This window comes from Cottoperca gobio, chromosome 14, assembly GCF_900634415.1.
Source record: "Cottoperca gobio chromosome 14, fCotGob3.1, whole genome shotgun sequence".
In the NCBI taxonomy this organism is placed as follows: domain Eukaryota; kingdom Metazoa; phylum Chordata; class Actinopteri; order Perciformes; family Bovichtidae; genus Cottoperca; species Cottoperca gobio.
Genome location: NC_041368.1, coordinates 4,183,591 through 4,247,448, shown reverse-complemented (window position 1 = coordinate 4,247,448; position 63,858 = coordinate 4,183,591). Strand labels below are relative to the sequence as shown.

At 40.2% G+C, this 63,858-nt stretch overlaps 2 protein-coding genes across 6 annotated transcripts; both read right to left on the bottom strand.

Moving 5' to 3' along the window:
- Nucleotides 1-3,279: 3,279 nt before the first annotated feature.
- Nucleotides 3,280-25,487, bottom strand: LOC115019456 (dapper 1-like). The gene is made up of 3 exons (XM_029449031.1): nucleotides 25,054-25,487; nucleotides 7,637-7,766; nucleotides 3,280-6,419 (listed from the first exon to the last, which is right to left on the bottom strand). Exons 1-3 carry the CDS (start codon nucleotides 25,342-25,344, stop codon nucleotides 4,777-4,779), a joined length of 2,064 nt encoding a protein of 687 aa, XP_029304891.1. The 5' UTR covers nucleotides 25,345-25,487; the 3' UTR covers nucleotides 3,280-4,776.
- Nucleotides 25,488-26,758: 1,271 nt separating this feature from the next.
- On the bottom strand, nucleotides 26,759-58,764 carry LOC115019234 (protein Aster-B-like). 5 transcript variants are annotated; one of them, XM_029448690.1, is made up of 20 exons: nucleotides 58,712-58,764; nucleotides 56,680-56,929; nucleotides 54,462-54,482; nucleotides 49,375-49,459; nucleotides 48,080-48,183; nucleotides 47,527-47,622; nucleotides 47,225-47,305; nucleotides 46,847-46,962; nucleotides 45,896-46,064; nucleotides 44,647-44,833; nucleotides 44,333-44,476; nucleotides 42,239-42,357; nucleotides 41,958-42,100; nucleotides 40,401-40,504; nucleotides 33,962-34,207; nucleotides 33,689-33,776; nucleotides 33,016-33,027; nucleotides 32,795-32,902; nucleotides 31,968-32,088; nucleotides 26,759-30,977 (listed from the first exon to the last, which is right to left on the bottom strand). In XM_029448690.1, the coding sequence occupies exons 1-20, from the start codon at nucleotides 58,741-58,743 to the stop codon at nucleotides 30,888-30,890; spliced, it is 2,316 nt and encodes a 771-aa protein (XP_029304550.1). In that variant the 5' UTR covers nucleotides 58,744-58,764; the 3' UTR covers nucleotides 26,759-30,887. The 5 variants fall into 5 exon arrangements, with proteins under 5 accessions (XP_029304550.1, XP_029304551.1, XP_029304553.1 ...); XM_029448691.1 differs by having other exon boundaries at nucleotides 31,968-32,085; XM_029448693.1 differs by lacking the exon at nucleotides 33,016-33,027.
- Between the last annotated feature and the right edge of the window lie 5,094 nt (nucleotides 58,765-63,858).

The following is a 63,858-nucleotide window of genomic DNA, read 5'->3' as shown; positions in this document are numbered from 1 at the left end:
CTCCTCCTCCTCCTCCTCCTCCTCCTCGCCTTCCTCTCTCCCCCTTGCTCCCTGGCAAAGCAGGAAACACTACAGGTTCCTGGCCCTGAAGGGAGCATGTTTCTTCTAACCACTAACAGATGGACGGATGAAGAGGGAAGGGATGGATGTGAGAGTGAAAGGATGGCGGCTGGGAAAATGTTGGTAATACTAAAATAGATTGTGAGAAGATAAAGAGCTTCAAATGTTGCAGAAGTGAGAGGTTTTATTATTTCCCATCGGAGAAGAGCTTATAGGAGCAGCTCCTCCTCTTCTTTCCTGTCCTCCTTTTCCTTTGCTTTCTCTCCCTATTGAACTAAGGCAGCTGGAACTGAATCATAATGTCATAAAAACAACCCAGCCCATTGAAATCCCCCTGCTCTTCTTCTCTCTGGTGCACACACACACATACACACACACACACACACACACACACACACAAACATACACACGCGCACACACGCACACACGCGCACACACGCACACATGCGCACACAAACATACACACACACACACACACACACACACACACACACACACACAAACATACACACGCGCACGCGCACACACGCACACACACACACACACACACACGCGCACACACGCGCACACGCGCACACACGCACACACGTACCTAATCTTTAAACAATGAAGCTCGTCTACGGCATGTCAATTTCCATTTGTTACATGCATAGAGTTTTTTCAAAATAAACTTCTGTGTTGAACAAAAGTACTTGGTTATGGTAGGAAAAGATCGTGGTTAACAGTAACTTCAGTGATGGCCGAGTCACGTGGCTAACGACTGACATGACAAAATATTTATTTAGACTTTTAGTTTCACCCCAGACATGAATACCAGTCTTCTGGGTAAGAGTCCTGTGTTTGTTTGACCCATCCATCTCCCCTACCAACCCTCCAACATAAAGTTTCGCTCTATTTATATTACGCCAGTAGCTCTGTGGGTCTACTAATGTCGGAGGTGTGTTTACATTGGAGTTAGTTGAAAGCCCGGTGTGTTACATAGTACAGTAGCAAAAGTATTATCATTAGTAGTATTATCAGTATTAATATTTTTGATGTAGTAAATGAGCTGAACTATTAGTTGCAGTAGTAAAAAAAATACCCTTACAGTAGTTTTAGTTGTAATATAAGTAGTAGTACTACTAGCAGTAGTAGCAATAGTGGTATCACCAAATGTGTAGAAATAGAAGTAGTAATGATAGTTTTATTAGTACTAGTAATAATACAAGGTAGTAGTAGTAAAACAATCTAGTACTAGTTGCAGCAGCAGTAGTAATAGCAGTACTTGTAGTCATAGAAACAGCCTTAACCCTGAAAAAGCAGCAAATCAGAATAAAGTCTCATGGATCATGACATCACCAGGAGCTTTCACTAGCTCAATCCACGCTTCTTCTTCTGTACTGTTGGTGGCAGTTAAGAGAGGAATACTGCTAACATTGCTCTTAAACAAGCCAATGTTCACGTTGAGCCCTTAACCTTCCAATCTATTGGAAATCCCTAATCCCTCCTCTTAGTGTTACTTCCCCCACTCCCTCTCCTCCACACTTTTCAATCACTCAACACTCCCATCACTAACACCAGGGCTGCTGACTGGTGAGTGTGTGCTTCTCTACCTTTGTTTGTTTGTGCGCAGTGGCGATTCAATACACAGGCTTTACTGTGCTGAAGCCCAAGGGCCCTGAATTTCAATGGATCCCTGAATATCCATTAATGATATAATAATACAATTATAATAATTATGGGAGGGGGGTTAATGTCGTAATCCTGTGTATTCATTGGCCAGTTTGTTGACAATGGAGATATATGATGAATGATCATTGTATTCTTGTATTTGTTGACCCTGATTGTTCTGTTTAATGTCATAGGGTTGCAACGTTATGAGCATCTTGATTGAAAAAATACTCAATCATTGTGGAGCTCTGCTCAAAAAAGTCCAGAAATAAAAAGAAGACCGGGAGTTACTTAAAACAATACCGAAGTTACCAGGAATAAAAAAAAAAAGGCTCAAAGCGATGAGTCATGCAACCGTTGGCATGGCGCCTTATGAGAATGAAGGTAGCCAAGAAGCCGACAAGCAGATCTCCCTATTGCAAAATCTTAGTTGTGAAGAAGAGCAAATACTGGCACTATAGATTGACTGGGTAACAACGTAAAAACGAGTACATCCACAGCAGGGTCACTTGGTCCTCAAGACAACAAAGGTCAGTTTCTGTATTTTATTTATTAGTTATTATCATCAATTTATTTGATGATTGATGAGTTGTGTGGCTTTTGTTTTCCCTGACGAGTACTTCCTTGCGATGTCAGAGTCGGGAAACATGTCCGCTACACTGCGACTGAAATCATCGCAGAAGCTGAAGTTCTGTGTTATTGTTCCTGTTTTCTTCTTCTGTGTGTTTTCTGGTGGATAATGTTTTCCAGCTAAAGTTAAACATAATACTGCCACCTGCTTTACCGGAGGCCACTTTAATATGTACACTTTTTTTAATTAGGCCTATTTCTATTTTTGAAAGGTTAAAAATACGGGATAATCGCGGGAAAAACAGGAGGGTTGACAGATATGGACCAGATGATCCAACTGACCCTGGTAGATGGGGAGATTCCATTGTTGACATTGTTTGTGCCCACTGGGCCAAAGTTGGCCCGGGGATTTGTCAAAACAGATATGCTGACCTGTCCAAGTCATAACGCCAATATAAACACCAAAGTCATGCATCAGGAGAGACTAAGTCATCTGTTGATAATGTCCATTCAGAGTGACATTCTTTGGGAATTGGACTTCGAGGAGTTAATCAGGAATTTAGCTGCCATTAAAAACAGCCATAGACACTTCTGAGGATAAGTCAATGTTTAATATTAATGCTTGTTATTATGGCACTAATATGCTTGACTGTTTATGCATCGTGCAATGCATCTGATGTAGTCTGTTTTATTGGTGGTAGAGTTTGCAGTGGTGAAGAAATGTATTGCTGACAGTGATCGTAGGTGCCCTGAAATCTTGAAGTGTGACATGTCACACTGTTGAGAGAGATGCTTGTCTTATTTGAAAGACCAAGTCCAGGGGTCTATGACAGGATTAAATCGTCCTGGCTGTGCGGTGTGGTCTGCTTGGTGACATTAATATGGGCTAGCCCTTTGAACACCGAGCATGATGCATGACGCAAACCTCCATTGACGAAACGAAACTGGTTGAAGTAGCAATTTTTTCCTAGAATAAAAAAACAAAACACATTGTTTTGGTATTATTAAAACAAACACTTTAATTTTATATAATACATTTTTTCAAACAAATTTCATACAAAGAGAAGCTAATAGTTAGTTGGCTAGTGCACTTTAAATGATAATACTGTCAAATACTGAAAGTGACATTGTAACAATACATTCTTTGGGCAGGCACATTATTAGTCAAGTAGCCTCTTATTAACATTAAAACATTAAAAACTGTAATTTGCTACTTAACATTTTAAACAAGGTCTTTAAAAAATACTGTGTGAGACATTTGATCTCTCCAAAACTTTTTAAAGACGCTACTGCGGTATCTTGCTGGTTTGTGTAAGCTGCTACAGTTAAATGTCAAAGATTTATATACTTCTTTTCAGCTCAAATTATTTTTTTCTACAGTAAGATTTACTGTCTCAACCACAAATTCCAGACAAAATGTCTGGCAAGCACTTTGTACTGTACTAACAATCCACTCTTTCACTACTCATTTTACATGGTGGTCACATCTCCCTATGTCCTACAGATACATTAACTTCCATCCACAATATATTTAATAACTGTATGTTTATGAAGAAAAACATGTAGGAAGCACTAACCTTTGTTTTTTTGTCTTGAGATATCATTCTATTTAATTGCAGACTTAATAATTAAATAATAACAGGTATGCATCATTTCAGCAATAAAAGAGGATTTCACAGTCTAAATATAAGGAAACTGTGGCCTGTCTCAGCATTGTACTATATTTTCAACAATATGTTTCCAATGTGCATGTGTAACTGTGTTTTGAATAATTTGCTTAAAATGCGACAGAAAGCAGTATGGACAACTTAGAGACAAAGGGTCCTTCTTTTGAAAGGAGGCTGACAACCTGGCATACTTTTTAAAGCTATCTGTACATAACAAAGTGTTGGTTATGTTAATGATAACATAACATCACCTACTAACTACTCACAAACAGGTGGCATTTGTCAGGTTCAAACAAATTATTTGAGTGGTTAAGCTAGTTTGGTGAATCTGACTTGGATTGTTGTATGAACAAGCCACACGAAGTAACAGGAGTTTAGGATACGAAAATATTCTTGCATGAGGCCCAATGTCCCCTGGGTGTATTAATCTGTGCCTAGCCGGACATTTAAATCATGAAATACATTTCACTGTGACCTCAAAGACAATGCCAGCATGGACTATGATATGTTCTATCAGTGGGTGTGTGCATGTCCATGGGTGGGGATATTTAGGGGGCCAATGTGGCCAAATATGGTACCCTTTGACAAAACATGAGTCTTTTAGTAAGATGTAATAATTCATATACAATTTTACATCTGATTTTTGAAACAACAGCTGATATGGTCATTTACTTCCTTGCTTGTTAAGGATTATCTAAAATCATCGAATCGATTTAGTCAACTACACAATACACAATCATGTTTGCATTCACTGTAGTTTGTGGTGCATCGTTGTATATAATGTAACACTCTGCTGTTCATGGCCTTGCAGTCTGGCCAGTATTCCACTTTATACAGTGGTCATTACTTTCAATGAACCAGTGCGGAAGCGCAGGATCTTCTTCTTAAGGGCATGTGAGGCCTTAATCTTGACAAAGGCCTTGGGCTGCAGAGATGCCCCAGGTTGGGCAGAAGGTGATGGAAGGGAAAGTTGAGGGGGCAGTTGTTGGGGCCAAACCAGACCACCACTTTCATCAGAGTCACTGGACAAAGAGCTGGAATCTGGAGAATCAGCCTCGCTCATGCTGGACTCAGACTCACCCTGACGTGGGTGAGGGTAGTCCTGACTAGGCTGACACGGTGGTACTTGGTCCCTCTCTAACTGGTACTCCATGTGCTGATGATGGTGGGAGTGGAGGAGGTGTGGGTAGGCATGCGATGCATGTATAGGGCGAGATTTGCGTGTGCGCCTTGCACAATGGTCCCTTTGGTTTGAAGATGAAGAGCCTTGCATGGGTGCTTGCATGGGTGGCTGGTCAGCCTCGTCTTGGCTAAGTTCCAGGGTGGACTGCCAGCGCCGACAGCTACTACCTCCTTGCTGTTGTTTCTTGCTCCTGGATTGACTACTGCGGCTTCCCCTTCCACCGCTTCCACTTCCTCCACCATCCCTCTCTACTGTACTGTACTTGCGTTCTGGAACCCTTTGCAGGCTGTTCTCTGACTGAGACCTACATGCCTTCTTGCCTGGCTTCCTGCTGACACCATTTCTATCTTCATTCGAGCGACACTTCTTTGGGCCCCCTCGGGATCTGGAGGGTTGAATTTGAGATGCTGTGGGCTGCTGCTCCAGATGATGAAGGCTTCTTTCTGGAGAATATGTGCTTCGATTGGGTTTGGGCACCCCGGACCCCTTGTGGGGGTTTGAATGGTGGTGGGCATAAGCTCTGGTGGAGGCTCTGCAAGGCTGGGCTGGAATATACTCTGCATTGACCAGCTGCTCATCAGGTGAAAGTGGTTGATAAGGCTTTGACAGAGTTGGAGGGGAAGGGAAGCTGTGGAAATGTTGGGGTGAATCAGGCTCGCTATTGCTGGAGTCTGGGTGGGTTTGCAGCACTCTGCACGATGGATAGTCCAGCAATGTTGAGCGGGAGGTGTTAATCATTGAGGCCTGCCTTGACCTGTGATACAGTCCTGGTGGATGCTGGATACTTTGCTGTTTATTGTGGTGGTACGGGACATCTTCAGTAAACCCTGTCCCTAGGTAAGGCTCCTGATCAAGGTAATGACAAGCCTGTGAAGCAGTTCCCTCTGAACACTGGGACGGAGCAGTGATCTCTTTAACAGACACCTGCTTAGGTGAATGTTGCTCATCCTTGCGGCATAAACTACTCTGCCTCACCACATTGACAGCTCGGGCATCATGTGCCAGGCTGGTGCGGGGCTTTGAGGAGCGTGTGGGTAGAGCTCGGCGTTGGATCAATCCAAATATATAGGTCTCAACTTTTTGTGCTTGTTGATAATCTTCCTGACTAGGGTCAACATCCCTCATCTCCCCCAAAGCATCAGTAACCGTGACCCATCTTGTTGGATCTGACAGCCATGTCTCTCTCGTCTCTGTCTCTCCTGTCCCCTCAGGTGCTGAGAGGGAACGAGGGACCAAAGGGTGGTAATTTGATTCAGGAGATCCATTTTTCCTGGCTGCAAGGACCTCTCCTGGCAAACAGAGCAAAGGCACAGAAAGTGATCAGAAGAGAAGAGTCTGACAGAAGAGTCATCAGTTATTAACAACAAGCCTACTAACTAACTAACTAACTAACTAACTAACTAACTAACTAACTAACTAACAGCAGGGTAAGAATATGCACAATTCCACCAAAGCGCTGATCAAAGCTGGTCCAAAAAACACTGCTATTTTATAATGTTCACATGTGGCGTCGGCCTGTATGTTACCCATCTGTATGTTGACTGTGGCTGTACTCTCAATGTCACGTTACGTTAGTATGTTTATTGGACTAAATCCAAAGTGGCAGAAACGAGTAACCGATCCGCACCTTTGTCCCGTCCTCCCCTCATCTTACACATTGAATCTTTGACGTACAAAAACAACACACTGATTCTGAGCTAGTTGAAATATCACCATATACACCAGTTCCATTGATACTATTTTAGTTATATTCCACACATAATACTCCCAGACTATTCACTTGCTCGTTGCTACACAGGAGCAATTTGTTTTCTTTCCGTATACTCAATCACACATTTCAAGCTATTTGTTGGCTTACAATGAGATTACCGCCTCTGTGGTACAACAGACAGCAATGATTGTCATTTTAAACCTCAATGTTCTCAGATCTGTGTCTCATCTGCTTTATAAACATGAAGTATGGGCTTAGATGTGGTGAGACTTCAGTGAGACAAGATGCTTAGCAACTGAGGATGTGTAATAGATTTGTCTGCTTGATGTTTGATTGCCAGGCACTAAACTGCATCCTTAATGGCCCCAGTGTCCACAGCAGGGAGAACACAAACATTGCTCTTCATAACGACTGTGTCACACAGTACATGTTTTGGTTAAACTAGAACACACAATAGTTATTGCTCCCTTTATGCGGTATGGAACTCCCCCAGAGCTTAAATTAGGTCAGTATTAGACAAAATAATACTGAATGATTAATCCATTAACATGTGGAGAAGAATAGTTCAGTATTTGTTTATCTGAGAAAACAGGCTAAGCTATGCACACAATTGAGATATATAACAGTTACAAAGTAATAAAAACTTTTATTTTGTAAAATAAGATTACATAGTGTCCACTTTAAATAATAATAATAATAATAATAATAATAATAATAATAATAATAATAATAATAATAATAATAATAATAATAATAATACAAATGTCATGTTTGAAGGAGAGTTAGTTATTTTACCTGAAATGATTTTGCTGTCCTCCTGTAGATCAGTAGGGGATTCTGATTGGACCTCAGTGTTCACCTTCAGCTCTGCCACCTGCTGTTCTAAAGATGACTTCATACCACAGGGCGAACACTGGAGACTGCTCTGAAATACACACAGAGAGACAGAGTGAGTGAAAAGATTTCACCCTGAAGAGGAATACTCTCAAAAGCACGATCAAAACACCCGACTGAGCAACACGACAAACATGTGAATACACTTAAAATACACATTCATTTGGTGTGCATATATAACTCCCTGTACCTTTCCCATGATGAGAGGTAGAGACACAGAGAGCAACAACCTTCACATTCACAGACCACTATGGCCACAAGCACTTCTTATCATAACATTGGAACAATAACCCCCCCCAACTGCTGTCTAAACAACCGTGCACAGACACAAAGAAGATAAATAATCATCACTAAAGAGAAATACTGGAACTGAAATACTTCTCCTATTCATAATACCCTGTACTGCATGAATTACATGAAAGTGTATCATCCGGTAAATAAAAACAGTGACGGAGAGACGTGAGATAACTCCTGAGACACAACCAACACAATCTGTGGATGCACTCACATGTTTAACCAAACCCACATGTTTCACATTTGAGATAGTTACTGCAGAAAATCCATCTAATGCCACCATCTGGATCTCTAATACAGTCCGTTTTATAGCAATACCTTCAGATACAACAACGGTTGTGATGATTAAAGCAGTAACAATGTACAACTACTACATTTCAAATGTGTTTTATAGTGCAGCTACTATTTGTCAAAAATGATACACGTCAGGAATCCCTGTAGTGATACTGCAGGATATAAAAAGATCATAAACTTTATATACTCAGTGGGGAAACGTCTGTACTACTTATGTTTTCCATGATGAGGCCATCTATAAAAATCTGTCATGCAAACCAGAGCCATGAAACTGCCAAAACATGGAGACTATGAGAAGTCTTCTGTTTTATTTTTTCCGCCACGAATAACACACACTTGCAGGGCAACAGCTGGATGTCAAGACATGGGAGGAAAACCAGCTGCAATTAATTATCATCATTTTTAATTTTCCCTCCCTTCACAGAATATCAGATGGTGCAGTTTGTTTTTAGCCCCATATCATAAACAAATGACTGGTATGCTACATTTACACAAAAGTATTCCTAACAGCAAAGTTCATGTCGTCAGAGCTAAAACAACTGCCTCATGGGTGCCATTGGGAATGTTCTAAATGTTTTACGTTTAAGTGGAGGGAGATTGGCTAATGACATTTGTTAATGATTTTAGATTCGGTACATTTGCAAAATTGATCAATCTAAATATGTATCCCTATTACCTCAGGCGCAACATCTACTTTACACCAGTGAGGTCATTTCCCCATAAATCATTAATGTTGCCGTCGTTCAGACTTTCCCTGGCACTGTTTTAATGAACAGGATGATGTAAGTGATTTTTCAAATTGCCTTTCACTTTCTCTCCAACTTCCAATACAGCTCGGAACTGAAAACTGTTGAGTTCTGGTTAATCTCATAGAGCAACACTTCATTTATGTTCCTGCTGTGAAGCACTTCACCACATTTTCCACCACACATCAATAATACAGAGGAAAGGCTAATAATCTTATTTATTTACTGTAATTACATGACTTGTTTAAGAATAATTATTCTTATTATTAATCATACATTTAATGGTGTAACAACAGTGGAGACTACCCTATGGGCAAAACATTGCTTAATATGTCTAATGTTACACACATAGTAATATGTACGATTGACTAAGATCTTGCCACTGTGGTATCACAGGATGTATCTGCTTTAACTAATATATTGCATCATCATCATCATCAGAGTGTGAGAAAGAGGCAGAGAGATGTTTAAGTTATTGGAACGGTTGGCATCACTATTGAGATGAGGAGTGGGAGCTTCACATTTGTTTTTGTAAGGCTGGTTTGTGTGCTGTACGTAATGCAACACATAATAATATCCTCTGGGAGGAAAATGTACCAGCTGAACACGAGAACCAAATACCACACGTTAATTGTGCCTTACACAAACAGAGTTCGGACTGTGTCTGCACAGTCCAGTTTGTTTCACATGATGAGATTTGTGAGGATTGCAGCCTCTCCAAACTGAGCAGACAGGTATCACAAAAATAACAGCCTCCGTGATTTATCCACTGGATACCTTGCAGAAGTAGATCATATCTATAAATATGTATAGAGTTCTTGAAATTACATCTTTCTTTCCAACATAATCACATCTGCCTATTCGTTTAAGGAAATGGATAACTGTTGCTGTAGGAACGTTTAAGTAAATAGTGGTGGCTGAGGAGCCACCCCAAGTTTTAGGTCCAATCCAATTTTCCAAACACCTTTGAGACCAGAAAAAAAGTTGTTTGGTAGAAGCACGTTGGAAGACTGTATAATGAGAATGCACATACTGAAAGTTATACTTGTGTAACTGGTATATCATTGGCTCTGGGGCTCTTACTTAACATTTTGTAAATATGCTTACAATGTTGACTTGATGTTACAAAAAGCCATCAGCATCGTATGGAGCCCCTATAAGTCCCGTAATGTAATCGTTTTTTTTTATCTTGTGGGAACAAGTTATTATCTTGTGTGCACAAGATACAAAATATCACCTGGTGACATTAAATGTCGTAAGGTGATATTTTTTATCTTGTACGCACAAGATAAAGAACAAATATCACCTTTTGGGACTTCCGTAGCATTATCTAGTGAGAAAATTACAACTTGTGGTAAAATCTTTTCAATAATATTTAGCTAGGCCTGGTGGGACGTTTAAAAGCTAACATGGATTATATGATGAAATAATGTTTTGACTGACTGTAGCAAGGACAGCTTTTACTGTTTTAGTGGAGATTAAGGTGGTGGATTAAGGGTGGAAATCACTACACAGCAGAAGAGTTTTTAAATCCTTAAGTTTTAAACTTAAAATCTCAATGCTGTCAGAGCCAATCACAAATCCAGTCACAATCAAGTCAAGATGCAGGTCTCTGAAGTCTGACTATTAACATGACATGAAAGTTGAACATTTTCCTTTCAAACATGTGCATGTGCTTAGTCAAGTCAACTGAAGGCAGGTTTATAGAGCACATTTACTATCAACCAATGTTAACTAAAGTGCTTTTCAGATAAAAAATAAATAGGTATATAACTTTAACAGACACAATGAAATCATATTATTAACTATGGAAACTCAAACGTCATTATAGAAAGACGAGTCTAAAGGGTTTAAAGTGGGGAGAAGTAGTGTAGCGCTGACAGTTCCACAATCTGGGAGCAGCAATGGAAAACATTGGCACCATTTGGACGTAACTAAACTGGTCAGAAGATCTTAGGGAAATTTGAAGCAGTATCAAAACTGAAACCCAGATTACTGTATGGAGATGACTGAGGTCCAAGAAAACGATTAAACAACTGGTGGAATTTGTGAGAACAACAAAGAGGACCTCTGCCTTGCTGTCATTAAGTTGGAGAACATGTTTGGCCATTCAGCATTTTATTCTTGAGGCAACTTAAAAAGACACTGAAGCTCCTGAGCTTTCAGAGTTGTGTCACACGGTGACTTTGGTGTTTATGTTCTGTAATATTTATGAGTGAATTCATCAATGGGCCAGTCTCCAAAGACCTGCTGTATTAACCTGAGGCATTCAGTTCACACACAATACATTGAGTTTGAGAGCTCACATATGTGGTGTATCTAACAGTTACATCATCAACTTCAGAGTTGAAAAATGATGACTGGAATAGATATCAGAGAGTATAAGAACTGGGAAGCTGGGAGTGAAACAAAACAGCCCTGTCTCCAGGAACTAGTTTTGGAACAAATCCATGCTCTAATATCTCCAAAATCTTCTGCATCTGAGAATAATTTCACCCACTTCTCATCACAAGCAACTTTGAGTTATATAATTATATATATAATACATCTAATAAAGCTGTCTATATTTATTTTGCAGATTTCACTTAAAGGGCCTACGAAATGATAAACATGAATTTCTCCTGATGATAGTAAATGCTATTTGTGGTGTAAAATGATGTGTTATTAATGACACAATGATTTCAGGATTTAATAAATCACGATTTAGTATGTCGACCACCGATGTTTACATTGCCGCTACCGGAAACACCCGACGCCGTGTTCTGACGTCACAAGTAGAACACTAGTCCACCAGTTGAATACACAGACAGCACGGCAGAAGTGGTGATGTCGGACTCTGGCTCGGATATTTCGACATAATCGAGTGACAGTGAGTCGTCAATAGACTCGTTGCACCTTCAAGAAGAGGAGTTTATTGAAGAGGATGCCGGTGTCGTGGATTTAGATCATGCGGGCGAGTTTAACGTGGTGGAAACAGAGCAGCTCGAGACACAGTATTCAAAATGGAGACACAGACGAGAACAGAACACAGACAGGTATATATACATTTGACTATAATTCATAGAACTTCTCAATAAATAGTAAATACATCATAATAAAACGTAACATTATCCTCGATCGTAAATAGATCGCAAGCTATCCTATATTGAGTTGATAGCTTGGTTTCCTTGAATTGTTATGAACCAGACTAGTCCGCAAATTGCTCGATGAGCTAAATATTCAAATACTTGGACACATCGACGTCTGTAAAGCTTGATAACTTGATTCTTTCTCAAAGTTTCTGCGGTTGAGGTTCTATCGTTGTGTCTGATGTCAAACGTTGTATATTACGAGCTGTATATAAAGCATTAGCTATTAGCTAACAAACAGACCAGAGGATAGCGCTGGTTTATAAAGTATAGCCTGCCTACTGACCGTCTCACGGCTGCCTATAGTAGCCGGAAAACTTACCAGATGTTCATGGAAGTTACGATGTCGTAACTTTACGAGACTTACGTGAAACGGGTAAAAAGTTGCTACTAGATAGATCCGACCTCCGTACGACCATAACAGGCTTATGAGCTGCTTACGAGTCGAGTCGTGAAACACAGGCATATAAATAGTATGACATTAAGATGACATTAATATTGGCCTTTTTTCTGGATATTGCATATTGTGTATGTGTCCTTACCACTCTTCTTTTGTACATTTAGGTGTACATGTGAAAACTGTACAATTATGGAAGCAATTGAAGAGCTGCTGCCAAGAAAAGGATGTCATGGAGGAACTCAATGAATATGAGGGACATGGTGCAAACATAACCTGCATAACAGATCACCCAGGATTCAAATCAAAGTGTCTGGATGTTTGGGTGTTGCAGACAGCCTACCACAGGTATTCAAAGAGGGACAGACAACAAGCAGGTGATCAGCCACGTAATGAGGAAGTTACTTGTGTGCACAAATGTGTAGAGCTCAGAAACTTTGATGCATTTATGGGAAGTCGAATGGTTACTCTGGCACAGTCACAGAATAAATAGATAAATAAGCAAATAAGGTTGAAGTGATTACCATTGACATGTATTATCTTGTATTTTACAGAATGTATCACTATATGGCATACCGCCGGTGAGATTTTGTTGGGGAATATTTGGTAAGAACCACAGACTGCCATCATGTGCCATTCAAAATATCTGTGCTACGTTTCCATCTGACAACTACATGTCGTTCAAGTATCAGCACTTTATTAGAGTCAATAACAAAACACAATGTCAGTTCAGTGATTGAATCTGCTTCTATACAGCACAACAGCATCCCTCTTGTTTGGTTCTTCCACCGACTGCTGAGTGGAGCTGGGACTTCGAAAGGTTCCTCATCAACATTGTCTTGGCACAAAGCATTGAGTCTTGGTCAAGAGTTCAGTAACATACTCTGCAAAAAAGATGTTTTACAATCAAGCATTATATATAATATATGTATGTTTGTGTGTATATATATATATATATATATATATATATATATATATATATATATATATATACATATATATATATATATATATATATTATGATGCTGACCTTTGGAGCAACCAACTTGGATTGGAACTTGCAGTCCAGCTGACCTGACACGTGGTCACGCCTGCATGGACTTGTGGTGTGTCCGTGGAGGGGGATCCGTCTGCACAGCAATTTCTTTCTGACATGTCTGAAATGTACAAAACACAACTTTACTAATAAATCTTTCAAACCAGCTTGAACTTGTATTGCACGTTTATACATGTCTGCGTAAAGAAAAGATCTAATAACATTCATAATAAAAGATGTGGTTGAATTGATTGAGAGAGAAATTATATCAAATTAAACAAATATATGAATTATGTACATGCATGTGGTGATTGTATGTTTAACACGTCATGTGCAGGTCTACTGGTACTACAACTGTAATGTACAGATGATGTACAGTCTGTATACTTACTGGTGTACACACAGCTTCCTCCTCAGTGTGGATGTCCAATAGATGGTTGCTGATCATACAGGTATCCTCAGTTCTGTCAGTGGCTTCATTCACCAATGTTTCAATACTATGTAATAATAGGGTGATAGTTAAAAGTTAAATAGACTCACACTTTTACTCAAACTACAGAATAAAATGGGGAAGTCTGTTATAAACATTGAATCTAAACTTAATTAAGCTAATGAAGTGTAATTAGCTAAAGTTATTAATACTACAAACAATAACACAGATATCAGCTAGGGCCTGGTGTAAACTCGTTACATACAGTAGACCGAGACCGATTATGGCTTTATGCTTGAAACAATAAATAAAGTAACAAACAAAGTAAACAAGTAGCACGGCTTACCTTTGCTCTCTCCCTTTTGGCGAATGCATTTCGTCGACTCTGCACCGGCGGACGTGTTTGAGTCGGCGTGCTGGCTTGTGCTGGCTGGGGTCTCGGCAGTATTGTAGGCACAGCATCTGCGTTCAGTTTTAAATTCTTTTTGAATCTCATTTCCTTGGCGAGCATAGTTTGTTCGAAACACGATCTCTCAAAGTGCTGCCCACAAATCATCGGTTTCATCGACGCACTTGTCTTGTCCATAAACACGACATTTGATCATCTTTTGGCCACAGAAAGCTACATTTGGAGATGGCTCCACATCCCCATACAACACATCGCTTCACAATTATCCTTGGCGATCGATTGTTGTCCATTCTTTCTCGTAATAATTGACAGCAGTCTTTGCTGGACGCTTCAACGCAGACGAACACTGGCGGCTGTATTTTACTTGTGACGTCATCGCCCGAACATTGCCGAAGTGGATGCTCCCGGCTCAGCGACCGATTATTGTTAGCGGAAGTCATGCTGTTATGATCGTGATTTATTACGAATACATCAATATTAAAAAAAAAGATATGCCACATTTCATAATAGATATGCAACCTCTATCATATACCAAGGCCAATAACACTGACGAAATATCATTTCGTAGGCTCTTTAAAGAAAAGTAACTGCAAATAGAAGAATGTTCACAACATGCCAAACACTGTCCTTGAAGATTCAAACTATTAACTAACTTAGTCTGTGCATCACAAGACTCTTCAACACATGCAGGCTTAGGATTTCAGCCTGTGTGTGTGTGTTTGTGTGTGTGTGTATATGTACATGCCTGGGCATGCAAAATTAAGCTGGGTTTATGTCAGGCATGCACCGTATAAAAGTGGTTGTGTGTGGGTTTAAGCAGCTACTTATGTGAGACCACTGCTCAATGGCTTCTTGTTTCCCTCATACGAGTGCACGCTTACTCACACAGGCTCATGTCTTTGCATAGACAGACACACAGTCATGCATGAATGCACACACTTGTGCATGCACACATGTACACACCTTCAGTACTACTGACGCCTTGAGCTGTAAAGCTGACAGTCGCACTTTCAATGGTTCTCCAGGGGTCAGACTCTGAAGCATTGGTACGACGCCGTCCCAGACAATTAACACTCTGTGTCGTCTAGATGACTTCAGCTTACAGGCTGCATGACTTTAGCAAAGTCATACTTGGTAAGGACACACATTTTGTGTAGAATTTGCAATGTTTTCCATCCACCCTTAAATAAGTGTGTTTTTTTCAGGTTTAGTCTGAAATGTTGTCAAGAATAATATTCACTCTGGCTTCATGCTCCTGCAAACATATGCAGCCAAATCCAGAAATGAAAACCACTTCATGCATTCGTTGACATTTCTGTCTAATAACACCTGAAACTGTGACCATCACACAAAGACTGAGCATAATATGCATTCCACAAACACAAGCTCTCTCGTTTTCACAGGAATGCATTTGTCAACAGTGGCAACAGGTTTCTGTATTTGATGAAATGTGTTTATGTATAGTGATGTTTGAACAAGCCTAGCAAAGATATATGCATTTTAAGAATTCATTCAGTATCAAGCTTTTTGATACAAGCTACTAATTATGTAAGGATGATTTTAAAACAGTGACTTTGTTATTTTGCATGAAACCTGACTTTTCATTTACATGGACAAGAATTAAGGCGTGGCACAGAGATGTGCTCCACTGAACTCTCCGACGTCAATTTCAAATGTAAATCGAGACATACGCCCGTTTGAAACATGAGCACAGATGAATAGATAAACTGTGTGTGTGTGTGTGTGTGTGTGTGTGTGTGTGTGTGTGTGTCTGTGTGTGTGTGTCTGTGTGTGTGTGTGTGTGTGTGTGTGTGTGTGTGTGGTTGGGTGGGGGTAGGAATGCTTTTTGAGAAGTCTGTCTCAATGAAAGGTCATTTCACAGTGGTGGACTCGCAGTTATGCAGCACAATGTATGTGTTTGTACTGATAAGCAGGCACCTTGAACATTAGACTCCAAATCTAAAAATATTTTAAATGTTTGAAAGCAACTGCTGTCACAATGACAACAAAGAGATAAAGGATGGCGAGGCAAAGATCGGGATGGAAAAGGAGAAAAGCTCTTCTAAGGTAAGGGGATTAGAGAAAGAGAGGAAGGGAAGGAGAAAGTCATATGAGGTGGAGAGAAACAGGAAACATGGATTAATGGGAGTAATGTTTCAAAAGAGTAAAAACAAACAGAGACAGACTAAAAACAAAGAGTCCCCCTAAAGAGCTTTCAGTCTTTATTTCCTGTGATCAATAATGTAAACCATTACACTGTAAAAACACAAGATCTCACGTGTTCTCTGTCTGCCCAATCATCACACACACACACACACACACACACACACACACACACACACACACACACACACACACACACACACACAAGATACAGTCTGTTTACATGCACACACGTATTTCATTACTGAGAAGGTCAAGATTAAGGTAATAGTTAGATTAGGTTTGTTCAGTTTTATAAAACCAACCACATAAAACACAGTTTGAATGTTTGGAAGGATGTGCAGGAGCCTGTGAGAAATGAGTGTATGATAATAAGATGGAGGGACTTAGTTGTTGATCTGATGTTAATTATAACGGGAAAGTTGTAAAGAAGAAACTATTCTATTATTTTCTCCAATTACAATCGTAATAGAGGTTTGATGACTCACATAAACTGTTTTTGGGATTGTAGCAAGAATCATATTGAGGTTGTAATTAGAATATAATTACAGTAAACCAAAATGTAATGAGTTCAGACCCTAAGATCTCATTACCTCTGCTTTCTCATCATCCACTAAATGAACTTTGATTGAGCACTGAGTACTTCAAATACCTGGGAGCATCAGATTCTTTTGGGAACATATGTCTGTCAAATAATAAAAGAATGCCAACTTGCCATATGATATTGCAACTGCTCTTTCAGCTCTATGGTAATTACATTAATGGTAACAATATTCAATAATGTCACTTGTTGAAAGGAAAAAAAATATTATGAATGCCATTCAACATATTTGTTTTATTAAATCAATGCAGATGGAACGGCTGGAAGCTTATTTTCAAAGTCACATTGGAATGTTTGCCACTAGTTCAGCTTTGTTCAAACCAGATGTGAAGGTACCCGAACACCAAGTATGGTTCCCCTGTTTCCTGTATTATATCTTCAGATGACGAACAACCATGAAAATTAAACATCCACGGTGCAGCTCAGGTTTCACAGCGGGGCTAAGGAGGCAGTTGGCAGCTGTTGTTGTGCCCTATACAGTCAAATACATTTGAACTGGAACTACTGGAGCACAGTTGCAGGATTGTTGGAGCTGATCAACGAGAGTGAGCAGACATCAGGTTGCCAGCTCTGAAGCTCAGGGCCAACACTGCCCAGGATCCCCTCAGCTTTTCAACTGACTGATCTGACTTAGACTGACTTTATTAGCGTCAGATGGAGCTGTTTAAGACATGGTTTATTCCTCTATTCACTGAAAGGAGTTGATCCTTTCTTGGAAAATAATATTGATTACCCAGGAAATCTCCTTCAGTGTCCTGGAGAGATCATGGTCATTTCCTTTCACTTGATTGAAGCCAGGTAGTGAACACATACTTACTGTTGGATGTATTGATCATGTGACTATTTCCCTTGAATTACACATGGAATGTATTGTGCTGTTAGTGTGAGAGATATATGTGTTTTCCCATTCAAGCATATACTGAGTTATATGTGTTACCTTGTTACTGTTACTGGACGATATGAACATTCACAGTCCCGGCGAAATAATTGTGATTCACAAAATGATCCTGATAATCATCAACATTTGCCTAAAACTCCTTAAATGGCTTTAAAACATACTGGAATCACTTTGCCTTACATCTAGTTAAGAAACATTATTTTTATTGCATAGTTGTTGCATTATTACATTACATTACATTACATTATGTGGATCAGGTGGTCAATCCTTTGCATGAGCTATACTTACTTACTAAAAATATGTTTAACAACCCCATCCATCAGTTTCAGGGTAAAACGTACTGAATAAAGAATGTGTGTGCGAGTTCTGCTTGACCCCTGGCAATGGTGTGTTGACCCATTGGCCAAGCAGTCTGTACACCACAGACTGCTCAGTTTGTGTGTTTTCCTACGTTTCCTAAATTGTCTCCACATTCCTCTCAGCATCACCCACCAACCATAACAAGGTTTTTGAGAAGATAAGTAAATTATTCCCCAGGCAATTTAATATGTCTAGCTTGACCTGAAAATGTGTAATTTCAAAGGAAAATGCTTGGAAATAAGTTTTCAGCTTTATTGTGTTTTTATCCTCAACAGTTTGAAGTGTATATTGGGACTGCATGATTCTGTCTTTGTGTTACCATTACTATCTTTACCTCTAACAGCAACTTGAGAAAGGCTCGTCTTAAAAGCTTGGAACGTTTCTATTTTATTAAAGAAACATTTTGGAAGCACTCATTAGACGCAGCTCCGGCTCTGTGGCTATTGTGTCCTGGCTTGTAGTAATGCATTTGTTCCCTTGACACCCCTGAAGCTGCACAGCTGTGACTTAAAGTAACCAAGTGTTAGTTTTCGTTTTGGAGACCTCACAAGTGACCAGCCAGCTCAGTGAAGACCCCCCAGCCCCATCTCTCTACCCCACCAGAAGCTTAAACAGCTACCAACATGCTACTGTGTTTGCGCAACACAGCGTGGTGCGAAATGTAAGCAAAACACATCCATTACAGTAGACAATGTTTGTGTTTGGGCTTTAGTGACAGGTTGGTCACACAGCTGCAAAGGTCTGCAGTGTAGACTTACTGTATGTTGGATGACAACTCAAACACACTGTAAACACATACAGCACTATACCAAATGCACATCATGCACTCTGCCCAGGATTGTTGGCCGCTGGAGCAGTTGGGGGATTAATGCCTTGCTCAAGGGCAATTAAACAGCAGCTGTTGATGAAGGAGAAAGTGTTTCTGCTCACTCTCCTCTCCGCTCTGCTGTTTGAAGAAGCAACTCTACTCTCATAATCTTGCCTCCTTTATCACATCACTATCATCCAGCATATCATTCATTCTGTCAGTCGGATTACGGAAAAACTACCGTCCCGATTTTCATGAAACTTGGTTAAAGGGAGTAGAAGTCAAGAAAGAACCCGTTACATTTTGGAGCGGATCTGAAACCCGGTGCACATACACAAATTATGTTTCACTTTCGTTAACATTGCCAGATAGGACATTTGCGCTGCATTCATGTGATGCCGGAATAATTGGAAAATACATTTCCAGACTGGGAAGATTCTCGTGAACAACAACAGACATCAATATGTTGTTTAAATGCTCTGAGTAATAAGATACAACACATTTTTTAGCGTCCATGTTGTTTCCACATTACGACTTTAAGATCATGAACACACCAAACTCGGAAGAACGGCTTCCTAACTCAGGTAACGGGACCATCTGAGGAGCACGTGAGTGCACCCTTGGCCCTGGCGGCGGTCTGTGCTCTCCGAAATGCCATTCTAGTTATCAGTGTTGTTATTTGATTATGCAGAGCACACAAAAGCACACACGCACACACACACACGCACACACACACACACACACACACGCACACAGTGAAGGCCTCCCCAGCTGCTGTCAGCTGTCACATGGCTGTCAGCAGCTCCTGCTGAGGACTACATACACATATACTCTCTCTCATACACACACAAACATGCATTCTTTCTCTGCATGACTCTGTTTTTCCTGCATCACAGTCTGGACATTTTTCTCTTTGTCCCTTCACCTCTTTTTTTCCATCTCATCCACACACACACACACACACACACACACACACACACACAGAGACACACACACACACACACACACACACACACACACACACACACACAGACACACACACACACACACACACACACACACACACACACACACACACACACATACACACACACACACACACACACACACACACACACACACACACACACACACACACACACACACACATACACAGGCTAAAATGAGCTGGTACTGAATAAAGAAAATCAAAGCATATATAGCCCTTCAGAAGTTACACATTCCAAGTGGTCTGGTATGGTCATATGAAACCCTCAGACAAGCAGTTGCCATATGCAGCAATATCAACAAGGGGACAAAATGAGAAGTGTATCAGTGTAAATATTGACACATACTATTCCAAAAATGTGCTCCAAAAGAATCCGATTATTTACACTTGAGCATAATCTTATGATGATGGAGACTAAATGGAAGTAAAATACCTTCAGAACAACATCAGGGTGGTGATGGTCTAGTGGTCTACTGGAAAGACTTCCCAACAGAACACCAGATGGTTGTGAGTTCAATGCCAGGCCTGTAATACCACAGCAATGTACTCTGAGTTGCTCCAGGGACACTGTCCCTGTAGTTAGTTTACTGTAAGTCGCTCTGGATAGGAGAGTTTGCTAAATGATCTGTAACGTAAGATTAATGTATTCTAATTGTGGTCATGAGCATTATGGAAAAAGATATTTCAGAGCAGATTATGAGCTGACTGAAATGAGAGGAATTATATAAATCAGACAGAAGAGATGACACAGTATGGTAAAATACAATTAGTGATTAATGATTTGTTATTTAGCTACGTTCCTCAGAAACAAATGATGATGAACAGATTCACTAGTCGAAACCCACTGATGACTTGCCGCTATCGCAAAGGGAGAATCTGATGAAACTGTTAGAGGAAAGGCCTTAAAGTAGGATCTGAGAAACACAGAGCGTCATGGTAACCACAGATACTGGCCTTACAAATGAAATGGTTAAGGATCTGCAGTCATGGCTGAGAATTAGAAGCTGGCCTTTGAGTGTCTTGGAAACCACGAGGGTGATGATCCTGTTGCAGACTGTCTGACTGTGACTTAGAACATTTATTACTAAAAAGATCAGGGTACAGTGACTTCCTGCAGTCTCTGCTGGTTGCCTGGCAACCTCACAGTGACAAGACTGCTGCCGCTGCTCACCAAAAAGTAGTTCCAGCACATTTGTTTTTACATTTCTGCTTGTGTACAGATTGTGTACAGATTACACAAACAAGATACAGCCTGTTTATCTGTGGGATTTACAGGTGTTGGTATTTTCCTCTTTGAACAGAGCCAGCCCAGCTGTTCACCGCGGCTTCCAGTCTCTGTGCTAAACTAAGCCACTGCCACGAGGTCCATACGTGTCCATACTTTACATTTATATTTTGTACTGCTTTACAAATTACATTTGTGAGCCTATAGGCCAGTAAAGTATTTATACAGTAGGCGTGAACGTTTGTGTTGTTGTCTGGTAATAGATGAAATGTGCTCTGTATATAAAGTCGCTTGGCAACAACTGTCCACTATCTGAGAAATGTTCACCGGAACAGATTTATGTAACTCTTAGTCAACTTTACAAGTGAATAACACTACTTGCTTGATCAAACCTGTATTATGTAAGAATTTAATTAAGTGTAATTCCAAAAATGTTGAACTTTTCCTTTAACTTCACTTCAAAGTGGATCATCTGACTGTTGTTATAGCTTCTTGTATAATTCTTGTCTGGCTGTATTTAAGGACTGAACTGTTTTTCTTCATTCTCAAGTCTCTCTTGAAAATTGTGATCTCAGTGACCTGATTGAACACAAACCAGGATGCAGGATGAGATCAATGGGTGTAACAGTAACAAGCTTGGAACTACAAAGGTATAATTCAAGAGGTGTGTTTAAAGTTCTCAAGCATAATCTAAGAGTTAATGTGCTTTTGTTACAAATCATTGTCTCCCAGCCGGCTGTCATTCCCAGGTCATCCAATGCAGACGCGTGTCATGACCCTGGGCATCAGATGCACAAGGCAACCCTTACATACTAGGCTTTTAAGTAACTCCATGTAAACCCATACGCAGCAATATTTGACGGTCGGAGCAACTGGTCCGGCTGTCCATTCACTCTATCTGTGCAGGGATTGATGGGTCAAACACACACAGGACTTTCCCCCAGGTGACCGCTGTTTGTGTCCCGTGTGTAACCAGAACTCAAAGTCAACTATTTTAAGTTACGAACGTAAGTTAAGTTACATAACGAACGTTCTTATTTAACCCAAAGTATGATCTTTCACTAAACCTAACCAAGTAGATTTGATGCCTAAGTAACGCCAAGGGGTCCTGACCAAGTGTCTGTGTGTGACCCGTAGTGAATGAGAAGGGCTTGTCTCTTTCTCTGCCTTCAAATTCAGTTTGAGGTCAATCCCATGCTTCAGTTGTTCTGTGCTAATGCCTTTTAGAGTTGTTTGTCTTTTTCCAGAATGTATTGCCATACAATATGCTGCAACTGAAAATACCTTCATTCCTGCCATTTCGAGTATCCATCAGTCAACAGAGACAACCCTGCAGTCGTGCAGACGGTCTTAATGAATCTCACTGAATTAGATATCCTGTGTCATAGTTTAAGAGTTAAACAATGACCTACGTAAAGGCTGGGAAAAGATACTGAAGGTGTGATTGGGTAAATTACTCATAAGCACCAGTTTACTTGAACAATATCACAGCAATTACATCTCAGAGTTGTGGGTGGTGATGGTCTAGTGGTATGGCTTGTGAGTTCAATACCAGGGCTGCCACTGAGCCCCTGAGCAAGGTACTTAACCCTGAGTTGCTCCAGAGAGACTGTCCCTGTAGTGAGTTCACTGTAAGTCACTCTGGATAGGAGTGTCTGCTAAATGACCTGTAATGTAATGTTAACATGCCCTTCATAGCTTACAGGACGTTTCTGTAGTACTAGACATTGATACACTGCATTTGGCGTAAAACAGTTATTTCTAAATTCTGCAGACGCATGAAAAGTCCTAAAATGGATCCGATGATAACACAAACTCCGGCTCCTTGTTTTCCACTACGGTAAGCCTCTGTATGGATGTTTATATAGTTTCTATGTTTTGGAACACTTCAATCAGGAGCCAGGTCATGTCCAAATATCAGGAAAACACATTATGGTTCACTCAAATATTTCTTTGTCACGAGTCAGACTAAATCCATCTTGTTTCATGTGGGCAGTCTTACATTGCTCACAGTTACAGTCACCGGGGAGGAGCTAGTTCATCTCCTTATCCGCTGCATCCCATTTCAGGAACACATTTGTCTCACTAATGCACAGGGCTGATATACTGCAGGCTCACCGGTCTTGGAGGAAACTGGAGGTATCTTAGATATGGCAGCTGCTTGTCTTTCACACAAGTTAGTTCATTTCAGAAACAGCTGAAAAGTTCAGAAAATTGAAGGACAGATCCCAAGAGGAAATGTCATGGCTCTTTAAAATGTAAAACATAAATGCCAACACACTGTGATACTCACAGATTGTGTTTGCTACAGCTTGGGGCTGTATAACTCTAGCAGACACCAAGTGAATAATACACGCGTATGTTACACTTTCATTTTTGTAATTGAAAATGAAGCCAGAGTGTATCCATGCTTGTAAATCTGAAATTTTATTTTGATGTCTCAAAGTGCTGCAGTGTGTATTATACTTATATTATGTTGTAATATGGGCAACAATGTGTAATTAAATGCTACGTATTTGGCATTTGCCTTAGAAATCCAAAGCTGTTGTATCCTGAGGCCTGTCTGTTATATTCCGAAGCATCGTCTGCTGAGGACATTAAGCAGATGCAAAACAGGCCCTATAGGGAATGTAGCTGCCATACAATCGTTTACTTTTTGCTTTCCCCCGACCAAACAGAAAGACAATTCATCTAAAAAAGATGATGTTGGTTTTGGAATCTATTTCAAAGAGTTCCAAATAGTTCGATGCAATCTAAAACAAATCTGGAGGAGTGAGGCAGTCTTTGTGGAAAGAAATGACCTCAACTTTTATTGGATTAGTTATCCAAACTCAAGGGATAGAAATGTCTGGATATTCCATTGTCTTCAGCATGAAATGGATAAAGTAATGAAGCTACCCCCAAATTTGCCCTTAAATGGTAATGTGTGACTTTAGGGGCCCTCCTGACTTTGCGTTTTCATTTTTGCACACTGAGGTCAATGACAGCCTGAGGATTTTCTTTTCTTTTCTTTTAATTTTCCACATACACTCAGTGCTTGGTAATCTAATCCAGTCGTGTATGTACCACGAGAAGGTCCATGGACCTCCAGTTTTCCAAGAAGATTCTCAGAACAGGAAAATGTTTCAAAGCCATTGACACATTTAATCACTTAAATCATTTAATCACACATTTAAATTTAAGTCAGCATCTAAAGTAAATATATAAAACATATCCATGCCAGCGCTCCCCCCACTACGCACACATCTCTGCCAGCAGCAGACGTATGGGCCAAGTCACATATAACAACAAAAAGCCTTCTGATAAGAGTGAACCTTATCATGCTGTGTGTCTCTAATCATATAAGGATCCCGTTGTGGGGCCCTTTATATGCAAAGTTTTTGAAACAGCTCCCATGGCGCACACCACACACATAGCTACACTTTAGTCAACTTTACATCTATAACGCTACACAACAAACTGTGCTTTACATCAGCCAAGTAGCAGGACGTCCATTTCACCACTCTTAATCCAACGGAACCATCATTTTACAGTTACTTACAGTTTGGAGGCTGAGGCTATAGTCATCCGACGTGTTGGCGTTTGGTACGTCCAGGGCGCAACGTGCCGACCGTAGGGCTCCCCAAGGCGGACGCCCGGGAACCGGAGAGTCCCCGAGGCAGAGAGCGCTCAGCACCCGGCATTCTTGCCTCTGTTTGAGTAGCTCCAGCTCACACAAGCCGGCCAGGCTGGCCTCCAGCCGCTCCTTATTCCGACTGCGCTCCGCTTTCATGGGCATAGAGTACGCAGGGAACATGACTCCAAAAGAGCCTGGTAGCTTTTGTAAAGACATCCTCACCTCCCGTTTTACTCTTCACTGTTTCCCAACAATGGGACGCAAAATAAATCCCCTGAAGTTTTGATGCACTCTTCTTACTGTCTGGATACCCACAGTGGAGCAGCAGGGGCGGAGGTTTCAGCTGCTGAACTCACCGCTGGCGGACTCGGACCCATTCCCCTCCTCTCGCCTGGGCTCCGCTGCATCGCGAAGTGAAGTTAGTTTGAAGTTGGTTGTTCGACATACATTCGCTTCGGACTCAGCAGCGTCAGTTTCCCCCATGAAGCAGCTCCCCTCGGCTGCTGGGGGCTGATTTAGAGACACAGAATGAGTTTTTTTCAATACTTCATGCACAATTGTCAATTTTAGAGAACATTTTGATTGCAAATTATACAACATTGGAATCATGTAGCAAAAAAAGGAAATAGTGTTAATAATGTTTTTCCCCCCCAATAACTTCCATGGCAGTTATTGAAAAGATTTGTATAAAATAAAACTAGATCTAAAATTCCTTATAAAAAGAAAACTGCTATCATTTTCGCTTAAGGTATAAATTAATTCATTACACAATAGTAATACAAAAAGTGTTATAATCATAAGTTTCACTAATATTGGAAAGTTAGCATGAAGTATTGAAAAGCATTGTTTCTGTGTTATTTAAACAGTAATACATTGAAATCATCCTGGGCTGAAAGACACCTCTGGGCCCGGAGTGGCGTCTGTTGGTAAACCAACCTTAAACCAACTTCACCAGTGTCTCGGCTGTGTAGTCTCACTCGGACAGCTGTTAGTGGAGTCTGTGAAGGTATTCAGCGTCTCAGTCAGACACCGCAATCCGCTGAGGCCACTTCAGTCTCATGCTACTGAAATTAATGATAAACTCAATTTAATGATGATGATGATGCTGATGATGATGATGATTATGATGATATTAATGATGATATTAATGATGGTAAATGAACCATAAACAATTAATGCAACATTTCTTAAGTTTTGGGAAAGCCCTACAGCAGGCTGTGTAGATTTAATGCTTGCCACTTATGAGTTATGAGTGTGAACAGCTCGAAGATGTTGTATTTAACTGGACTTCTGTCCACTGTTATATGTGGAAATAATCAATAAAAAAAACATGTAATTACAAATGGAATACATTCTTGCTGAAAGTACAATATATTACTGTGCACTATCATTGTACTGTGTATATATTCAGTGCTCTGCTAATATTATTTTGCTTTGTACTCTGTAAAATGTCTGATTACTGACTTCATGTGGAGAGACATGACATCGCAAGACTCCCTGAAACAAATGGAAGTGACAACATGTCAATGTCAGAAAAGGAAAACGCTCCCGGGATGAAGCAAAGACCTACTGTGGGTGCAAGTAAGAACCTAATCAACAAATGACACAAATTCAAATTTATTTCATGAAATGTTTTGCACTTTTATTCATTCCTCCATCTCGACTCACAGGCCTCTTAGAACTATATTTTTCTCATAAGCACTTTTTCTTCCTCAATCCACTGCCAGCGTAGTTTGAGTCCTTATAATATGTACTATAACTCTACACAACAATATGCATTACATTATTATATCTGTATAAATAGTTTAGATTCATATAGGTTTCTAAAGACAGGTCAGGTATTTTAAGCACACACAGGAATATACAACGCGACACCACCAAGTCAGCTGGATGAAGGCAAGATGAAAGAAATACTGCAGGTTTGTGATTATGAGTCTACAGATGAACCTGAGTGCACATTTTGGGGATTGTGTAGGATTTAGTGGCATCTAGTGGTGAAGTTCGAGATTGCAACCAACTGAATCCCCAACACTCACCCCTCCCTCAAGTTTACGGAAACTAATAAAAAACAACAATTCTTGGTTTCAGGAAATTAAACACTCATGAAAACATTATAATGAATATTATATTCAATGCTGCCAACAGATCCCACACTGCTCCTTTTAGTAAAACCTCTACAGCCGGCAACCTTTAGATGATCAATTACAGTTTCACTCAAACCATCTTCTTTTATAAGCAGCAGTTTCGTTTTGACGTCAGCAGGTTAATCTTAATTTGATGTATTTGAATCCACAAAACAGACTTGATACTATGACATATGGGCGACACTCCGACTGACGCGAAACCTTGAGTGCATTGAACTGAACTTCAGGGTCTCTTCTTTTGGGTCGTCTGCAGTGTTTCACACTCATGCGTTCAATGAAACCTCTATTGTAGATGCATGAAGTTCGACATGACACTTATCGTTAGCGTTAATAGGATAGCCATGCATTTCATATACAGTGGAGGAGCCACATGACTTTGGTGGTATTGTACAAGAAACTCCATTAACAAGGACAGTCATGATGAAAGCAAATCATCTCAACATTTGCATTTAAAAATGGCTTTTGAGTAAATAAGGTTATCAGCGTCAATGTCGCAGTGCACCCTTTCAGTTTTAAGTTTGCAGTGTGAAAAAGAATTGAGAGAAAATATGTAATTTATAGATGTTATATACAATTCACAAACGTAAATAATGTTGTGAAAGAAAACTTTGCACACAATGTATCTGAATATCTGTGCAAAATACTGTCAGTCCCACCCTGTATACACAAACCCACACACGCACAGATCTTTTTTGCACTGCAGTATTTTTCTGTGAGAAGGGGAGAAAAGAATCTACAGCTACAGTATATCTACCAATCACATCATTGGTTTATAAGGGAACTTATAGTAATTAATGTCAAGGCTACTGTGCAACTGAGATTCTCAAAAAACATCCATGCTATCGACAGATCGTCAAATGCACAAATTAAGATTAAGACTAACCAATGTGTTAGTGCAAAGACATATAAAATGAGTTTGTTATGCACCAATATTCACATACATTGGTACATGTTTTCCACTTAACAAAGCCGTGTTTACATTTGTAAGTCTTATAAAACAGATGTAAATAATACACTATTTTCTCTCCATTGATCACTTCAGTCAAATTGAATTTGCATTGCACTTAATCATGTCATTATTCCTGCACACACACTATTGTACACTTTGCCCTAGACAGTTGAGTTTTCCAGTAATCAGCCCTCTTACAGGTTTTGTTCAATTCACAGTATTTTAGACACTCAGTCTGTAAGTGCACGTATCAACTCACAAATAGATCTGTCGCTGCAAGACGTTTGCGGCATGCACAAGGCTCTAGGTACAATGCTTCCTGGTCTGTCCATTTGATTTCTTTAAAGTTTCAACATGTGTCACACTTTTAAAGAGTTTGGCATTCATCCATGAGTCAGAAAATATTTTCACAGGATGGACAAGTGTCATGAAAAAAAAAAAGGCAAACATGGCAAAACGTAAGACATCACACTGTTCCCACACAGTCCAGTTAAAGGTGTGATGTATGAATATACTCAAAGTATCAACAAACTCTTATCGCTGCTTCACTGGCAGTGACTGACATTTCTGAAACCAAGTCTTCCTCCTGGGACATGGATGGATTTTCTCGAACATAGTATTAACACTGACTGGATAAACATTGTGCTGTTTCGTCAGACAAACATTTCTCAAAGGCAGAAACCACTGGAAGGTAAAACTCAACAGATAATGCCAAATGCTCCTTGAAAACGAAAGGAAACCGAAGTCAAGGACTTAGAGAGGACCTACATGAGAGTTTCCCCTCATATAAAACAATGAATCTATCTGCAGGTAGTGTCCGGAGCTTCCCTGTTGAAAACAGATGCCTGTTACTTCCACTAAAATCTGGATTGATGTGGGTGGAGCTTGTGACGGTACAACCTTAACGATGAGCAAAAAGAGTTTAAAAACATTGGACTTGAACAAAGCGGCCCTGGAGGGCTGGGGAGACGCGGCTAGCTCACCTGCAGGCATACGTGCACCAGCGCAGGAGCGCCACAACTCCAATATACTTAACCAGCATTGTGTGAACTCGTTTGGCAAGCGCTTGAATTCAACAGACATTAATTTATATGTAATAGTTTCCACACTCCAGTTTTAAGGAGCTGGAGGTTTGTGGTCAGATATCACCATCAGGCGTTACCATCATTTCACAGTGAGGTTAGTATGAAGTCACTGTCAGTCTCTTTTCGTTTACTTTGATCTAAGTTTCTTGTTTGTCTTCGAGTCTGCCTGTACTGTAGCCTGTACTCTAATGAACTGTGGTTCTGTGAGATTATCAGCTCGGCCCCTGAGAAATGTTTGTAAAATTAAAACACCATATATGAATGACATCTGAAGAACATACAGCACCAGTGCAGGAAATGTAGCACACATTTTATTTCACTGCATCTGACATTTGCTTCTACTTCATGGCTGCACTGTTAGACCCACAGTGAGAAATACACCTTCAACATGCCAATCACACATGAACTGATGCAACACACAGAAATGGCATGAATAAGATTGACCATCTAAAATAGGATACACTTGTTGACATGTGAGACTTGGCAGTGATGAAGCAGTGGGATGTGTTAGAGTAAATCATTAAAACACTGGAATGACAATAATGATTGGCTGTGAACAAAAACATTTCTGTATCCCCATGGCAACACATTAGGAAACTAGGAGCTGTGCCACCTACAACTAAGAATTCCTGTTTTCTTTCCATACATTCGCTCTGCTTGCAAATAAAATCCTCCACATTAACATGTCACTAAATCAGAACTGCAGAGCAATGCTCCGGCCACAGTTCAGAATATTTTATGCCATAAAAAACATAAACTTACAAAATTAAATTAAATCACAAAAGTATGGCATAAGCTCTCAAGGAAACCAGCCCTGATCTGCCCATATGCCTGCTAAAAATAGCTCTGGCTGCTAAAAATCACACCACACACACGCACACACACACACACACACACACACACACACACACACACACACACACACACACACACACACACACACACACACACACACACACACACACACAATCACATATACACATTTATGCGATTACATTTTGATTTCTCATAGTTCTGTTGAACGGAAAAAGCAAGTTGAAATACTGCCGGCTGTGGATATGTTGCAGTCTCTCTTCATGTTTCTCAGCTTCAAAGGTAAAAAACAAAGGGATACAGCAGCAGTTCATGATCCTTGAAGGGGAGGAACATTTGTATGCATTTTTGCACCTCTGAAAGTGAATGCATATACAATTCCAATATGGATTTTCAGTTGGCAAAATACCAGAAGCGAGAAGAAGTTGCATACTTTTGGTCAGTCTGATCTTTGTCTAGATGTGACGAGAAAAAATAACTTTTCGATGCAGCATTGTGTGGAGTGTAGGAATGTGGATGAACAAGACAGAAGAGAAGCTACAAACAAGTTCTGCCAATGATTGTGTCTCTGCAGGACAAATGGTGGTGTGTTAGTGCCCTCTCATCCACTGCAGACTGATGAGGTCACTTCAGTCAGGGGGGGCTTTCCTTGAAAAGCTCTCCGACTGAACTCCAAGAAGAGCCTTTTAAAGGCCACATTCTCTTCATGGGCTCAGAAAAGGTAGGTTGAATATTGCACATCATGTCCGCTTGCCTTGACATTATCGATCAGTGATACTGGTTTCTCCTCTTTTCGGACTCAGAGTTGTAGTCCTTGAGGCCAATGCTTTTATGGAGATTAAGAAGGGAGTCTCTTAGCTGGATGAAAAGACAGGAGAGAAGTAAGTCAGAGTAGTTTAAGATTGAATCACAAAAATGCAGAACCCAACCCTAACAAGCAGAGACTGACTACACTGTTACAATGTTCCCACCAGTGTCCGCATGAGTATGGACACAGGTGGAAAATCTAGGAAGTGATGCATGAGCTGAAACTGTCTCTTGAACAGCAGTGAATGGGAAATCCTTTTTTTTTTGTTAAATTCAACAACAACTGCTGCAACATCAACATTTTAATGGAGACAGACGACTGAAAAAACAACTAAACTTCACATTCATCTCATTCAGCAACACTGTTTACATCAGTCTGTTGCTCATCAAACCACTCCACTGCTTCAGTCCTTTAAATAGTGGACGCCGTCATTGTGAAGGAGACATTCCTGTTTTATTTCATTAAGTTATTTTAGTATTGATTATTTATCATCTTCAGCATGATGAAGATCTTAAGTGGAGCCATTTGGACACAAAGCACAACATAACTTTTCTACAAAGACCATTGAAGGGGGTTGTATACTTTTGATACTTATAGTCAGTGTATGTACAGGCATGGGATCAAAGCAATGCACTGCTGTGGATGAGGCAGCAGCAACACATATTTTAGACACCTAAAAAAAGTGCCAAACTAAACAAATCAGTTTATGCGTATGCTGTGTAACTTCCCATCCGACAGCCCTTTCCAACGGGGAAATGAAGCCATTATCTATGCTCTCAACAGATTTCTTTAGGTGGCTAAAATAAGTGTTGCTGATGGCCTCGTCCACAGCAGTACACTCTACTCTTGTCTGTTTCTCTAAGCTGGGGGCATGACGACCTCCATCTACTGTAGGTGATACACTGACTGTGGATAAGTACCTTATATGATCACACAACATCTGAACTCTTCCTTTAACACCTATGGGTTTTGCTGTGATACTGGCCTATGGAAGTATTTTGTGGTGTTGTACACTATTTGAGTTCGACCTGCTCTCTCACCTTATCAAGTAGCAGCACTGATGATTTGATTATCTCTTTCCACTTCTGGAGATCGTTGTCATCGTAACGCTGCTGGGAGTCCGTGAGCTGCACCCATTTCAACTGGGTCTGAGGAGTTCTGCTGATGAGACACAGCTATATATGTCATAGACAGTCACAGACATCTAAATGTAATTAAAGTACAGATAGCACACACAGACACACAGGACAGCAGAGCGACTTAAGTCACTTACTGTGCTTCTAAACAGTGCTAACCTTAAAGATGGACAAGGCTAGACTTTGTGTAAAAGGCGTATCCATCTTATCAGACTGAATCAATCATGCCACAAATTATCTTTCACAGGGGGAATATTGTTCTGGTGTAGAGCAAGGCCCAGATTAAGGCTTTTGTACATATTTTCAGGCTGAGAGTGTGACTTTATCATTTAAAACAATAATATACAAGTGACATTTTTTCCCAAAGTGGAATTGAAATTCAGCTAAAGTAAATATTTTTGAAGATCACCATGTTATCACTTATTTGTTGAGCTCTTACTAAGTTTTCCATCACCATTGACATAGTGCTTTAGTAAATCAGGAGCTAGATACATGCAAATTGTGGATGCAAATTAAATGATAACCCACAGAGCAGCCATACATTTGGCCCTCAGTTTATTAATGCCATGACATTTGGGGCCAAAATAACTATCACATGACATGAATTAAACTATATTTATAAAGATATAGATATATAGATATATATCTATGTATATAGTTATCATCTATTAATAAGATCTGTGGCAAACAGAAAAAACATTTGCGATTCCTTTCACCATGTCCAACATTACCTTTCTTGTGGTCTCAATCCCTGCGATGCAGCGAGCCTCTGTGTGGTGCACTCCAGCATCCACAGCTTGTAGAACAACATTACATTGAGAATCACCAGCAGTATCAGGCTACAGAGAGATAAAGAGAGAAAATATAGAGAGACTGTACAACAGAGACTAATCTACTACGTCACTTGCCATTTACTGAAATGAATCAGGGCCATGGCAGGAATAAAAAATACCTTATACAGATCCTATGGGATGCAATTGAAGACAAGAACAGAGAAAAAAGGTAGATTACAACAGATTGCAACCACACACAAACAAAGGAAGTGCACATCCTCAAATATTCCCTGGTGGATAAAACTATGAAATTGAATCCAATGTGTTAGAATGATATAAATCAAAACAGCTGATTTCAGGTGCTGATAAGAAATTGACTTCATCTAAGTAGAAGTACTCTAACATTCAGTCAATCGACGGATAACTCATTGTCATCAATTCAGATAATCAATCATTGAAGTAATCTATTAAGCAAAAATGCAGAATATTCTCTTTTTCCAGCTTGTCAAAGGATTTGCTTTTCTATCCTTTATAAAATAGTAAACCGAATGTCCAAACCGAATTGGGTTTTGGACTGTTGGTCGGACAAAATAAGACATTTAAAGACGTCATTTTGGAAATTTTGATGGGCTCTTTATAGACAAAACAATCAACAGATAACTGATTGCAGACTTGATGGTAAGAGCACAGGCTGTCAAGTCTGCTTGATTCGCAGCAGTCAATGATAAAAACTGCTTGTGTTGAGTTTGAAGGTGAGTGAGGATCGTGTTCTCTGTTTGTTGGAGGATCGTCAAACATTGTCTATCACAAAGCAGGAAGTGATGACAATATACAAGTAAAACCATAACTCACACAAGGCTGATGAAAAGCAGTAGTTTGGAGAAGTTGTAGAGTGCAAAGCCTCCTGGGCCGTCAGGTATGTGTCTGGTCTGCGTGGAACCTACAGGAGAACGAGAAACAGAAAGCAGGGACTGTGAAAAAACATCTCAAAAAGGATTTTACTGTAAAGGTGTTATATGTAGACTTTTGTCATCCTCAAATTTACAAGGGAACTACATATCCTATAAATATTGTCCTGTTAAAAAAACATTTTGCTCGCCGTCAGTCCTGAAGTACTTTACTGACCACAGATCATTTGGTGACCTCTGCTCCGCTGACCTGCCACATGTTTGATGTGGTGGATGTCCTCATCCTCCTCATTCTCGGGAGTGGTGACGGGGCTCAAGGCCTCATCCATGTTACACGGTGTTCTAAGGTGATGGACTATCATCCGTTTCCTCCTGTGGCTACTGCATGTCCTTAGAGCCTTGGTTTTGTGCGACTGTCTATGAGGCTCCACCAACACAACATCCAATTTATTCAGCTCCAACTCTAGAAAATGAAAACCAGAATGGGAGGTTTGAGGGTTAAAGGTTGCAGTTAGAGTTGATATTTAGTTTGGTTGTTTGTGCCATTAGCATTGAGTGAAGTCTTCAGACTGTGGTTACTTTGTAATCTTGCATGATCACTTTTTCATTGAAATAAGTAAAGATGTTGACACCAGCTGAGAAGCCAACTCTGATTATCGGTAGCTCAATTTTGAGATATGTTCATTTTGAGACACCAGCGACGATAGTCACGTGCATTCCGGGGGCCAGAGCGGGCGACATAGAAGCACATTTGAAACTGCTGGCTAAGGCTAAACGTAAATACAGTAAGATTGTTATTCACGTCGGCGGTAATGACACGCGATTGCGTCAATCGGAGTGTACTAAAGTTAATGTGGAGTCGGTGTGTACATTTGCCAAAACAATGTCGGACTCCGTAGTTTTCTCTGGTCCTCTGCCAAATCTTTTGAATGATCATTCCGTCGCTGGCTCTCACGGTGGAGTCCAGATAATGATGTGGGCTTCGTAGACAATTGGCGGACTTTCTGGGGAAGACCTGGTCTAATTAGGAGTGACGGCATCCATCCTACTTTGGCTGGAGCAGATCTCATATCCAATAATATTACAAAGTCTATTAGTGGACCTAATCCATGACAACCCAGAGTTGAGACCAGGACAAAGAGTTGCAGTCTTACAAATCAAATCAAATCAAATTTATTTGTATAGCCCAATATCACAAATTATACATTTGTCTCAGTGTGCTTTACAGACTGTACAGGTTACGACATCCTCTGTCCTTAGACCCTCGCATCGCACAAGGAAAAACTTCCTAATAGAAATTGAAAGTTTGGATGAATCCAGGAAAATGTCAATAAGGCCTCCCTGTGTCCAGCAGGACCAGGTCACCAGGCGCTGTCACGATTCATGATCCTGACGTAAACTTTATCAGTGGCAACCTGCCACATGAGAGACAGACAATCCGGGGATGATACCCCGGATGGTGAGTTAGTAACTACATTTACATAAATGCATACAGATAGAGAGGGAGAAGAAGAGAGAGGGAGGGGAGGAGAGAGGAAGAGAAGGAAGAGAGCAAGGATGTGTCCCCCGGCAGTCTAAGCCTATAGCAGCATAACTAGGGGCTGATCCAGGGCAAACCTGAGCCAGCCCTAACTATAAGCTTTATCAAAAAGGAAAGTCTTTAGCACACACTTCTCTGTGCTTCTTTCCGGGCAGTCACCCACTCAAATCCCCATAGTGACTGTGTCTGCCCCACGACCACTGAAACTAATCAAGTCTATGGTTAACAGAAGAGGAGTTATACATGAAAACCTAATTAAAATAAACACCACCGCTGCAAAAGTGCAACTAAATCGAAAAATTAAATGTTGGCTCTTAAACATCAGATCTTTATCAACGAAAGCTGGATTGGTAAATGATTTAATATCAGATAATAAGATTGATTTATTTTGTCTCACTGAAACCTGGCTGAGACATGAAGAATATGTCAGTCTAAATGAATGCACTCCACCTGGTCATATTAATACTCACATTCCTCGAGGTACTGGCCGAGGAGGTGGAGTTGCGGTCATATTTGACTCAAACCTCTTGATCAATCCTAAGCCTAAACTAAACTATAACTCTTTTGAAAGCCTTGTTCTTACGCTCTCAAACCCAACATGGAAAACAATAAAGCCAGTTTTATTTGTTACTGTGTACCGCCCTCCTGGTCCGTATTCTGAATTTCTATCTGAATTCTCAGAATTTTTTATCAAATTTAGTCCTTAAAACAGATAAAGTAATTATTGTAGGTGACTTTAATATTCATGTGGATGTTGATAGTGATAGCCTTAATAATGCATTTATTTTAATATTAGATTCAATTGGGTTCAGTCAAAATGTACATGAACCAACTCACTGTTTAAACCACACTCTGGACCTTGTTCTGGGATATGGTGTTGAAATTGAAAGTTTATCAGTGTGTCCACATAATCCTCTTTTATCAGACCATTTTTTAATAACTTTTGAAGTCCTGTTACTGGACTACAAGCCAGTAGGCAAAATATCCTACGCTCGATATTTATCTGAAAGTGCTGTGACTAAATTTAAGGAAGTGATTCCATCAGCACTTAATTCAATACCAGGACTCAATATCAATATAATGGAGGACTCCAATGCTAACTTTAGTCCCTCACAAATTAATTATCTTGTTGATAGCGCTGCAGCCTCACTGTGAATAACACTCGACTCTGTCGCTCCTCTAAAGAAGAAGATCATAAAACAGAAAAAGAAAGCTCCATGGCTTAATTTACAAATCCGCAAACTAAAACAAAAGTCGAGAAATCTTGAAAGTAAATGGCGTTCCACTAAATTGGAAGAATCTCATTTAGTCTGGTTAGATCATCTTAAAACGTATAAAAAGGCTCTCCGTAATGCCAGAGCAGCTTATTACTCTTCCTTAATAGAAGAAAATAAGAACAACCCCAGGTTTCTTTTCAGCACTGTAGCCAGGCTGACAGAAAGTCACAGCTCTACAGAGCCTTCTATTCTTATATCTCTCAGTAGTGACGACTTCATGAGCTTCTTTAACGATATAATTATAATTATTAGAGACAAAATTAATCTCCTCCTGACCTCAATTGGTAACGACTTAACTTCAACTGTTGGAATTTTAAAAACATCTGTAACTCCTGAAATATATCTAGACTGTTTTACTCCAATCAACCTTAACCAACTAACTTCAACAATCTCATCGTCTAAGCCATCAACCTGTCTTTTAGACCCGATTCCAACTAAGCTGTTTAAAGAAGTTTTACCCTTAATTAACACCTCGTTATTAAATATGATCAACCTGTCTCTATTATCTGGCTACGTACCACAATCCTTTAAAGTAGCTGTAATAAAACCACTTCTTAAAAAGCCTAGTCTTGATCCAGAGGTTTTAGCCAACTATAGGCCGATATCTAACCTACCCTTTCTCGCTAAAATCCTTGAGAAAGCAGTCGCAAAACAGTTGTGTGACTTTTTACATAATAATAGTTTATTTGAGGTTTTTCAATCTGGATTTAGAGTTCATCATAGCACAGAGACGGCACTGGTGAAAGTTACCAATGACCTTCTATTGGCATCGGACAAAGGACTTGTCTCTGTTCTTGTCTTGTTGGACCTCAGTGCTGCTTTCAACACTGTTGATCATGACATTCTACTACAGAGACTGGAACATTGTGTTGGCATAAAAGGAACCGCACGAAGCTGGTTCAAGTCCTATTTATCTGAGCGATCTCAATTTGTACTTGTTAACGATAAATCCTCCATGACAGCCAAAGTCAGTCTTGGAGTTCCGCAGGGTTCTGTACTTGGACCGATTCTATTCACCTTATATATGCTTCCTTTGGGCAATATTATAAGGAACCACTCTATAAACTTTCATTGTTATACGGATGATACCCAATTATATCTATCAATTAAACCAGATGAAACCAATCAATTGGCTAAACTTCAAGCATGCCTTAAGGACATAAAAACTTGGATGTCTATCAACTTTTTGATGTTAAACACAGACAAAACTGAAGTTATTATACTTGGCCCTAAACGCCTCCGAAACGCATTTTCTAATGACATAGAAGCTCTGGATGGCATTAACTTGGCCTCCAGCACCACTGAAAGGAATCTTGGCATCTTCTTTGATCAAGATCTGTCGTTTAACTCCCACATAAAACAAATCTCAAGGACTGCCTTCTTTCATCTACGTAACATTGCAAAAATAAGATACATCCTGTCTCAAAATGATGCAGAAAAACTAGTCCATGCATTTGTTACTTCAAGGCTGGATTACTGCAACTCATTGTTATCAGGTTGTCCCAAAATGTCGCTTAAGACTCTTCAGTTGATCCAAAATGCAGCGGCACGTGTATTGACAAGAACAAGGAAACGGGATCATATTACTCCTGTATTAGCTCCACTGCACTGGCTCCCGGTAAAATACAGAATAGAATTCAAAATCCTTCTCCTGACTTACAAATCAATTAATGGTCAGGCTCCAGCATATCTTAAAGATCTCATAGTACCTTATAAACCAACTAGAGCATTACGCTCCCAGACTGCAGGGTTACTTGTGGTTCCTAGAGTCTCTAAGAGTATAATGGGAGCAAGAGCCTTCAGCTATCAAGCTCCTCTCTAGTGGAACCAGCTTCCAGTTTGTGTTCGGGAGGCAGACACACTCTCCACATTTAAGAGTAGGCTAAAGACTTTCCTTTTTGATAAAGCTTATAGTTAGGGCAGGCTCAGGTTTGCCCTGGATCAGCCCCTAGTTATGCTGCTATAGGCTTAGACTGCCGGGGGACACCTCCCTGCTCTCTTCCTTTTCTTCCTCTCTCCTCCCCTCCCTCTCTTCTTCTCCCTCTCTATCTGTATGCATTTATGTAAATGTATGTTACTAACTCACCATCCGGGGTATCATCCCCGGAGTGTCTGTCTCTCATGTGGCAGGTTGCCACTGATAAAGTTTACGTCAGGACCATGAATCGTGACAGCGCCTGGTGACCTGGTCCTGCTGGACACAGGGAGGCCTTATTGACATTTTCCTGGATTCATCCAAACTGTCTATTTCTTTTTTTCCAACACAACATAATTTCTGTCAAATGTTGTATTTGTACTATGTTGTTTATCCTGTACACACGACATCTATTGCACGTCTGTCCGTCCTGGGAGAGGGATCCCTCCTCAGTTGCTCTCCCTGAGGTTTCTTCCATTTTTCCCCCTTTAATTTTGGGGTTTCTTTTAGGAAGTTTTTCCGTGTGCGATGCGAGGGTCTAAGGATGTCGTAACCTGTACAGTCTGTAAAGCACACTGAGACAAATGTATAATTTGTGATATTGGGCTATACAAATAAATTTGATTTGATTTGATTTGAGTCACATGACTTGGACTCAATCAGACTCGTCATTAATTCTGACTTTATACTCAATTTGAAAAAATTGTACACTAGTGAATCGTGACTTCACTTGGACTTTAGGCCTTTGACTTGGAATAACATCTGTACTATGCCCAAAATTAAAAATATATACGTGTAAAAAAGTGTGCAGCAACACCTGAGCACATCCAGATATGAAAACATTCAGGAAAGTATCCTTCTAATTTTTATCTTTCACCAGTTTAAGTGACGGCTATAAGAAGTACCTTAACAGGACTCCCCGCAGACAATCTTGAAATTAATTGATTGGTCTTAAAACGTTTTTAAAACTTTTTTTAAATTTATTTTTAATTTTAATTTGCTTTATCTACAAACAATTTTGCGACCCCCCTGCAGTACCTCCTCGGACCCCCTGGGGGTCGCGGACCCCTTGTTGAAGACCTGTGCCCTAGTGCAGTGATTTTCAACCACTGTGACACGGCACAGGGACGAGAGATCGTCAGGTGTGCCGTGGGAAATTATCCAACTTTTTATTTTTTTTAAATCAATTTTCTCTGACAGCACTCGTACCGGAGCTCCGACAACATTCAAACAACTAACTAGCTAGCTATAATAGCTATGCTGGTAGATGTGGTAGAGCTAGCTAACTAGAGGCATCAAAACAGGAACTAAGTGGTAAAGTAGTAAAGCCCGACCCCATTGGCTGCATGTGGCAAGAGTGAAATGATGAGCAGTGTCCCGCGCAAGCATTAACAAAGCTTGAGAGGGTGATGTCACTGGAACTTAAACAGATGTCATTTTGGGATACTTGAGGAGAAGGTTGATGCTGTCGTCTTAGATTTGTTCTATTCAGGACATTTTAGTTTAATGCTGTTTACCCAGTAGACTATAAAGATGATGATCATGAGACATTTCAATTAGATATGAATCATAGTATACAGACAAGGATCCACGAAAGTGAGAGGGAAAGATGAAGAATGGAGGCAGGGTTGAAAGGCAGCAAAGGAACGCTCGACAATGAACCTTAGGAAACTGATTAAGTTTATCCACAGTTGAAGAGGACTTGATTATGACAGATTAGGAAAATCTGTCCACAGAAGACAAATGTGTTCCTCTGATCAACATTGCTATGTCGCAAATTGAATAAAAAAGGCCAAATTGACCAACAAAAACAACTTTCCATAAAGTAAGCAACAGTGCTAACAACGGCAGATCATAATTATGAGATCCGCGTTCAAAAATACCAGAAATGTTCAATAAATGTTGTTTGTGTTGTAGTGCTAACCTAAGTGTCTGAAGTACTCATCCAGGCCACTCCAGAAGTTCCTCTCAATGAAGCCCTTCACAAGCCCCCATGGCTGCTTCCTGTAACGAAGCTCTGTCGACACCCTGCAGGACACACACACACACACACACACACACACACACACACACTTATAATAAACTGGAAAAACTGGGAAATGTTAATGTCCATGTAGATAGATGTTAAGAAATGATGTGGTGTACGTTTTTGGCCCCATAATCTTACTGGGATCCAAAATGAGACATTGATAATAAATCTTTGGCGACATCAGGACATAATTTATTTCTTTGTCGGAGGAGGGGTGATGTTAAAATTATTTTTGCTTGTCAGTGATTATAATCCCACCAAGAGCCTCATTTTTCACCCCCACCCCAGAAATAATTACAGCCCCAATTACTTGTTACTGATTAATTTCTACTTCTACACTGATGATAGGCCTACTCTGTTTCCTATAATGGTGGTGATGATCATTCCTAAATAATTAAAATTAGAGGCCGGCTTGTCTGCTGTGAAAGACACATGTCATGTAATTTCTTGCTCCTAAATTCAGATAAAACTGAGATGCTAGACATTCACACAAATTTGATCACTTACAGAAACTCTGAGATATTCCAAAGTCAGACAGCTAAGACTCTTGGTCTTACGTTTGATTCAATCCTTTCTTTTGATCAGCACATCAAAGATACCACCAGTAGTGCCTTCTTTCATCTACACAACAAAGCTAAAGTCACGTCTATTTATCCATGGTTGATGTGGAGACCCTAATTCATGCCTTTCTATCATCCAGACTGGATTATGTATCGTTTTGCTGTCAGGCCAGCCACATGCTACTACTAAAAGTCTTTAAATGGTTCAGAATACTAGCTCTAGCTAGAATCCTAACTAAAACAAGAACATTTGACAATATTAGAGCAGTTTTAACTTCCCTAAAGTGTCAGACTGACACTGATAGTCAGATCAGAAATGTACTTGGCTTGGTTTTTGGCTTTGATTTAACTCATGGGGACCAGTAACTCGAGAACCAGTACACAGCAGGATTTGATTCAAAACTGAAGTTCAAGGATCAATCCATACAGATTGTATGTGACCCAATTTCATACGTGGAAGCTGTAGGTTTTGACATTCTTATGTTGTTTTACTGATTACTTTGCAGGTTACATGTTGAACTTGTTCTCTCTTTGCTGCTGCGCAGCTACTGTGGTTAGGTCTGTGGGAGCTGACCAATCAGAGCCGACTGGGCTTTCCAAGTGGGGGACCTTAAAGTGGCAGTAGCTAGAGTGGACTGTTTCAGACAGAGGGTCAATGGAGAGGCTGTGTATAGTTAGAGAGATATAATGTGTTTTAAGTGCATTAAAGACAGTAGAGCCCTGAAATAAAAATATTAACCTAAAAAAAAGGGTTACAGTATGTGACCATAAGTGCTTCAGTTTGGTTCTAATGCATTAACTCAGCACTTGGCCTTTGAAGGAAGCACACTTCTTTCTATGTTATATTTGTTATTGTCATGAAACACGCATGAGAGTAAAATATTGTCCTTACCTAAGACGACACATGTTCTTCGCTACTCTAGTGAGCATGTAGCGATTGAAGGTGTAGAAGTAGTCGTGGTAGGGTACATCATGGGCGATCACCTCTGCATCGATAATGTAGCACTCATTCTCCTGGCTCGCCTTGTACAGAGTCTGAACTCACAACAGCACATAGTCAGATACAACTTTCTGCTAACAAGTGACAACTTCTGGGTATAGTAGGCTACTCTATACGGGTTAATCCAAATTCAAACTAAATAATTTATTGAGCCTTTACAAATGTCCACCTACCTGTGTCTCTGTGACTGTAGCTGTCTTGGGAGCAAGCGGATTATTCAGGGCGATGGTGTACATGATCTCTCTTGACTGGTTACCATCCTGCTCTTTCCTCCATGTGTGATACACCACATCTGCAAGAGTAAACCTAAAAATGAAACTTAAAGGAACAACTGGTAACACTATCAAACAAGTGTATGTCTAGGGTATTATTAATTAAACATTTTCCTAAAATTTACACCATTGCATGTATTGTCTTTGACAGAAATACATTGATCAACATCGGAAAAAAGGAAGCACAGGTAATGGATCAAGTGTAGCAGACCTTGAAGTAATAAATGCCCACAACATCTTATGACTACCCAGCAAAACCAGCCTAACCAAACGCCACCGAAAGTGGCGCGACTGCCCCAGGAAGAGAGCCGGGATAAGAGCTAAGCTAACCCAGTTAGGACCTACATATAAGGCTTTTCCACTACCCAGCCTACTCCCCCACCTGGGGAAACAATACCCCATGTTTACAAGAACATTCCTGGCAGATACAAAGACCTCCCCCGTCCCCACTTTGGACAATCAGATCACATTTCCCTGCTTCTTCTGCCAATTTACTCCCAGCTAATTAAAAGGATCAAACCATCAACAAAATAGTTGAGGGTGGAGGGTGGACAGCTACAGCTACTCAACAGAATCATACCAGACATCATATCATATGTGGTGATCACAAAGACAATAAAATAATTTCCAAACAAAAAAGCCTGGATGAATGGAAAGAAGCTGCCTTTCGTTCAGGTGACAAGGAAGCATACATCATTGCCAGCGAGACTGAAAGCTGGTATCAAAGAGGCAAAGCGGAGGCATCAGGAGACACTGAAGAGAGACCTCAACACTAACATCACCTAAGATATGTTGCAGGCCATCCAGAATATCACAGGCTACAAAGGCAGGAGCGCCCCCATCATGTGTGAGGCCATGTTTCCACATGACTTTAACACCTTTTATGCTTGTTTTGATCTCCTCAACAAAGAGGCCGCTGTCAGGTCTGCTCCACCTCCAAACCTGGACAAAACCTGGACAAAAGTGGACCTGTCACTGAAGAATTCACAACGGATGTGAGGAAAGCCCCGATGAGAGTGAATTTGAGTAAAGTTGACGGCATCCTCTGCCACAGAGGATGTTGTCCTTACCTAAGACGACACCGTCTCCACTGCCCTCCTCTCAGCCCTCACACCTTTAAGATCACAACAACTACATCAGAATGGTGTTTGTTGATTTCAGCTCAGCATTCGATACAATCTCCCCTATTGGCAAACTTAGTACTCTGGGCTTGAGTACCGTACTCTGCAACTGGATATTGGACTTCCTCACAAACCCCCCCAGTCAGTTTGGATTGGTGGTCACACCTCCTTTACTCTGGGGTTGAACACTGGAGCACCCCAGGGCTGTGTGCTCAGCCCCATCCTGTTCACACTGTACAGCCACGACTGCAACCCCCGACATGAAAATAATTCTGTTGTTAAGTCTGCTGACAACACTACCATTATCGGTCGGATTACAAGGAAACTTTCCCAGCAAAGGAGGACTCCTGGTAACCTAGGGTAGATTGGTACCCATCTACAGAGCACCATGATATTAGTTAGGTGAGGTGCCTGCGCAGAGCCCAAAATATATTAAAAGACAATACCAACCCCAGCAATAGCCAGTTCGCCCTGCTGCCATATGGCAAGCGATACAGAAGATTGCCGCAGTCGTACCACCAGACTACAGAGCAGCTTCTCTCCTCAGGCTGTAAGACTCCTCATCTCATTCCACACTGTACTCCACCATAAAACATTGTTTTGTTTTGTGTTTTCCTATGTAGCGTAAAGCGGTTACAACTTGCATTTTGTTGCGTAACCCTGTGTTGTAGAATGACAATAAATGACCCTTGAACCTTGATATACACATTCCTGTACACATACACATTCCTGATGTTCCGTATAAAATCAACGACAGATCTATCTGACTACCTACTGACATGTATGGACAAAGTACTGAGACCCTTACTGGGCTCAGTTTGTTGACCTTTCTGTCTTAATGCAATAGTGTGACACTGGTGAAGTTGAACTTTACCTGAAAATCTCCTCTGCTCCCGAAAGTCCCTTATGAACTCAGACTCAGTGAAAAGTAGGTCATACATCTTGTCCACACCAAACTTGTACACTTCGTTGATGTATTGCCTGCCACTCAGGTCCTTGTGGAAAGCCTGAACCTCACCTGCACAAAAGGGTATTTCTGTGTGTGAGAGTGTTGTGGAGTGAAAACTGAGCAGATAAACAGATATCTCTCATAAATATCAACAGCATAGACAAATACATGGTGGGCTGAATTGAGGTGGACAGCTGCATTTTCTAAAATTCTTTTCTTTTTTTCTTTGTATTACACACCTTCGTCATGCGTCTCAGATGAGTCACTGATCTCAGTGGGCAGGTCCTCGTTGTCATTGAGGTCCAGTGACAGTAAAGGGGCGTGGCTGCTGTGCTGGCTGTCGAGGTTCTCGGGCATGGGGAGGGTCAGCAGGTCTGTGTCAGGGAGACGGCTGGATACGTCCTCCACAAGGGCCAGGTCATATTGCTGGACCAGGAAGAGTTAACAAGATCAACCAAAAATACTAGTAAAATAAGAGTAAAAGCAGGGACATGCATTGTTTAAAAGGGTGATCCAGTGATTTAGTGTTCTACTTCAATAAAGTTGGGGGACTCAAAAGAGACAGACAAATGGCAAAAAAGGGTAACATTTGAAGCAGAGGCCGAGATATTGTGTCAGTCAAGCTAAAACAGTTACACACAGTGGATCCTACATTTCCCATAATGTAACCCATAGCATCTTTTTAGTCAACCCTCTCTGCCTCGTAAAAGTGCTTCTCTTTCAATCTCCATGCCTCCATTTTTTACCACAAATGTGAGAGAAAATGGTATATGCATTATTTATATATGTTAAAAATATAAAATAAAAATTGTAAAATTGAACAAATTGTACCATTGTATCTAAATATAAGTGCACAACAAACCAAATTCACATTTGGACATTTCTGTGTGCACATTTACACAACTAAATATCAAAACATTAGGTAGTCTTGATTTGTGTATTCTTCAGTCTTCAGTAGAAACAAACCCTCACAGACACACCGATCTTTTTTCACTATGTTTTCTTTGGAAGCGGTGAAACATACACATACGTAATACATATTCTCAAACATGCACTACTCTGGCAGTACATGCCATGTTAGAAGAACCAGTCCACAACTATATGTGTGCAGTACATAGTTACATGTTTACCTATACAGATACTACATGTATGTATGTATGTATGTATGTATGTATGTATGTATGTATGTATGTATGTATGTATGTATGTATGTATGTATGTATGTATGTTGTCCATTCCTAAATTAGTGATATATTGTATTATCAAATGTCATTCACTTGGCTGTATATAATAGCTATTTGCTTATATTTGTATGTATGTGTGTACAGTGTCTTCAGGAACATTTGTTCTTGACACTGTGTGTAAGTACAACGAGAGCTACTGGAAGCCAGAATCACATTTCTTGTATGTTTTAACAATCCCCACATGACAAAGTGTGCTACTTCCTGCAGTAGTAAACACAGTTTAGCTGTTGTCCTGTCTACTCACGAGGACTGAAGAGTCAGTGCAGGGCAGCTCCGGCAGAGTGTTCTCGGGGAAGGCTTTGTGGGGCAGGCCAGGGCTGACATCGGGCTTGGCCTCAGTGTTCTTGCCCAGGGTGTTGCCAGTGTCGTTGCTTGGCTCGTTGTTTTCCTCCACCGGCAGCTCTTCACAGTACCTGCACCATGGAGACGGACAGCAGCTGTAGGTCAAGGTTACCAGCTTGCTGCACACTGCCCGCACTGGGCTACACACATGCATGGGTGTGATGGAAGTGTTATGGCTTTTTGTTTTTTTTTACTGATTGTCCTGCAAAGATGGACACCAAATATTTGGACTGTTTGGATCCCTGTTAAATACAAATACAAATATCTCTTACAGCTGACATATTCTGCTACTTTTCTTCTTTAGTATGGCTCACCTGTGAATAAATTTTACTCTTCTTTTTAAGTCTTGTTTTTTTAAACCCATCACTTCTTCTGTATTTCAGGGAAGTGCAAACCCACATAACCTCAATTTATCGGTTTTATTTGCAGAATATTTTACCAACTTTATAATTGATCATATATTAGTTTTTATAATATAAGCTTCTATAACTTTGAACTTGATTTGCAAAATCAAATTAACTTTCATGTAATGATTCGTAGGAAAAATAACGATTCATTTGAGTTGTTAACTGATCTAAATACCATTTTAAATACCATCAATAGTTTGGCAGGGTATTTAATTAATCACTCAATAATTTGTTTTAAAGAAAAATATTACTTAATTGATTTAAATAAAACCCATAATCTTTCAGGAAGAGAGGAATCAAGCAATCATGTCAGACACAGATAAATTGCAATGTTACATAAACAAAACATGATTACACTAGAAATATTTTTCCCCATGAGGAAAGTGTAGGATGAACTGGAACATATGATGGATGCATGTTTTTTTATGGTTGTGTTTAAAACTCACCCCATGGTGTTGAAGTCCTCATCAGGAGGGACGTAGTCCTCATCGTCACTGGTCAGGCCAAGTTCATTACCATAACACTGATGGACAAAGTGCCACAGCTCTTTTGGACATAAAGGCTAAGAGAAGAAGAAGTGACAGAGAAATGCAGAGTAATCATTCACATGTGATGGGCAAGTCATACTGAAAAATATAGTGATGTGGTCTAACAGGTGTTTTTGAAAATATTATTTAAATAAATTCTCTAACCATAATATAAAATGTATTTATTGATTATTATTCCACCATCCAAGAAGCATGATGATGGCAGGTCTGACTTATACAGTAAGTGTGATTGACATCAGCAACATTCCTCAGAACAAACAGTGAAGTCAGTCTCACCTTCTCGAGGAGAGCGTTCTGCCACAGTCTGAACATCATCATGTAAGTCCGGTCCCTCGCCCCAAATGAGCTGAAAAAGTGCTGCGAGAGTACACTTAACAGTAAGATGAAAGATGGATGAATTAATACGTTTGTGTTTAATAAAATGGTTTATCTCAACTGTGTCTGGGAACACAAATATATAGATTTATTTTGAACACATTCTAATGTTAATGCTTAGTCCAAATTTATAAACATTTTAAATTAACTTGCTGGGATTGTACAGTTGTGTATATGAAAGCTAAGGATGTGGAGCTGCCTACCTTTTCATTGTCAGTGCAAAGCTGGATGGCGTTGGGAATGAGGCGGGCCGTCTTCTCCTTCGTCATGAAGCAGATGTCCTTCAATCGAACCATCAGCTTGAGAGTAAAGAGCAGATGTCACTGTAGTGGTTGATTACCTCTTACCGAAGATTATAGATAATTTTCTGTGTGGTAAATCAATTTAAATATCAAGATATGTCTCTCTTCCAAAGCATTTAAATATTTTTTGAAGACTGATCCTGCATTCAAATCAAAATCCTAGTGGTAGTCAAGCACCGAGGAAAAGTGTTGCATGGGCTAAATTATGTAGAAGTAGTGATGAATATATATCACTACTATTGTCACGAACACCCAGAAATAACTCTTTGTATTATCAGAGTTTGATCCATTAGGTTTGATAATATAATGAACCATTATAATTAAATATGGGAAAGTTTTTTATGACCCAAACAAAGTCAATCCCAATGCTTAACCAATCCAGTCAACGACCCAGTGTATAGCACAAACACTAAATACTTGATATGAAAAATGAGAGGAGTTCCAGTGTCCTCACCAGGGTTTCCCATCGGAAGATGTTGCTGTAGAAACAAATCCAGTTCTCTGAGAGGTAGAGCCGTCCCTGCAGGAGGATGTCCCGCTGCAGGGCACAGGAATAGTCTGGAAGGAGTTAAAGGTTAGAGGTCAAGAAATGACAACTGTGTTTGAAAACAGACTTCTAATATTGTGCATCAGAGCTCCAAAGTGCACTTTTGGAGTGTTTATCATTTAGTTCTGCTATTAAATTACATTTTAACACTAAAGTTGAGTGATTTCTGAACGGTTTAGACCAGGGTTTTTTTAAAGTCTCAGTCTGTTTCTCCTCAGACAAAGCTTGGATAAAGGTGTCCCCTCATTCCCACGGAGTGTACGTGCTTAAATTTGCTTGATTCCTCGATGACAACAGAAAACCTTTTTCCTTAAGGGACCTTTTTTCTATCATCGAGTGAACTGACGACCCCTGACTAAGTGACATGTTTGATGGATATTTCACATTATATTCAATGTATATCAATAACAGCACAGAACACAGATAAAATGTACAGTTTACCCAAATAGTGAACGCAGGAAGTTTGTGTAAAACAAGCGATTTGGATGAATTTCGAGCAGATTATTTTGTGTGAATATTACATCAGAAATGAGTCTCCTGTTATATGTAATAATTTTAATACAATTCTCTGTATTATCTTTTTATCTTATATTTCTAACAAGTAAACATACATAACAGGCCATAATTCAGTGTTTTCTTCTCCCTGATGTTTGGCCAATGTTCTGTTAGCTCTTTGCTTGTTTGAACTGTGTACTTTTCTAATGCAGGACGAGGATGTTTAGCAGGGAGGGAAGGCTCTGTAAGTGTAGCAGCTTGTGTTCAGTTCTTCTTTTCTTCTTCTTTTTAAAAGTTTATATATCAAATATTTGTTTTATACCCTTTAAAATCAAGAAGGCCTCGAACCCCCCGTGAAGCTTTGGCGACTCCTTGTAGGAGTCGGGACCCACAGGTTGGGAACATCAGACACTCAACAATTGAGCCAAGATAGCCTAATATTTATGTTTGACATAACTTCAGACTACACCTAATACATTATAAAAAAGGCCTGTCACATCACGTTTATGACTCCAGGAAAACAGTAACGTTCCCCAAAACTACTGTATGTCTGAACTATCTCTTTACTCAAATCATACACATTTAGGCATTTCTATGTCATCTTCATTTGATAACTAATGTAATATTTCTTCACTTCTATTCACTGAACCTGGACCCCCACTGGGGAGGCTCGCCTCCTCCTTTGAAGACCTCTGGTTTAGACTCACCCACAATGAGGCGCTCAGTGTCAGGCAGCTGCTTGAAAAGCTTCCTGAAGTCCTCATTGCGCTGCTTGTAGGTGGGACTCAATACCTACAGACACAAAATGTGTTTGTTAGAATATACCCACACAGTGTATACATGCATACAAAACACACAATCACAGGGGCCATCGTCAGATCAATATTTACATTTGACATTCCCACAAGCCTCAACTGTACTTTGTGTAAAGTTCTACATTGTATGTTAGCAAATATTAACATGCCATGGCAATGGCTCACAATGTGAAGGTAGTTTACCTTTTCAGGAAAGAAAAATAGGTCACATATACAATAGTTTCCATCTGATGCACAGTCTAAAACAGATACGGAAATGAAGCAATGATGCAAATAAAGCGTTGGGAAACACCTTCAGGAGAACATTGGACTGTATTCTGTAGTTTGAACCAATCAGACAGCAGATTGAGCCCACATGAAAGATGAAGCTGTGCCCTGCAGATGACTCATTTTGATATACTGCAAAAAGACCAGGATTGACTTGACCTTCCGGACTGCAAATCTCAGAGATAAAATCTAACACATCTCCTTCAGCAATGTCAGAAAATGCATTTTACCAATAAGTATGTTCAAAGCCAAACCCCAACCTGCTGATGTTGACAGTTAAACTGCACTTGTCAGTAAGGAGAGAACCATAGGGCAGATAGTGTGTCAGAGCCAAAGGCTGAATTCTAAAGATTTGCATACTATATTCACTGCCAGAGGTTGCTTTAACTTTTGATCATATTTCACACCGTTCTTAACAACTTCTCTACACCATGAATGTTATTTTAACAAATAATGTCTTAAACACTTCTGATTTATAAATCCAATTCTTGTTGTTGTGCTGTGATCCGCTGCCCAGATAGAGTGACTTACAGCAGGGAGCTGCTCTGAGGTCCAGTGGGCCGCCCACTCCGCTCCATGATCCAGGTCATTCTCCCAGTTTGTCTCAGCCTCTGAGTCCAGGGCCGATAAACTCTGATGCTGCACTGGTGTCACCTTTCTTCTATTAATCCGTCTTTTGTCTTGTCTCATGCTTTTATCCTTCTGCCAACTGGTTTTATCTGTGTCTGCTTTCCCTCCCTTCATTTTGTTTCCAGGTGTAAAAAGCAGTGATTCAGGTCATCACACAAACACACTCCGGTCACACACTCATGATCTGCCTGGTGGGACAGCAGCAACAGGCTTGAGAATAAATACTTTAACTGTTGCAACAATGCAATAAAGTCTGACGGACGGGTTGATAATGTTCTCCTCTGATACTCACAAACAGGAAAGAAAAAAGAAAAATGTATAAAGTACATGAACTATGTAATGTGAGTGTTGGTTAGCAAAAGGTCAACTCCAATCTTATTCTATACTTTGTTTTTCTATCTATTTTTCTTGTCGCACACAAACCCCAAATAAGCTCTCAAGGAAAGAACTCAAAGTTGTCTTCTGTCAAAAAAAGTATCCAAAAGAAAGAAGCAGACTTTGTAAAAGATGATAGACTTCTATAAGTATTTGGAAGTAAATAAACAATTCTGATGGTAGATCCTTTGTCTCAGTATAGCTGGTGTCATCAGGTGGAGGCAGACGGTGCTTCGTTCATGATGTTCTGCTGGGTCTCACACATTGTAGATCATTCTCATCAGATCACATTGCTAAGGAACAGCCTGACTCGATGCAGGAGAAACTCATCACTTTGTGCAGAAAGTTTTCGTCTTCGTATTAGTCCATCAGCACCAAAACTCCACTCATGCAGCACACACTCCTGATGTCCAACTGCAACATATCCTTGTTGAGTACAATCTCAGGTATGACTGGAGCAACATGTGGATACATAACTCTAAGATTCCTTCTCAGTCTGTGCTCTGTGACAGCGTTGAGTGTTTGGAAACAGGAGGAGCCAGTGTGAGTGTGTGTTTGTGGTCTAAGTGAAAGAGGAGAACGAGGGCAGAGAGGGAGGGAGGTCCTAGGAGGGTCTGGGTTTACTCGAGTTCATCGGGAGAGTGTGTGTGTGTGTGTGTATGTGTGTAGTTGAGTTTTTGCTCACAGTTACCTAGTTGCTGCATGTTATGAAGAAGGCCTACTTTAAATGTTCAGTTCCATTACTCTCCTGCAAATTCTCTCTTTTCTCTGAATCTTTCCTTTGGCCTGTCAGGCAGACTGTGACCAACGGCAACCAGAACAACAGGAAGTGTAGGAACCAATGCACTTCCTGCAGAAGCTTGAGTGTGTGTGTGTGTGTGTGTGTGTGTGTGTGTGTGTGTGTGTGTGTGTGTGTGTGTGTGTGTGTGAGATTGTGCGTGCATGTTTGTATGTGTGTGTGTGTGCGTGGGTGTGTGTGTGTGTGTGTGTGTGTGTGTGTGTGTAGTGGTAAAACAAATGCTTTGAGTATTTAGTCAGAACCATAAAAGTTCTCATCATCCTTTAGTTGCTACGAGCAGATATTGTTTCGCAAAATCCGATTTTGTGGGAAAACAAACAAAACACATTGTTTGTGGACATTTTGCTGATGCGTTCAGTATCAACAGTGTACGACTCCTCATCATGTCGATATAAAAGGGTTTTAATTCTGGTGGTATTATGTTGCTTCCCAGACATATTTTCTGTTATGAATAAATGTGATTTCAGGGAGACGGTTGAGGGGAACATTTCATACAGTGAAAGTCCATTTGAAAGGTAAACCATAAATACAACATGATTTAAACAGCCAAGTGATGCAACATCTACAATATACTCTGTAATGCATGAAAAGTATTGTAAAAGTAAAATCATTTTTTAAACATAATGTCACAGTTTGTTTCTCTCTCTGTCTTTCCTCTGCAGCCACAATCCCTAGACTACAGAATATATTCATATCAACAAGGTTCTTCAAAAGTGTGCGGTGTGTGCCAAAGTGCTGATCTGTTGATTAAAACTCTCACCCTTCACAGCCATTGTAGATTCTTGCATAAAACAGACACAGATTTTGTATGAAGAGGCAAAGCAGCTCACATAGAGAGCCATTATGTATCTGTATTTCTGAAGTAAACAAATGAACATTGTCAAGTGCTATGCCCCATCGCTCTTTGTCTTTCTCTGCCAAACCTGCCAATCTTCCCTCTCTTTTGCTCTTTGTGTATCAGCCTTTTCTATTCCAGCTCCATTTTCTCTCCTCTTTTCTCTGTCTTCTTGGAAATCTCTTTCCACTAATTTCTCTGCAGAAACATGTGTGTGGGTATCATACAGGAAGGATAGTTGTCACTGCAGATTCACAGTCTTTATCACAGTTTTGTATAACAATCAGGTAAAAACGAGATGGACAGGATTCTTCCCTTTATTATTTAAAATGTACAATACTAAAACTGCCGCTAGGCTAACAGAAGAAACTTCTCACCAACCATAAAGACATGTCATGTCATTTCTCGGGGGAATTTGTGTCAACCCAGCTCATGTTGTCGTCTTGTGCTGTCCAAATACATGTATTTATTTCCCTCTTTATGCCACATGATAACTTTGCTTCTTCAAGCACTGCAATATCACAACAGGAGCTGAGAATACCTGTGAGAACGACACATCCAACCTTTATATTGTGTCATTATTTCCAACAAAATGAAAGCTTCATTCACTTCCCCACAGATGACTGAGACACATTAACTCACTGAACATTAAGCACGTTGATGCTGCCACTGTTCTTCCTTGGATATGTTGCCTTGTGGCCATCCTGATGATGACAAACTAACAGTGCACTCAGTATCCTCCCTATGATTACACTTGAAACTCCTTTAGCTCCATAGAAACCTGACAATTTAGTGCCATTACAAAATGACTTGCTTTCCCTGAACATTGAACATCAACAAGTCTTATGCAGTAGCAGGTATTTGGATTGTTGTAACATGAGCCTCCACTCATAACCAGGCTCAAAACCAAGCACTGACATAACTGTATGTGTATCCCTTATTCTGAACTGATCTGTCAGTGGCCCACTACCACAACACCGAGCAATACCATCTCACTTCCAGAAAACCACACCGTGGTGTCTGGGTGACTTGAATGCAGGATCCCATCATCTACAGCCATGTAGCCTTAAGGCTGTGACATAGTGTTGTATGGCCACGACACAAGCAATAACAGTGTGTGAAAATGTGACTTAAGGAAAGGACAAAAAAGGGGAACAGTGATGAAAAAGACCAAACATGTCCCACGTCCTGCAGAGAAAGAGACACACTGTGAGATGCAGTTTGACACTGGTCAGCTACAATGTTTCTTTTTGTCTGTTCACCATCGCTTTTCTGCTGAGGCCAAACACAAGCTGGGTGAACTATGACACAGGCGATGAATGGACGCCTGAGAAACTCTCCACCCACCCACATACACAGTGTGGCCCGCTACAGACACACACAGAAATATTCACAAATACGAACAAAGATCCACACACAATGGGAAAAGTCTCACAAGAAAACTGATATTTTTATTGGGAATTAAGAGGAATTAATTTATTGGCTGGATGCAATTTTGCTCTAGCTTTGTGTGAAAACCAAAGATACATAACAGGTTGTCTCTGTTTCTCACTGCTGCTGCTGTTAGTCTCTATTTCTCAGCAGTTGTGTTACTTTCTGTTATGTGTAGGATGGTATTATCTATATTCACTCCCTAAAAATGTTTATCTCTGTTGATTTCCTCTTTTGCTACACTGAAGACAATCTGCCAGTACATTGAAACATTCCAGCTCTCCTTTCCTGTGAGGAGGCTGAAACAATGATGCTCTTATATACTGATCGTCTCATTTGTTCATAGTATTAATCTAAGGTTTCAAAGACACTGTGTTGTTGTTTAAATGTAATGCATGAAGAACATTTTACAAAAATACTGCATTTATTACATATAATATATAAAGAATTTATGTTGGTCTTCTCCATAACAACTCAAAGGAAACATGTTCAGCTCTTCATCCAAACAGCCGTTGTGGTTAACATGGACATCTAAACATTTCTGTTTTTAGGGACGAATGCAGGTCATATAAATCAATCATATTCTGATATTATAAAGACATCACATCACAAGTAGATAGCACATGAAACAAATAAACTTACATTGTACCAGCTCTGACTTTTCTGTCACATCCAAGTGTGGGTGAGGTGGTTGGAACAGAGAGAAGAGCAAAAGACAAAAAGAGAGAATTGAATTAATAAAATGATTTATAGCAATACATTCTTAACAGTGTACTTTATTGCATAAAACCTCAAGCAGATGTTTGATAGAAAGATCCAGTTGTACTCGGTGAGATCGTGTCTTTAAAGTAATATCACAGATGGCCCATGTCATGCTGGAAAGAGCATCAATAAACGTAGAAAACAAATGACATGCAGATGTGAGAATGAGGTCAACAAACCGATGTGAACACAGGTGTTAATCTGAAATATAGAGATGACAGTTTGGGAGAAGTGGTCTTTTGAGAGGTTTGACATCAAACTATAAATGTATACATTTTGGCCATTATTTTGTTTATGTAAATATTTATGGTGTATATGTTTAAGATAATAAGTAAAAGTGGAGGAGGACACTAGTGCTCTGATGGGAAAATCACGACATCGAAGAATCTGAGAATCAGTATTTTGGGTTCTAACAACCTGACTGCCCACTCAAGACATATAGTGCAGTTGTATAACACTACACTGGAAAATATAAAGACTTTATGAGGGATGCTTATGTGACACTCTATGTATCTCAGACTCACTTAACTGTTTTTAGGTTGGTTGAAAAAGTGACAGCCCTGACAGAAATGATAATACACATTAACTTGTGGAAGACAGACGACTGTAGAGCTGGGCGGACACTTTTCCGCTCTGTAGTGGTGGATTTATTCAAATTAGAAGAAGAAATCACACAATATTCAAACAGGTTGAGGCAACCTTTGATAGCGGGATAAATAGTTTAGCAGTGTAATAGTTTAGTTTAGTGTCCCAGAGAGAATAGGTTCCAGGAAAGAGAAAAGATCCAAAAAGAATTTTGCTTACTTTATTATGCCGCTTGTGAAACTATTGCATGCATGAGAAGGAAAGAAAGAAATAGATTCAGAAACAAAGACATGGCAAAAGGATGAAATAAAAGAGTCTATGACTTGAGTGGTAATTAGCAGAACGTATACAACCACAGATATACGTTTTAAAAGTAAAGAAAACGCTATAGAAAGGAAATGAGCAGAGATCGTGTTCATTGACATGGAATGAAGTTATGAACGAGGCAGCAATGATCAATAATCTGGGTGCATGTAATGTGCGTGCATTTTACTCTTTTGAAAGGACAACAATTAGATTCCTGCTGCATTGTTTTGTGTTACTACTGACAGAAGTAGCCTTACAGAACAGCTGTTTCCGCTTTTTAGGAGTTAATATGTGGGAGGATTGTTCACCTCAGCAATATATGAAAAGAGAGGATGCTCACTAAAAGTCCTCTAATCTGTGACCCCGGGTGATCAGCAGTGTGTGTTGTGTATGCTGCTCAATATGTTAAGTAATAGAGATCAACTAGCATCCCAATGTGTTATTTAGGACATGATGCTGATTATGTATTGACCACAAGAGGGCCATGATACTGTGCTTTTACAATAATGATGATGAGGATGTTTCCAACATCAGCAATCAATCAGCTTTACCAACATGACAACCATCATGTAAACACTGTTCTTAGAACAGACTAGCCCCTGCATAATGTCTGCATAATGAGTAAATCAGTAGTGCACACTACCTGCATCATACCTCTGAACAACTACACTGGTAGCAACATCACAGTAGCTAAATAACAGGAACAATTTGAGATACAACACAGTGATTTAATATCACTGTTTGTACAAACAACATTTACATGATGTGGCTGTGTGTGGATAAGCATTATCACACAGAAGTACAGAATCTCCTTTTCCTTTCTCCGTGCCAATTGTGAAGCTACACAACATTTGTTAACATCAACATTATGAACCTTAACCAGCCATGCGGTATATATTTAACAGCCAGCAGGTAGACAGTTACACCTCTCGTCTCAACCCTTGGTGGATAATATGCAAGTAAGATGATTCCTGGTTGCATTTGCCCCATCGATCCACACTTCCTATTCAAAATAACTCTTTAGCAATATATTATCTATATATCTTTGTTACTTTAGCTGACTACCACTATTATGCGCTGTAGTTGTCATGACAATGTCCCCTTAAACAATAATGTGACCGACCTCTACTTGACCTGGTGTATTGCTTCGTGTCACCAAGTAAAAGCACATCAGTGTGAAGCTAACCCAATGCTTCTCTCTGCTCACCTTGGAGTTCTTGCAACCGCTGCGGGTGCTGGTGTTAGTGTGATGGACAGACTGGGAGTAGGTGCGTTGGTGTATGGAAGTCTGTTGCTGTTCAGTGGTGGTGGGCGAGCGGTCCGAGGCCAGGTCTGAGGAACCCTTCTCCACCATGGTACAGTCAGCATCGGGGCTCAGCTGTGGCGTGGACGCGCGGGAGCGCTTTCGCAGGACAGGTGAGCAAGCAGGGGTGCTCCGATTTGAGTTGGTGGCAGTACTGAAAAGAAGAGAAAGACCTTGAAGCTTTTTCTGAATCACTCTGGGACATCAGCAGGCCTCACAAATACACCTGTAACATTTACAGTTTACACTTTAAAATGAAGTTCAATATTGATGCCAACTAAAGAAAACATAAAGTATAGGTGTATACGTGGCCAAAGCTTACAGCTGTATGAATGTCTTTGACCACTTTTGTGCAGCTCATCATAAAGTTGTTTGCAAACAGTTGCTTATTTACACATCCAGCAAACACAGAGCAACAATAGCTTTCGTTGGGAGTCATGTTTGTGTCCACTCCTCCTTTTTGTTTTGGGCTCCACCACTCCTGAGAAAAAATATCTGTCTCTTAAGCTAATGCTCAATGCAAGACAAAAAGAAACAGTGTTCATCCACAAAAGTTGAAACGCACCCCTAACTGCGCTGCCAAGCAAACAGCGTCTCATTGCTTCTGTGCTGTTTGCACATATTTAAATGAGGCAATGTGCAAACATTTTTACATACATTGACAGAGATCAGTGCTAATAGCCACACACAGTTACAGTGAAATTATTAGTGTCTTCAGAGAGTTGGTGGTAACTGAAGCATATACTGACAGCCTGGGACATTAAATCCCAAGTATAGTTTCTCTCTGTCATGTTAGATGTCTGCATTTTGTTGGCCAGGACCTGCAGCTCTCACTCATTTTTGTTTTTGACTCTGCCAATGTTCTGCCTACTGTGTTTTTGGTACAAAGGCAAAATGTATACATTTGCAATCAGAAGCAAAAAAGGGAAATTGTCATCAGATGCTTTATGGGAGTGTTTGCGCTGTAATATCATAATCTTTTGTGAATGGGACCTCAAGAAGGGGCAGATAGCAGTAGCCAAGTGATGCAAAACTATCACCGGATGCAATCTATTCTTTGAGAATTTGCCCGTCATTGTCCCACTTTGAAACCCACATTAGAAGACCAGAAATAGTAGAATCAGTTATCAGAAAAATCAGATCAAACGTTCTCCTGTGACTCAACTAGAGATTCCTATCGGCTTCTCATTTAACGCCAGGAGCTACAGCCCGGTGTCACTGCTTCAATCTCTGTGTCGGAACATCTAACACAGAAAACTAAGACAGATACACAGTGAGGCTGGATGTCACCTCCCCCTGCACTGCAGCCCTCAGTCAAAGGTCAAATGACAAACAGGACTGAGCCACAGAGGTCAATCTAGTCTTCCTGTCAATCCAGACATTAAGACATCAGTAGTTAGTGCATCTTTTATCAACAGCTGGTTTACTGCCATTGGAAAAAAGCACATGTTGTGATGCCAGTATTGACGACACTGACTCACTCTATATAACACTCCTCGAAGCACTACAGTTATGTAATACTTAATTACTAGATTACAGAAGACTCTTCCATTTTAAATCCTCATGCTTTACCTTGAATAAGTTGAATAAATATGCAACAACATCCTATATAATTTAATAATTAATTTATCAATGCATTCGTCGCTCGGTGCAGATGTCACCGAGAACATGCCAGCCAAACATCACACACTTTTCTGTCTGCAGATACACACACCGTGATCATGCTGCGTGGTGGGGTAGAAAATGACTTGATGTGGCTTGTGTCTCACTAACCCAAGCTTAACCATCTGATGCAGCGGACATGGTGGGATATAAAATGGTGCAAGGTGACACATCTTTCCTCGGTAACACACACACACACACACACACACTCCTGTAAGCACAGAGCGACAGGGACACAGGGATCCGGGAAAAGGCATTATTAGGAGAGACCAACCTGGCAGCCATGGAAGACTCAGCCCACAGCATCAGACTCTACCTGCTTCATTCATCCACTCATTCAGACAGCAACATCAGCAGAAGAGGGGGAGACAAGGAAGCAGAGAGAAGAGAGGAGGAGGAGGAGGAGGAGGAGGAGGATGGGGCTGCCTCGCAAAATCCGTGCCAAAGAGTCCATGCATGGGGGTTGGTAAACAGACAGTTACACAGCCCCCCTCCAAGAAATGCAGCTCAGAGGGTTGAAGAGACCAATGCTTTATGCTTCTTTGCTGTCTCCCTCCTTTATTTTTGCCCTCTCTTTTTCTTCCGGCAGGGTGATCCAGAGGCTCCTGCTGCTGCTGCAAAGCCCGCCCTTTTTCAGCCCCCTCTTCCGACCCACTATGCCGTGATTGGATGCCAAAGCGGAGTGCTGGAGACTGCTCCTGTTGTCGCTTTGCACAGTGGGCTTCATCATCACATGCACAAGGTGACTCCCACTCCTCACTAATTCATGAGCTTCATGAATGAAAGCTGCTGACGTGGATTAACCCTCACTGTCACACCATGCTTCCAGCCCCTCCCCATTAAACAGACCCACACACACGCTTTCATCTTTTCGACTGCTTCTTTCCTTCTCCTGTCTGCTCTCACATCTGACTCACTTAAATCTTACCTTTCAGTGTCTGTCTTTATTGCCTCCTTTTCTCTATTGCTTGGGCTGATCAGACTGTAGTCAGCTCTACTCCATTCATCCCTGTTCCATGCATATACAAAAAGGAATTCCTCTGTTTGTTTGATTTTTTTGTTCATAATATGGGCAATGGGGAATATTAAATATAACTTACAATGAGATGCATTCAATGATAATGTCCAGCTGCTTCCTCTGTGACAGTAAACCCACAACAAAAAACAGCAACTAATCTGTCAGGTTTGTAAAACCTGAGGAGATCTTGGCTCCCTTCACTGACATGGATAGACATCATAGGAAGTGCAGAACAAACACACAAAATACTGGTAACATTTGTTTTTGGCTCTCAAATCTATAAGCGTCTGAAATGAAAACAGGTAGAATTTAATTGCTTTGTACAGTCCTACACATATATGTTCATCATGTCAGCAGACTGTATGATGATGCAGTCAGCCAGGACAGTTGTTTTTTAGATGTGCATGTTCTTCAGTACTTTACCGGTTTAGTTATTCTCTCCTATTCTATTTAACTGTGTGCATTGCATTGCATGCAGAGAGCGAGAGAAGACACTGACCTCTGTCTGACCCACAGCACAACTTCACTCTCACCAGCTTTCTGTCCGGATTAGGTCTGCTGCCGGTAAATATGGTGATCTTGGATAAACACCAAATATTTATTCTAATTCCCTTTACTTCTTCATAGCTATGTAGACATAACGTGTGATACATAGGGTTTAAAAATGATTGACGACTGTCTGAAGGATATGATTAAAAAAATAAAACACATAAAGGCTGAAAATTAAAACTAAATGAATGAGGCCATACTTAATAGGAAAATAACATTTGATAACTGTAACTCTGTGATTACTTCTGTCTCGTCTATATTTGTGTGTGATGCTTTTCTGATTGCTACCTACCAGCTAATATTGGTGATGGAGTGTTATTCTCTCTTATCCTCACAAAACACTGAAACTGAACATTGTTCATGTTGCTCTTCGTCCTATGCAGTGCTCCATTCTTTGCATACATTCAATCCCATTCTGTCGAGTAACCCAGATTCTAAAAGTCCCTCGGGACAGATCCCTATAATATGGCCTGAGACAGAAGCAGCCAATTGCGAACTTGTGTACAGCCCACTGAGCCATGTAGCAGCCAATCACAGTGCCTCACTGCTGAGTTATTTGAGATGCACCCAATGAAATTTGCAGTCAGTATAATTATGAAGATATAAGGTAATTTTAGAAGCAATGCATGTCACACAGAACTTAATGGCTGCATCTACTTTCAGTAGTGAAATCGATGGCCAGAAAGGATCGTATTGAACATTTGTCATTATGAAATTGAAATTACTGCCGAAAAACTCATATATCAACACATGTGATATAGTGATATGAAGACAAACATTAAACAATGTTTTAAATATATTGACTTAATGTTTACGTGCATGTAAATCCAAATTCTCAAAATTATCAATTTCACAGATCAATGCTCCGGCAAAACACTGAAATTGTCATGATTAAAGTAACATGATAACAACATGGATAATCGTAATTTGAATTATTGATATTAAGCTGTATAATAAGTAGAAGTTGCTAAGATAAAACCACTAATATATGATGATATCATGATTTTCTGTAAAATAAACGTATTGTCAGCAGTAGTGGTTCGGATGCTGATGCTACAGTGACTGCATCATAAAGACCCCATTGAAAGCTTCACATCAGAAAAACTGCACACTGTGACCTGAATGTGATGTTTTTGTCTCCAGTATGACACAATGTTCAGCCGTGACTGGTGAGTGAAGCTTTCACTAGCAGGAGCACGTTTAATACTGTTTAGGAGACATGCTTGTTATTTAGTCCCACTTTTTGATTTGTTACTTCCTGTGCTCCAACAAGATGTTCCACCGACAGCCACCTATCTGTTGGGGAATGCCTTACTAAAATCATTTATGTTGACAATACAGATTTGTCTTTCACTAATATCATAGGGAGCTTAAATAGATACGTTTAAACGCTACAGTATTATATTTTATACATTCGAGCAAGTCCTTACACATTGAGGAACAATGGATCATATATATACTGCACATTTAAAATCACTGCAAATAGTGTTTGGCAGGATTTGAAGATGAATCAATGATGTGATATTTTATTGGCTCCAACAAAGATTTTCCTGAATGAAAACAGTCAGCACAAATATTTAATATTCACTAGCTTTAGGTTATAGAGCTAATGGCATAGATGTACATGTTGCTTCATTCAGTAGGCTTCATCTGCTCCAGTTCTCACCGACAGAGAGGGGGTCGTGGCTCTAGATATTGTACGTATCATCATGTCCTGGAGCCATAATCAAGATCTAGGACATCTTTTAACATCAGCAGCAGGCTTTCTTGCTTTCTACTCAGATATGGCTGGCTAACCATTCTGGGCCTTTTCAAATCAGCAACAAGCAAGCCGCAATTTGTAACATGATGTTATTTCCTCCTGCTCATTGTCTGAACAGCATGGTACCCTGTAGGACTCGACACGTTGTTTTCCAAGTGGCTAGTAATATTGTTTCTGTTAGCTATAGTTCTGGTCCTGTTTTGCACATTAGCTTTGTGGTCCAACATCTCCACAGGTTCTGTCTTCTGTGTTCATACTGTAAAGGCATATTCTTCTTAAACCCTGTACTCTACTTTCACAAGTCAGTCCCTGTTGGTTCAGAGGACTAATGCTCCCTGCAGATTTCTCAGCAAGCAGATTCCACAGTTGCCAGAAATAACATTAAAGGAGTGAAAACATAAAAACATGAGCAATGACCCAACCTCGTGGGGAATATTTTATTTGATTCATCTTTACTTGGCCACTCAGAGTCAAATCCTATTTTTAACAATCATGAAGATGAACTATTCCATGTGAACAGTTTCTTTTTCTTTTTCAGGAATTGTAACATCCTTCTCCACATCTAATCTAATTGTTCGTGCATCCTTCAAAACTGTATACCGCTCTTTTCTGTGCTGCACACCCTGTGGCAACTCTTCTTAATATGCACGTATTCTTCGGTAACTTTGCTCTACTTTTTAATGAGTAGCGGCAGAACTATAATGATGACCAGCTTTCCCAAAGGATACTTTCTTAATTAGAAAGCATGGGAATGCAGCCCTTTTCATTTGTGTATGCTTTTTGCGTCTCACACACACACATTCTAATGTTACCAGCCTGTTGGCAGCTGTTGGCGTTGCTGCCCACTATGGGATTATTTGTGACGTTGTAATGTAACAACTCCTTTTTATCAGTTGACCAGCACAACAATGGAAGCCAACCAGCCCCTCTGCCGGCTCCATGCTATTATCACCCAGTACGCCCATTACAGTCCGTTACTCAAGCTGTCAGAAGCTGTTTTTATTTCTTCTAAAGAATCATTTCAGAGGATACACATGGTTTGTGACCTGACCTCAGCTTATCTGTCTGCAAGGTAATACAATGGCAAAACTGTAATAATTATTTAATAAGTATAGTTGATCATTTTGAAACTGAAATGGAAAATAACTTCTTTTAACATCCTGATATGAAATGTTGGTAAGGATGAAGAAATACAAGTGAGGCAAGAATCACAAAATGTCATTACAACAGCTCATTGAACTCCTTATGAACACGTTCTTTCACTACAAACCTGTCATGTCATTTTGGTTTTTATTGAACATAAAACATTTTTTAAATGTAAAATTTGAGCTGCAGAACGCAGGTTAGTTTAAGGCAACTATATACTCCACACTACTTTGAAGTTAAACTACAGCCAGTTGGCTCTCTGTCATGTAACCTTGGTGGCAAAAGTGCTTCTATACTATGCTAAAGGTAGTACTATCAGTATTTATGCTTTATTTATACTTAGGGAGTAGGCTATTGTAGTGCTACCGGTGCTAGCTAGCATGGTAGCTGCAATGAATGAATGAAAGCTCTCCTTTTACTATACATTCCCTGCACACAGTCACACTCTCCTGCATGAATACCCAGACGTGGTTTCTGCTGTAAAAGGCAGCAAAATCTAACGGATGGTAGATGAATACAAACAAGAGTAAAAGAGAGCGGTAACCTATGAATAAGGACTTCATTAGTGGATAGTGGTTAACAATAGCAGGGAAAGCCTGCTTTTAAGGTCACAGAGGTTTAGTGGTGGTGAACAGATGGTAGAATGAGCAGAGATGAGAGAAGAATGGTGAAGATATCAGAATACCATTCATATAAGAATAAATATCTCACTCTTCTTTTGCACTTCCATTCCACTTTCACTTCAGCATCTCGCATCTCGCAACTTCAATATATGTGCGCATGCATGCACACATTAAATAGAGTATATCAGCAGTCTTACCAGGTAAGCTTGAAGCCTTTCATCAGTGCAGAAAGAGCTGTACATAAGCCATGTTCTCTCCCCTGACTCTGTCAGTCATGCCATACCATGTTGTATTGTTGTTGTTGTGTGGAGATGGCAGAAGGT

Bases quoted from the DNA above. Each gene is read 5' to 3' on its own strand.
- LOC115019234 (XM_029448690.1), bottom strand. From the start codon at position 58,743: ATGCTGTGGGCTGAGTCTTCCATGGCTGCCAG. The intron at 48,184-49,374 runs GTGAGTCTAAAC...AACTCCTTCCAG, and splicing joins CACTGAGCGCCTCATTGTGG to ACTATTCCTGTGCCCTGCAG. The intron at 44,477-44,646 runs GTGTGTAATACA...CCTTTTGTGCAG, and splicing joins ATCTGAGACGCATGACGAAG to GTGAGGTTCAGGCTTTCCAC.
- LOC115019456 (XM_029449031.1), bottom strand. From the start codon at position 25,344: ATGTCTTTACAAAAGCTACCAGGCTCTTTTGGAGTCATGTTCCCTGCG. The intron at 7,767-25,053 runs GTAAGTAACTGT...TGTGTATTTCAG, and splicing joins ATAGCCTCAGCCTCCAAACT to AGCAGTCTCCAGTGTTCGCC. The intron at 6,420-7,636 runs GTAAAATAACTA...TCTGTTTGCCAG, and splicing joins GGACAGCAAAATCATTTCAG to GAGAGGTCCTTGCAGCCAGG.